The 72,089-nt window shown below is 42.4% G+C and overlaps 3 protein-coding genes across 6 annotated transcripts in view; all 3 read right to left on the reverse strand.

Moving 5' to 3' along the window:
• Nucleotides 1–3,643: 3,643 nt before the first annotated feature.
• Nucleotides 3,644–34,821, reverse strand: LOC120723770 (ephrin-B1-like). Its single transcript, XM_040015475.1, has 2 exons — nt 33,749–34,821; nt 3,644–9,972 (listed from the first exon to the last, which is right to left on the reverse strand). The coding sequence occupies exons 1-2, from the start codon at nt 33,862–33,864 to the stop codon at nt 9,636–9,638; spliced, it is 453 nt and encodes a 150-aa protein (XP_039871409.1). The 5' UTR covers nt 33,865–34,821; the 3' UTR covers nt 3,644–9,635.
• An 11,983-nt stretch (nt 34,822–46,804) lies between these two features.
• On the reverse strand, nt 46,805–70,384 carry stag2b (stromal antigen 2b). 4 transcript variants are annotated; one of them, XM_040015459.1, is made up of 34 exons: nt 70,293–70,384; nt 67,984–68,108; nt 67,827–67,908; nt 67,568–67,711; nt 67,369–67,465; nt 67,086–67,162; nt 66,693–66,897; nt 65,424–65,575; nt 62,042–62,115; nt 61,809–61,932; nt 61,569–61,667; nt 61,326–61,405; nt 61,057–61,164; nt 60,801–60,912; nt 60,569–60,686; nt 60,367–60,470; nt 59,453–59,545; nt 59,266–59,355; nt 58,928–59,131; nt 58,503–58,573; nt 58,300–58,387; nt 58,089–58,169; nt 57,898–57,990; nt 57,425–57,599; nt 57,195–57,334; nt 56,880–56,981; nt 56,617–56,765; nt 53,619–53,747; nt 53,162–53,388; nt 51,961–52,183; nt 50,710–50,814; nt 50,499–50,628; nt 49,507–49,581; nt 46,805–48,759 (listed from the first exon to the last, which is right to left on the reverse strand). In XM_040015459.1, exons 2-34 carry the CDS (start codon nt 68,022–68,024, stop codon nt 48,736–48,738), a joined length of 3,816 nt encoding a protein of 1,271 aa, XP_039871393.1. In that variant the 5' UTR covers nt 68,025–68,108; nt 70,293–70,384; the 3' UTR covers nt 46,805–48,735. The 4 variants fall into 4 exon arrangements, with proteins under 4 accessions (XP_039871393.1, XP_039871394.1, XP_039871390.1 ...); XM_040015460.1 differs by having other exon boundaries at nt 50,499–50,625; nt 70,160–70,374; XM_040015456.1 differs by having other exon boundaries at nt 70,160–70,374.
• Nucleotides 70,385–71,105: 721 nt separating this feature from the next.
• Nucleotides 71,106–72,089, reverse strand: part of LOC120723766 (X-linked inhibitor of apoptosis) — a 5,904-nt gene continuing 4,920 nt past the window's right edge. Inside the window, exons 6-7 of the mRNA XM_040015469.1 lie at nt 71,912–71,951; nt 71,106–71,820 (exon numbers count right to left, since the gene is read on the reverse strand). Of these exons, the coding sequence (XP_039871403.1) occupies nt 71,627–71,820; nt 71,912–71,951 (234 nt within the window). The 3' untranslated portion in view covers nt 71,106–71,626. The remainder of the gene's footprint in view (nt 71,821–71,911; nt 71,952–72,089) is intronic.

A 72,089-nucleotide genomic window follows, 5' to 3' on the forward strand; every position in this document is an offset into this window, starting at 1 on the left:
GTGGGACAGCTGACTGAGAATATCTCGTGCTGAGCTACAGCACAATGCATACAGCAGCTTCTATTAGGCAAGCAAATCTGTGGAGAGGGAGAGAGATGGAGGACGGATGTGTGCGAGCAGATTGTGTTTTTGTGCAAGCATCTATTTGCAATCTAGTGTGAGCTTATGAGTATATATATATATATATTTGAATTTGCTTATGTGGCTTTGTGCTTATTTATGCCTGTGTGTTGGGCGCGCATGCATGCACACACAAACGCACACGCCTCTTGTGTGTTTGTCTGCTCCTGTTACTGTGTTTGTGTGCCTGCGGTCGTGCTGGAATGGAACACGGACATTTTGCCGCTGAGCTGAATTCACAGAAACGGGTTTGGTCCTGGCCTGCAGAGCAGTATTTAGACTCTGTATTTATGCGTCGGACAACCACAGCAATCTCTATCACCGCCTTGTGATTCATGTTTGTTTGCTTTGCTCTGTGTTGATTCGATTCCATCAAGAAGTTGCCCCCCTCCCCTTCTATCTCGTTCCCCTAAAACTCTTCCCACAGAAATGTTCACGCCATACCCGGTCAGAGTTTCATCAGCCACCCCTCATCGGAGCTGACCAAGCACGCAGTGGGTTTCCATAGCGAGGATGCGACATTAAAACTAACAGCCTCTATAATTATACATCCATATTTCTCCGATGAGTTTGTGTAAACAAGTCCGGGCTCCAGCTCGGGGGAGGCGGACTTCTTGGCAGGCCCTGGCTGAGGGTGCCACTGAATGGCTGTCGGAAAACAAAGCCATTTCAGAGTGTGCCTTGGAAAAGACAAACCGCTGTTCTAGGGATGGTGGAGAGGCAGAGCAAGCTCCATCTGACAGACACAGAGCTGTGATTTGAGCTCAGTTATTGGCCAGAGAAGAAAGACACTGAGAATATGTGTTGTTGGCAACGCAGAGGGCAAACAACCTCAGACAATCTCTGATGGAAAGGAAAATATGCATTTCCAGAGTGTTTTAGATTACGGGCCTTCGTTGTTTTATCCCGTGTTTCTGCTTGCGTGTTTTTTTTTTTTAAAGGAATACGCCATTGTCCAGTATAATTTGCCTTATGGACATTGACGCTCGTCTTTCCATGTCCTACATTTACTTTTCCTAATCATCGCGGACTCCAAAAATGCAGCTAACCAGCAGTCTTAATATGCCTCCCCTTCTTTTTGCCTGAAGCTATTTTAGGGGTTGTAAAAACCACAGAGGTAGTTTCAGCATAGAGGATGAAATTAAAACAAGCCCAGGAAGCCACGTTTGACAACTGAAAATCGCTCCTGGAGAAATAGTAATTCAACAAATGAGTTTGTGCTAGATGAGAGGGTTGGAAAAAAAACTAAAACAAAACAAAAAAATCAACAGTGTTGTTGCTTCTGAGTCAGCTCTGCGGTCTCTCGTGGCCTCTGTGCTGAGAGGAGATCTAAGATAGCGGTTAACAAAAACGACTTGAACAGACTTCCCACAGCACCTGCAAATGCGCACACACACACACACACACACACACATAAAACTTTGAAACGTGAGAGCAGAGGACGGATGGTTTAAGGGGTGGAAACGAGAAATGACATCGCAGGAAAGAGCAGAGCGCGAGGCCTCGCATCCGCGCAGGATAAAAATATTCTAATAAGATAAGCGCGGAGCACAGCCGAGGAGGGATGAGTGTCTGCGTTTGGGGGATGCACGGAGAGGACTAATTGAGATGAATACATGAATATATCAGCTTCATCTAGCAGCAACGGGTTCAGTCGTAACCAATGGTTACCATTCAGTTGTACAGTCACATGAGCAGCCCCCCCCTCCACTTACCAAATAAGCCCCCCCCCCACAACCCTTCAATGCCCCCCCGACTCTAAACAAGCTCCTCTGTAATAAACGAAAGGCAATAACCAGCGACAATCATGCTGTGCCTGCTAACCCTCTCTGAATGAAATATCCAAAGGAGAGCTAGCAGAGGCGGCCCGGATAGATTTGCAAAGCAAGCAGAAAGTCATATATTACACTGGCACTCTAATAAACACTGGGCTATGTTCACTCACGGGGGGAGGGTGGTGGTGGTGGGGGTTAAATCTCCTTAGTCCAGGCCATGATGCTTCACCGGTGATAACCTGACCTGTTAGCGGGGTTTACTTTTGAAAATGGAATCCTTTAAAGCTTACTGATTAGCCGCTTTAACCTGTAATCAGTAACATCAATAACAGTTATTTAGTCAATCAACAACTATTACTCTCTACGATCAACACTCAATAACTTAAAACACACACTGAACTTAATCATGTATGATTAAATTTAAGGGTTACTCGAGGCATCTTTTGTTTTTTGCTTCTTTTACAAATGCTATTTATAACTTTTGAATCAAAAGGATGTTCAAACTGCTTCATTAATATTGCTTTTAGAGTCTTTTATGCTTTTAAACTGTAACGTTTTACAAAACAGGACAGACAGAAATGTTTGCCAACATTACAAATTATTATTTCAGTGCCTGTCAGAGATTTGGGGGGTTTTTCTTCAATGTCCACAATCTGATAAATATGCAATGAAACAATGCAGCTTTTGTTCTCTACTTATAATAAGTATGTAGGAGAGGCCATAATTGATGCAAAAGGAAAATCCTACACGGAGCCTCTTGCTTGTAATTAAAATATTTCAGTGTGATTTTTACAGAGGGAGGCTACCAGATGTTAACAGTTATCATTTCTTAACAAAAAAATTCATTTAATTGCCAGTTAAGAAATGTGCGAGTTATTTGCATCTCTATAATCTGACAATCAAAATGCCTTTGTGTAGTATAAATGCTCCGCTGACAACTGCAGCTGCCTTGTTTCTGAGTGCCTGTGATTTGATTATGGTAATTTTATGTTAACTCTAAAAGATGACATTTAACACTTTTTTTTTAATCAGATTACTGTTATTGCGCTACATCATAATCGAGCCACTAGTGTCGATGTATATTTATTCGGCTGTGTACGTGCCTTTGCATTTGTATACGTGTTTCCAGCTTCCCGAAGTCGTGAACCTTGCATTAGTGCATGCGAGGTATGATAGAGTTTATGTCTTTGCATGCAAATGTGGGGCAAGGGAGGATCTTGTGATCTTCTGCAGCCGAGCCCAGGGTTTCATCCTCAACCTCCAACAACTCCAAGGCCAAAAAAAAAAAAATTCTTATATATGCGAATGTTATCCAGGGGGAAGATGACTGCTATAGGTGGTGGTTGGATGGAGGGGTATTATGTGTGGGCTGAAGCAAAAATATAAATAATAGAGATACTTATGTAGAGGAGAGTCCACATCAAAAAGCATACTATGAGGCGTGAGCACCACAGAAATGAAAAAAAAACAATCATCTCAGTGTGTCAAATGCAGTTTGTCAGATGTTCTCGGGCAGTGATTTTCAAATACTGGATAAGCACCCATCTTTAAGTGTTTTGGGAGATAAATACGGGTCTTTCGTGACTGACTTATTCTCAGACGACAACAACAGTTTCTTTCTGTTTCCAGAACAAACAATCAGAAGGTGTTCCGACAGATTTATGTGGAAAGTCAAAGAAATAAAATCAGCTTCACTGTTTGCCGTGAGCAGACATAATGTTTTTGGGCTTTTTTTTTTCCTCCTTTTCGGTTGCTCCCCCCCCTCTCCCCCTTCCTGCCTACTTTCTCTCTTTCAGTGGGGCATATCTTGTGGAGGTGAGACAATGTGTGCACCACTGCGGCAGCATTCTGGTGGGGAAGTCTGTGCATGTCAGTGTCCATGATGGTACACTGTGATGGAGAGTGACAGCTGTCGGGAGGCATCAGGCTTACTCTGCCCCGCTACACGGGAAGAGGAGAAGTGCACCACGATAGGTTGCCTCCGTCTCCTGCCTCGTGGCCTTTTTTCCCTTATATCTAGCAGAGCTTTACCGGCCCGGCTAACCACTGCAAACGTCTAACCAAGCAGTCACGCTACATTATCTCAATGAGGAGCGAATGGGAGAGAAAATGAAGGGACTATTTTTTTTTTGGCTCCTGCTAGGTGACATATAAAGAGTGCCTGTGTATATATTTGTACAGGCGTGTATGCTTGTCCTCCCTCTCTCTCTTACTGCTCTGTTGCTCATTTTCCCCATTATATTTCCTTTTCCTTTAAAAGCCTCCTGTCTAAAATCACCTCTCTCCTGCCTCTAACCCCTAAACGCGCCGCAGTCATTTTGCTCACAAACAGCTCGTTCGAAATCCACGTGTTTAGACAACGCAATGAAATATAACCAGTTTGTCCGCTTTTACACCTGGATGGGGGGTGGGAATGTGTATGTGTGTTTATGTGTGTGTACATAGCTGGCATGGGGGGAACTGAAGGTCTGGGATTAAGATCAGTGCAGGGTTATCATTACTGACCCCCCTGCTGTGTTTCCGTGACCCCTTGGCCATGAATTTTGACCTTTAAACCCACCACGACTCCTGTAAGAGCGGGGCTGGGATGAGTGGACGGGATCCCCTGTGGTGATCACCAGAGTCAACACACACACACGCTCACCATTTGGTGCTTACTTTACCCCAAACCTTTTGTTGCTTATTCTGCCCCACGGAAAGAGACGAGGTAAAGGATGGGAGTGGGGGTGTGCGAATGATAAAGGGGCTAACAGAGCCACGGAGTCAGACTGGAGGTCGGGTGTGGACAAGAAAAAGACTGCCAGTAGATTGAGTGGAATGTCCACTCCCCTGTGCGTCTTCTTCTGATCTCAAATGGTGTCTTTCCCGCCTGACCGTTAATCAGAGCAGATAAGCCAGGTCATTATACACAGAGCAGATTTACACCGCTCTGCTGGCTGACCGGACCACATTCCCACAGAGTCACTGGGATAACCTACTCACATCTTCTAGGCAGGGATAAGCTTGCCTAAGGGGGCCTCAACACACACACACACACACACACACAGTGCACTGCTGCACAGGTAAAGCAGGCGGTGCGTTCAATGCAGGTGCTTATTCTCTCTTCTCTTGCTCCCTCAAGGAAATGCACACATAACACACACACACATATGCGCCAGCCACGCATGGCCATTATCTAAATGATAGATGAAGTGTGTCACGGTGTATGCACAGGCTGCGGTGGAATAAATAAAACAAGCTTTTCCTGTTGCAAAGGACAACAACATTACCATAATACCAAGACAAATACTACATCCGATTACTGCTGACACGAAAACGTTACAGTATATGAGCCTAATAATGATCCACCATCAGGCTGGATTCTGCACGACCAGACTCCCCCGTGAAGGATTTACAACTGCTTCTGTGAGAAAACACTATGGAGAGAGTGTTAAGTGCTCCTAATGCTTACATAAAAAAACACACATCAGCAGGAATGCTGTTACGGAGCAAGAGACACAAGAGAACGTTGCAGAAAAGCTCATTCGAGCTAAAGTAAAGCTGATGTTCGCTCAAACCGCAGTCGAGATGCACGGAGATGCATGTGCCATTAATAAAGTTCGGTCAAATATTTATGAAGTAATCGGGAGACAATATGCGGAGAAGCTCTGCGAACAGCTGGTTAGCAAAACTTTGAGGAAGACGCCCAAAAATAAAAATAAAAAATGCCCAAGGTGTTATCTGCAAGACATGTGGGCGTAATAAAGCTCAAAGAAATATTTCTAAAAGTCCACGAGATGCGTTGCAACAGCAGCCCACCCCTCTCTAAAAACGTCCCTTGATAACATCACAAGCTTCATGCTTCTCTGCATCCCCGTTTGTGAGGGGGAGTTCGCAAGTATCGATTGAACCGCTACACATGAAAAGAGAAACATATGTGCGGTTTAATTTGTGTGTGTGGAGAGTGTGAAAAAAACAGAAGCCACTTGTGAGACTAAAATCTACACATCTGAACTTTGGAGATGTTTTATACCCAAAGTTACATTTTATACAGTTAAACCATGCAAGGAAGACTTATGTTCTTATTTGGGAAAAATGTAACATAAGGAGATTAATCGTGTTTTGTGAATATTTGGAAATATAAAAAAAGTTAATTATGTGTTGGATAAAACACTGTTATGTATCACGCCTCATTAGAGGAGACTGGTACTGGGTCCATGTTTTCCTGCAGTAATTTCTCATTGTGCCAGTCATCCTCTGGCATACGGCAGCTTGTTGCATGAGTTTAGACAGTGTGTTTCTAATGTCAGAGTCATCTCTAATAGTTTCAGAATAAATCACAGATGCAATGAAGACTTTGACTGACTGTTTTCTGAGACAAGATCAAGCAAAACTCGACGTCTAATTTTAGAAATGTTTTAAAGTCAGACAACTTAAAAAAAAAAAAATACTAACAGAAGATAAAATTAGAGCCTAAGTAAGCAAAACAAGGCCTTATTTTCCTTTATTAGCTCAGTATGTTATCATGTGCAGAATCCCATTAAAAAGACAAAAACAGCAAGTGTTTCATCTTTTTGCAGATTGAAATCATTAGCTCCTTCCCCGATAAAGACGACAGTTGATGACGTTCTGAAACCTCAGTGTATATCAGTAAAGACGTGGTGGTGGTGCAACTTCTGATGCACATCTGTGCTGATTCCTGCTTGTGACAGAAACAGCTCAGTTCAGATAAGAGCTTCAAGAGTTCCTCCTAGTCGACTTTCAGGCTGCAGAGCATTAAAGAGTGGTTCTAAACAAACATAATATACAGTAAAAATGCATGTTGTCTTTCGACTTTCCCGAATAAAACAAATTAACGTTGTTTTTTTGATACGCTCATGCACGATCTGCCTCTGCAGCTCGGCTGGCTTATCAACAGTTAAAAGATGTCAGGTGAGATTTACTGTTACCACCAAGCCAAAACTAACAATGAATGTCTGCTGCAGTCTTATCAGAGGGCATTTAAGTGTGAATCATATGCTTTATGTTTTTTTTAGATCGCACCAGTGATAGAACTCCTCCAACGTCAGCCAGAAACTAAGGCTGTTGAAGACATGATAATCCTTGTGTTGAAGGACGGCAAAAGGACAGTGAGTTAATAAGACATATACAAACCAACCGCCCCTACATGTTAAACTGTTTGCAATGAAGTAAAGTACCTGAGATAAAACCCCTGTTTTTGTTTCTCTTTGAAGGCTTTGGGAGTTTAAACTGGAGGATTTTGATGAAAATGTTGTCAAGCCTCTTCTCATGCTGGCAATGCTAGAAACCAAAAGAGGATCTATAATAGTTGCTTTAAATTCGTAATGATTTTATCTTTTAAATGTGTCAAAACTGCACTTTATATCTGGTTTTTCAGGTGTGAGTTTTTCAGGTAAATACAAATAATAAATGAGGTTGCAAGGCTAGATGCTCCACAGTCCAACCTCTGAATTTTTAGCAAGCTATATTTGATGCACAACTACTAACAGCTTCAATTCTGATGACTCGAACCTAGGGACATCCTAAAATCCCAAAACATGGCATTCGATGTATTTAGAGAGAAGCAGGAGGAGGCGGCCGACCGGTATTGGTATCTTCCAGGATTATCAGGACAACTTCTCCTATTCCATCAGGTTTAAAATGGTCCTGTCCATTTTGAAATTGCACGTTTCAGCCCAAGATCCCAAAAGTCTGACTTGTTTCTAAATCACCCCCTGTCAACCTTTTTCCAGGGTTCGGAGTAACAGGATTGAGGTTTTCTACATTCTCCAGGAGAAAGACCTCAAACCCACCAAAGAACCAGACACTGCTGTGCTTCTGGATTTTCCGGCTCCTCTGACCCCACCTGTTAAACCACTGGTCATTACTTCAGTGCTAAATTACTCAACCAGACACTTGGGTGAAGCAGATTTACACAGCCAAGTTTAGAGATAGACGAGGTCCCATCAGTTTTTTCCCCTGCTGAGCCTCAATCCTTAAAGGAAAATATAGTACGTAAAGGAGCAGTCCAACCACGAGAACTCCTTCCAGCTCTTACACCCATTGCTAACTCTGAGGTAATTACTACGGCATCAAATTACACGAGCAGGAATCTGTGTGAAAGGCAGCAACCGCCACCCAGTACAGTGACAGACCCAGTTCCTTTGACACCCTCTACTAAAAGTCCTTTACTCATAGACAGACAAGTGAGGTTACAAATTAAAGATCTGTCCTAAAGCCAACCAGAGAGCAAGACTCTGCTATTGTTCCAGCGTGACTGCAAAAATAGTCACCTATAATAAGGAAGCAGTAATAATTTATTTTGACAGTGTCTAAAAAATATGTGTAGGGGAAAGTTTGCACAATCTACAATCTTTAATTTTTTAGTAAGTAAATTTAACACTACACAAGCATTATTACTAAACAAAATATGGTAAAAGTACACATTAGATGGAAGGGCAAAAAACTTTAATTCTACAAGTTTGTAATTTCTTAATAATTTTCCAGAATATTTCCCAAAAATAGCTTTACAGTTTTACTTTACTTTTGGCACTAATTACAGAGAAAATACACATATTTCCGTAAAAGAAAAGCTACATTTAAGCCCAAACTGTTCACTATTTATTTATCTTTGCAAACTGAAGTCTCCATATATGTTCAGCTGCCTCTCTGTGACAAATTTGGCATTATCGCACGCCCATCTGTCTGAAACGTTTCGCTCTGGTGATGAAAAGGTACGCTCGAGTTAGTGGAAGCGATAAAATAAGAGTGCAACAAATGCACTGTATTTTTGCATTTCCATCACGTAGAAAAAAAAAGAAAATATAGTACTTTTTTATTTTTATTTTTTAGGAAATGGAATGAAATATTACCTCATATTATTATAATATAATTGCATTCTAATTGTTTATGTTGTGTTAAATTAACCTTTATTTAACTTCAATCATCAGCGGTTAAATATAATAAAATGCACACAAATGCACGTATGTAAAGTAAATATACACACATACATGTTATAAAAGACTGATGTCCAACATAATAAACTTCAAAGCTAAACAAACTAAAAACAGTGTATTAAGTAACTGTCACAGTCATCTCAGACCAAACAAGGGCGGTAATGTTCAGGCTTAAAAAGATTTCCAAAAGATTTGAAGCCTTTTCTTCTGTATGAGCTCGAGGAAAAGCTAGAATAAATAAGTCAACAGCTTCCTGTGCTGTTTTAAGACAGCTGGCGGTCAGTAAAACAGAAACAGACAAGTGTTTATTTTATTACTGACGTTTTAGCAAAAAAGCAATATTTAAACCTAAAACGCTGCATCTAGTGGGAACTGCAATATAGCTGCTTTTACCGTGGTGTTGTTCTCTGTAAAACAGCAGTTTGAAAGAATAAAGTAGAATCAGTCTGAAAACTTTAAGTGAAATATCGAAACAGTGCCCGAGCGCAGAACTAAATAGCAGCAGTAAATCTACTCGGTGACTTTAGACGACTGCAGAAAATTCTATTTTTCCCACCACAAAAATGTAAAAAATAAAAAACCCAACATTCAGCAGTCAGTCAAGGTTGCCACTTTAAGGTCCCGTAATGATATGGAACATTTCCATCCTAAACACCTAATACCGCTCTGCTCTCTAGCTGCTGCTGTGGTGCTGCTGCAGCGGCCATTAAAATGCAGTTTTCCTAGGAAACTCCCAGGTGTGACTGTGTGTAACTGAGTGTGAAGCAGAGATTATTACTCAGATCGTTCAGTCGGGCTTCTGCGGTTAAATGAAGGTTAAAAAGCTAAATATCAACAATAAATCATCTTTCACGACAAACTTACAGGTGATGTAGTAGTTGACGTTCCTCTTGAACTCCAAGCCCATGTAGTTGGGGCTGAACTCCTGGAATTTGATGGTGAACTTGATGTCCTTCTCGGGTTTGTTACAGTTGACCAGGACGTTAGGATCGAGGACTGTACTGCAGCTCTCCGCCTGCTCCCTCTTCACCAGATACAACTTGTAGTATTCGTAGTCTCTCCCTTGGTCCGCTTTGGGACAGATGATATCCAGCTTGTCCCCGATGTCGGGGTAAATCACCAGGCCTTTTCCAGCCACAAACCTGAGAGTGGGGAGGGGGCGAGAAAAAGAAAAGAAATTGTTACAAACACATAAAAAACTAAGTCTGGAAAAGCAGCCGCATAATTCAGCAACAGTTTATACAGCCTTAATACTTTGAGCTGTCGGAGTTATGGGTTTAGATTTGTCTGGCATGGCCTTTTAGGCAGAGCGCAGTTAATTTAGCCCCGCAAAAACACTACATGTAGCAGCTTGACATTGTTCAGCATTAGTGTGTTTCACACAAATCCCCTTAAGTTCCTTCTCATACTTGGATATGAATCAAAGCATACCAAAAGTTTGCGAGAAGGGAAACAAGATGGCCTGACACAAAATGGCCGCCACAGAAATGGCCGTACGGGTGGGATTACATCACATTTTTGAAAAAAAGCTTCTTCATAATTTCAGATTTTTTGAGTTTTGGATAATACCAGCCTGTCGGCGTGGTATTCACATGGCATCTACTTCAGTAGCCTGCATCTCTGGAGGAAAACATTGTACCAGGGGTCTGCTGGGAGCTTACAGCTTCCCAGTTCATCTTCCCCTCTGCCGTGATCATCTACTGAAGGATTAAGATAATCCATCTGGCCTTACTGTACCTCTCCACCTCGCTCTCTGCTGCCAACTCAATCAGATCAGCTCTTGTTCTCCTTTATTCACTAAAGGTGGGGAACAGGAGGAGACCCAGTGTGTGTTTGTCTGTAAGTGTGTGTGAAGAGAGGAGGCGGAGGGGACACGCCAAGTACTAAGCAGTATGTTTGGGCAGTGGTGTGTATGTTTATGCACGCCTGCCTGTGTGTGTGTGTATGTGCGGTCAGCAAAATGGGCTGAGGTTGCAGTCTGATGTGGGGTGGGGGCTGGACAGGCTGAATCATTGTTCTGGACTTGTTTGAGGCTTAAAATGTCAACATGGTTCAACTGTGCTGTCCCAGTTAGCCAAGCATTAACCCAGACAGCCGGACTGACCACGGGTGTGTTTATGTACGTGTACGTGTCTGTGTGTGTGCGTGCGTGTGTCATGGGCGCAGACAGCGAGCACAGCAGCAGGGCTATCTGCTAGATCTGCCCATGCCAGCGGATTTAAGCAGGATTTAGCAACGCGCGATGCATTTGTTGTTTTTTCTGATCCCTTGTGTTTTAACAAGACATCAGGGGTTGGGCCCCTCTCTGTCCCCCCCTCTCTCTCACAGTCTCTTCCCTCTTTTTTTTACCCTTCACAGTGTAATCTCACCTTATCTACAGCCCCTCATTTCATCGTCACACACATCATTTCACCAGTAAATAACTGACTCCTCAGACAGCCCCGGATGAAAGTAGAGAACTGATGCCTGATAGTGTAAGTGCGCGAGTGTGGTTGAGCTTATTGGGGGGAGGCGGCGGCAACGGCGGTGGTGGTGCGTGATCACCAATCTTCTTCCTCTGATGATGTTAAACGCTGGCAAACACCCACCCATTGTAAGAAATGATCTTTTAAAAAGTCTTCAATCTTCAGAAAACCCCCCCCCCCCCATGAAAATTAACATGATTGGATTAACATTCATGGCCATTCATCTCAGACAGGGTCATTACCAAACATATGAGTTCATTCACAAAAGAGATATGAGATATAAGATAAGAGACATGCAAAGTGGTCGAAATCCTCTCTGTCAGCCCGGCTGAATATGATGTCATGAAAGCATGTGTGGGATGGTGGGTATGTGGGGAGGGGGGGGCTTATACAACGCTTGGAAGCGGGTGAGACGTTATTTGGCCGCCATTGTCTGAGGCTCATGGGGGTGGAGGTTGAGGGGAGGGGTTGTGCAAATTCAAGGGCCGATAAGAGAGAGGGAACTCGGGGTATCCTTTTGTCCTACGTCTCCCGACAATCTGCCTATTTTCAGCAGCAACAATTTGCATGCGCTTGTGTGCTCGTGCACTTGTGTGTATGCATGCATCCATATGTTTTCATGCATGTGCGTGTGTGTGTGCGCTGTGCCCAGTTACACGTGCGTACGTCTATGAAGACACAGACACAATCAGTCTCTAATTGGATCTACAAGATGCATCAGTGAGGCATAAACAAGTTTCCATGGCAACATTAGGCTTTGTTACTGACCACCCCTCCCCTCCCCACTTTCTCGCTATTCCTCCATCTACCCCCCCAGCCCCCTCTATTTCTACTCCACAATCTCATTCCCCATTGCTTTATCCTTCCCTCTCATTCACCTCCTCAACATTTCCCTCATTCCGATTTTCCCTCATCACCACCACCACCACCCCTTTCTCCATCCTCCCCCTCGCTTCTCTACACACACACACACACACACCCACACACACACGCACGCACACACACACAGAAAAACAAGCATGAAACCACAGAGCAGGGGGGAAAAGGAGAAAGAGGAGGCAAACATCATGATTACACTGCTGTTTGTTTCACTCAACAAGTAGCTTGCAGTTTCTGTTTTCTTTGTAGGTAAATTGTTGGCAATTTTTTGGGTTTTTTTGGTCAAATGTTCTGATTCAAACATTTAAAAGTCTGGCTAGCAACTAAAACGAGTAGCCTCACACTGGACTCCTCGCTTTTACATGCCATTTATTCCGTTATCAAAGTGAGCCGCAACAATTTAGATGAATAATTAAGATTTCCAAAAAATCTTAATATCTTAATATCCCTGAAGGATTTCATCGCGAGCCGGCCCCTGTCATTGATTCAATTTTCCGAGCAGGCCTCCTAGTTGGCAGTTAGATAGCTATCCTAAGTGAATTCTCCGCTTCTGTTTCCCAGCCTTTGTTAACTGTCTGCTATAATGAGGCTCTGGCTGCTGTGGAGGTCTGGAAGCGCCATCGCAGATGGGAAAGAAGCAACATAAAAGAAATAGGGCAGCAATTAGTGTTTAGCCCAGTTTAAAAGCCCTCCACTTGGCAAGCTGCGGCCCAGCTCCAGTCCAGGATGTGAAACTAAACTGGTGGGCTGGGACTTTGTCTCCTGTTTGTCTCTCTGTTGGCTTAATCAGCACCACTCCGGTGCTACACACAGCCACGCAATGAAGAGGAGGAGACGAGTGACTGAAGATTATTGTACTTTTGAGGAGGTCGAAAAGGGAAAAAGGGGGTTGGCGGTGGGGTGGGGGTGAATTGCATCTTTCATTCATGTTGTCTGGAGACTTTTTAAGACCTGTTGATGAAAGAAGGTTGAGCGCACAGAGGAAGAGCTGTGCAGATACAAATAATGTTTCTGGGAAATGACCCTGAACGTGAGAGAGCCTTTATTCCCTTCATGTCAAACGAGGTGGATCTGCCTGAACCAAGCAAAATAAAGAGAATCATTTTCAAAACAACCAAATGAGGTTGGTTTTGTTTCATCTGGATGGCTCCACAGCATGCTGAATCCTGTAAAGAGCTTATGCAAACATACCTACGCTGTGGTGGAGAGGGAACAGAAAACAACGAAGCAAAAAGAGAGGAGAACCCCCCACCCTCCCACCCTTTTCTTTTTACATTCCACTGGTGAATATGAGCACATGATCTCAAATATGCTACACCCCCCACCCACCTTCCCATATGCGCACACACACACACACGGATGTGAGAGCACACAAAAGCACTGTGGGGTGCATCCTAGGCCTTCCCAGCCCAACTTCCCAGCCACCCCTATTCAAGCACCCTGCCCTCACCGACTTTCATATAAAACGCCGCCTACACTAAGGCCCACTCAAAACCCCTTACAGAGCCTCAATCTCCCCCCACCACCGCCATGTTCTCCACCCCCGTCCAGTCAGCCCGAGCCTCTGCCCCGAGCGTTGCGCTGGCAGGCAGCCTTGGCCGCTGAATGAATGGACCCGAGGCACAGGAACTGAGAGAGAAAGGGGCAGAGACGGCTCATATCAACAGAATGGTGTCAAATTGATTTGTTCCTCCTGAGCAGCAGCTCGAACATGCCATACATATCAATTAAAATCAATTACATTTCTGCGACGTATACACAGTTAATTCCTCCGTGCCAGGCCCCAGATGCAGGCACCGGCTCTTCTCTTAATGTCTCGATTTTGCAGCTGGGCGCATAATTACTCTCTCGTTCTCTTCAGCCTTTACAATACATAAAATCATGTAAAATAACAAACATATGCACACTCTCCACAAATGACAACAGGTATTCAATTCCCCCTGATATCAGCGTGGTAATTATCACACCAGGAGATCTGTTCCCTCACCAATTACTTCTTCTCTCTCTGCATTATCCACACAATCAGCATGGCCGCCCCCACCCCCCCACCTATTATTAGAGATTACACTTTCCATACGGCGTGAGACATTTCCTAACATTTCAATCAATACTCCATAAGTTTGCCGCTCAAACAGATACTAGAGTCTCCCTGCAGTAAAGCACCCGTGTGACACAGTTATGCTTAAGTCTGCAAAGAACACAAAGCCGTGTTATGCAAAGAGCATTGTGGTTGAGCGCTTGTGTAAGATAGTGTGCGGCGGCAGGGATTTACAACAGATTCATTCACTCGAGGCAGTCTATGTTTTGTGTAATCACAGGGTACAAATGCGTCCTGTTCTCATTCAAGTCAATCAATATTAAATAATTGCCTGCTACCAGGGACTGCTTTGGCCTTTCATTTCCCTCTAGGTGCAGCCAACTGCTTGCTCGGCCTCGCAATGAAAACATTCAAATAGTGGGTTCTGAAATGGCTTCGCTCTTAATGTGGCGGCACGCAGCATGGTCGTTTCAGGCCAAAGAGAGTTTTGCCACTAATTCACGTGAACGACGACAAAACCAGACCCCAAACCGGTCCGAAGCTTCGAGAAGGTGAGCTGGTCGCAGGGTTGCGCTCGTAGCCCGCAGCCCGACCCCGATCGGTTGTATACATAGCTGGCTTCTGTCAGGCTGTCGCGGGGGCAGATGTTCTTAGGGAGGCCTGACTATAAACACACGCACATAAACACACGCCCCGCAGTGTACACACACAGATTTCCTCACATGTCAAGCACAGTAAACAAGTCGCCTCCAATGCTCACCCAGGCCCCACACACACACATAAAGACACATGAGCAAACACAAGCATCCTGAAATTAAGAAAAACAAGGTCCATCTGGCCCCAGAACTGTTTAGTAAAGCAGGAAGGATTTGACCCTTATTATAGAAAAAGAACAACAAACTAGCCAGAGGGTAGCGATATTGGATAAACTATAAACTCCGGTCCAAGCTGCACTGTAGGCCAGACTTGGCAACAGTGACTTGCTGAAAAGTAGAAAGCTTGGTATTTTCCCTCCGGGCTGTCCCCATTAGAGGGACATAAATGACGATGTCAGAGGCAAAAAAAAAAGACAGACAGAATATCCTGAATTCCACCCTGCAGAGAACTGCTTTTGTATGTGTGAACACAGGCTTCCTTTTTCTCTCTCTTTCTCACAGAAACACACAAACACGACACTAGCTTTAGTTAGCTCAGTCAACAGGCTGGCATGCAGAGCAGATCAGATCCCATCCAGCGTGGCTCATAACAGTGGCAAACGGATGAGCTCCAACGCAAGCGCACACACCCTTCGTGTTCAAAATCGAGCCCCGTATGCTTGCCCTCTATCACTGTCACATGAAGGGCTAGCATAACACCATCAGCGGCTGTAATGAGCTAACAAGATGATGCCCAGATGGCCTTGCCACAAGTAGGACAGAAGTGGACGTTGTTTCCAGACGAACAAGCTGAAGAGCACTGTTGAGCGAGAGGAGTGTCAGAAGTCATTAGGGAGGAGAAAGAGCATAATCTGTTTCTTCTTATGGCCTCTGTGGTTTCTGTCGGAGCTGAGCCCATCCCTCCCTAAGAGCAGGGGAGTTAAGCGAGCATGGGTGTATGCGGCGTGATTGAACGTCATCCACGGTATCGCTGACAGCAAGAGAAGGCCCAGACTGTTGCTCTCTGGGCCTCCACTTATTCATTCTTCAGCTCGGGGATTGAGCTCTTCCAGCTGGAGGGCTGAAGAGAAGCGAAGAGAAGAGAAGAGAAGAGAAGAGAAGAGAAGAGAAGAGAAGAGAAGAGAAGAGAAGAGATTTGGCTCGGCTTGAGAGACATTGGGTCAGTTTCAGCCTGAGTTTAGCCCTCATTCTGAGGTTGCTCTGTGACCCAAACACACACAAGGCTCTTTCCTCTCCCCTAGCCCCTTTCCTGGCCACAACACAACACACACAGACACACACACACACACACACACAGCCAGCTGCCTCCCATCACTGAGGAGCAGCCACAGATGGGCTCTGCATGCTCCGTAAAGATCTCTCCACAGGCCCAGTCTACAGTCACAGCCAAACCCGCCTGGCCCAAACTCACTGTATATGTGCTTGTGTAGCTGTGTGCAGATTATACATGTGTCCGTGCAGGCCTGAGTGGGTGACGGTGAGCGGGCCTGTGTGCCAGACGCCCTGATTGAGCCAAAGTTTGCGATGAATGTGCGTGTAAATGAGGTGTGGGGTGCTGGACGATCACAGAGAGAAGGATCCCCGAGGACGAGCTGCCGCAGAGCAGAGAGTCGAGAGCTGGACCGGGATGTGAGGCTACAATCAGTGCCGAGCAGACCGAAAAGGGGGAGAAATCAGGAGAACCTCCCAGACGAACAATAGCATCCCTCACCCTCACCCCGACTGGGTTTCACTCCCACTTAAGGGAGCACAGGAAGAAACCAGGGGAAAGAAAAAAAAACATAACCATTATCAAACCCACACAGCTTGCAAACATGCTACCAGAGGCCTTTTTGTGCTTGGTATCTCTAACCCCATCAATAAGCCCTTAGAAAACATTTTCATTAAAAAAAAAAAAATTGCTGCTCAGTCACATGCACTAATAAACACATCCAACACACACACACACTAAAATGTTAAAAAGTTATTTAATTTCTGTTCAGCTCAGATACAGCCAGTCATGGTTAAATTCAATTGCTAACAATTGCCCTCCTATCTCAGCATGGTTAAAATTACTTGAGGGATCTCAGTTTTAGACTGAATAATGAAGCAAGTAAAAAAAGCTTATTGAGGATGAGGGTCTGGATACGGTTTGTTGCTAATTTTCCAAACTTGTGCTTCTAATAAAAGTGGCTCTTAGAAACACCGTGATGAAGTGCAGCTGCCCGGTTTAGAAATATTCTGGCACCCACACATCTGGGAATCAAATCAAATCACCAAAACACACTGGACACCCATTACTAATGTGGTTTTTCCTCTGAGGGATAGCTTGACATTTTGAGAATTTTGTTTATTTGCTTCCCAAAAGGCTAGCTTAACCTAGCATAAAGTTCTAAACGTCATAAGAGAACATGTCACTTTAATGCTTCAGTTTATAAACATGAGATATGATCATTTCTAAGACCTTAAGGTGCATTTAGGTTACCCTGCTCTGTCCTATGTGACAAAAGTAAGTAATTTCTCTGTTTAAAGTAAGCTACATTGATACTTGCTTGTTTTCCAAAAGGCTAGCTTAACCTAGCATAAAGTTATTAGTACAATAAGAAAACATTTTGGTTTTACTCTCCAGTTTGTGTCATATAAAAATGGAATATGATAGTTTTTAAGACCTAAAGGTCCATTTAAGTTAATTTGTGACATAGGACAGAGCCAGAATAGCTAATTCTCTTGATTTCTATTCTTTTTCTTTAAACACTTTAACACTTGCTTCTAAAAATGGTTAGCTCAACCTAGCATAAAGCTTTTGAATACCAAAAAATAACATGACATTTTCACTTCAGTTTGTGTCACATAAAATGAGATATATTGTGATAATTTGTTTATGCTTGCTTGTTAGCTTCATAAATAGCATAGTCTTTATCATAATTCTTAGCAAGAAAGAGCAAGTGATTATATATTCCAAAAGGTCAAACAGTTCCTAAATGAATCTGCCATAATGTGATAATATATTAAGACTTGTGCTCTTTCTTCTGAAGGATTACTTGACTTTTTCAAAATTTTGTTTATTTGCTTCCCAAAAGGTTAGCTTAACATAGCATCAAGTTGTGAATGTGAAAAGACATGATATCATTTTAAAACTGTATTTAGTGTTCTATATAAAAATGAGACCTGATCATTTGTAAGAATTACAGGTATATTTTAATTAATTTTTTCACATAGGACAAAGCCGGACAAACCATTTTTCTCAATTTCCAGTCTTATGCTAACCTAACCCATATGGAAAAGATATATATAAATCTTATAAGTTTGTATCTGTCTTGTGTGACACTTATATGAAAAGCATAAAAGAGTGAAAACAGATATAAGATCCTTAGAAAAATTATATAAATGAAACTTGTATGTTTTGGATACTTCCTAAAATAGTATACAAAAGTAATGAGAAAGTGGCCTTATATGATTCATTATATGAAGCAAGCCAAATCTGATGCAAGTCTTTTATAAGTTTTTTCTATTTCTTTCCCATATGGGAAACAAGCCTGATGTTCACTTTGATGCTTGCTTAATTAATGTAAAAAAAAATAATTATATATTCCAAAAGGTCAAATAGTTCTTAAATTAATCTGCCCTAATGTAATAACATATTAAGACTTCCAGAGTTGGGGTCTTATAGAAAGATTTGAGTTTGCCTCTATAGAATACAGAAATGAACCGCATGCAGGTTGAACTTTACAGCAGCTCTTTACGATCAAAGGGGAGCTACATCTATATTTTATAAGCCTGTATGTTGTTAACAGGTGTTAATATGACACAGCTACAGAAAATCTGGAATACTGGAAAGACACCAAAGCCTTCCTGGAAGAACAAAGGGAAGACATGGTGCACAGAAAGCGAATCAATCAATCTCTGCCAGAACACGTCTGGCTTTGACAGCGCAGCTCTGAACCCAGAAGTAAAAGATAGCACACAGCAAAGTTCAAAATACTTCCATTGTTCATCTGTCAGTGTGAAAGACAATTGCACGGGAGAGGGAGGAAAAATACTAACACAATATTTATCTTGTGTCCCCTTCCATCCTGACTTACTCTTTTTTTAATGTATTCCTGCTATTGTGAGGAGTGCTGGGAGATGGATGGGTAGAGGAGTCCGGTAGGTGATATGTGTCTGCTACAAGCACTGTGCAGTCACTCACACATTTCCCCCTCCGTCTCCAATCTCGAGGAACGGCAATAATTCAGTCACCAACAAACAGCACCGGGGGTTTTTTCTTCTTCTTCTTCTTCTTTTTCTTTGTGGCATTTCAATTGTCGGTGGTTGGTGGTTTTTCTTCTGCATTGTTCTTGAAACTGCTTCCCTGGGAAACTGGGAAAGTCAAACAGCTGACGAGATGTCACCTCATGAACTCCCTCCTTAGTTTCACACACTCACAAACAACCACGTCGGCGATCTGACACACACTCACCCGGTCTCTCTTTTCTCCTTCCACAAACACACACACACACACACAATTCTAAGGATCTCTCATCAACCGCGTGTCAAGCTCAATGACACACATCTCTGTCTAAACAGGCCATGAGCTGCTGCCTCTCACAGGCACTGGCTGTTGCCTTTCAAGGCCGGTGACTCTTGATCATATCAAATTGGACATGCAAGTCTTATGAAGGCTGCCGGTCTTCGCTCTTTGTTCGCGAGTCACGATAAAAGTCTCCCAGTGAACGTCTCGGGGTTTATCTTAGAGTGTGGACACATTCCTGAAAACCTTGTTTTCCATTTTGCCTCCAGCGGCGATCACTAAAAAAGTATGTGTGTGGTGCAATAAAACTTAAATTTAACAGTCATTTCCCCATAGCAATACCTGCTCACTGTGCATGCCCGTACCTGGGCTTTGCACATGCCTGTTGCGACTGGCGTTATATGAGAAGCACGTATGACCCGAGGAATCATCCGGTTGTTTGAACAGGGTTGTGAACACACACATTCTCACATGTGCATATATACTTACACATTCTTTAAAAGCCAACAGTAGCGAAACAAGAGAAGATAGGCCTCTCTGTATGCAGCTGACAGAGTGAATTACACAGAGAGCTAAAAACCACTGCTTCCCGTCTCACCCAACAGCACTGGATGGCTTTCAGATGGATTTCTCCGAATCTTGTACAAACAGTGAGTCAATATCGGGGTAATGGCCTATCGTTGAGGAAGAACAATTCACAAGTGATTTGCGGAGAAAATGTGTGTTTAGGGCACTTTGGACCGCACTCTGTCACCCAGCCGTAACTAGGGCGCTCTGCCAACAGGCTCCATTTGCAGGGCTTGACAAGAGTACTGCATGCAGGTATTTGAGTATTCTACCCGACCCCTTAATATGTGCAGCCATTCCTCATCAGAGGCAGGCATCGGAAAAAGAAAAAATAATAATAATAAGAGAGAGAGAATTCCCACTGATGAATAGCTGATAATTCTGTTTCTGACGATTCAGGAAGCCATGAAATCAATGACAAATTTGCGTTATGAGCAAACGTACACGACGTTTTAATCCTTCCGCACTTTGCCTCTGATATTTATGCCTGTCGCGGGCGCTTTCATTATCATAGAGCGTGTTTAATATTTCTCAGCTGCGTGAGAGGGACCGCCACACTACAGATGATTGAGTGTGCTGGATTTAGTGTCGTTCTCCTTCCCTTTCTCCAGCTGTGACCATGTACTTCAGGACATATACACACACACACAGACTAGACAGAGTCAACCGAGAGAGAGGGCACCAGAGAGAAGGGGGGAAAAAAAAGAAAGAGGGGAGGCGGGGAGGAGGGAGCAAATCTGAGGACGTGGTGCCAACCAGAGAGGCCCACCGTGCCTCAGTCCCATCTCTCCAGCTGAGGGCTTTGATTCGCCTGATTGTCTCCAATATTGAGACACACAATAAACACAACACTTGGCGGCCATTTGCAATTCTAATCAGCTCCTCTCAACTGGCCAGGACAACTCGGCTAGAGCCCTCTGAGATATCACTCATCTGACTGCAAAATAATGACACAATCATCGCCATGGCTACGCTCCTACTACATCCCATGAGCGGCAGCACAGAGAGGATATTAATACACAGGAGCACTTGGAGAACCAAACGAATTAGCAAAGAGATTAGCCAGATACCGGGTTAATGAATGTGCCACGCAAGGAAACGTGCTCACACCCACCTCCTCTTTAAAAAAATGAGGCGCAGCAAGCGGACAAGCTAGCAGGTCTACACCTGTTTCTGCAAGTGCATGCTGCAACAGGTTTGCTAAATAAACTATCTTCTTTCAACGCGAAATTCCGACTATGTAAACTTAGGTTGATTGTTTCTGGATAAGGCAACGAGTTGTTAACTTTGATGGCACTATCTGTTTTTCAAATGCTCTGCAGAGTGCAGAAAAACCAGCATGCGAGCTCCAATGCGATCATTATCGAGTGAAACGTGAGCCTATATGTTGACACGGTGAAATACTGTGTTTCCTGGTGTTAAGAAGTTAACGTAATTTAGGACGTTTACGATAAGATAAGAGCGAGGGGGGAACGAGGGGTTTATCCTCAACAAACTGTCCCAAAAATCCTACATCTGTGAATTCTAAAAAGCCCATCTGTTGGCTTTTCTCCCCCGTGCCGTTTGCACCGACTTGACAACATGACGGTAATAGATGCTTTGCAGATAAATGAAAGCAAAGTGACATGCAATCATCCAGCGTTTTAGTAGCCTTGATGTATTTGCTTTAACATGCAGGCGGAAGATGAGAAACTGAAATTTATTTCAGAAAATAACAGGCAGGTCTTATGAAACTGGTTATTAGACTTGCAAATCATTCCGATGATTCATAACGGGGACCATGCTCGTATGACCTCGTTTTTGTTTTTTATGTTTGTTTGTTTTTTCCAAGTATGCACAAGTGCATGCCTGCATAGGTTCATTTAAGTGTGTGTTGGTTTATGAGGATTCTTGCAGGGGCATGTGAGCGACAGCCTGTCAGTGAAAGAGATGTCATTATCTGGCTGATGTCTGTGTGAATTGTGACCGGGTGCAGGGTCACATCTCTAGTGGGAAGCTGACACTGCGGACAGGAAGCATTACTTTATGATTTTCCCTCCAGGAGGAAAACACTCATCACAATCAGCGACGCTACTGTTCAGGCCTCGTTTAGAGGTTAATTCAATATGGGCAGCATGCTAATGACAATAGCATGACGAATGCCTACATCTTAAAACCCGCTTTTTACAGGATACATGTTCTTTAAAATAACATAGTGGGGAATTTTTTTATGCTTTGTTCTCAGTGCCTTGAAAAAGAAGAAGGGAGGGGGGTTCAGGCAAAGCCCTTCCCTCCCTGTTCTTAGCCTTTGACTTTTTCTGTGTAACAACAATACACAGGGTTTTAGTTCAGTGTCCTGCAGTCGATCTGTTAGGCCACTGATAAGAGAAGCTGATGGATAGGTTTAATCAGCCAAGCCCAGGGATCAAGACCACGGGACAGATCAATCAAATGCTGTGTGGTTTCTAAAAGAAACTGCTTTTATCAGTGTCAGAAAGGACTCTCGCTGGATTTTTTTTTTTCTTTTTTTGTGTTTGCAGGAAGGAAGAAAGCAACATTAGCAAAGTAAACTAAATATAAAGAAACAAGGGAATGTATTTCAGGTGCATGAGTGGAAAGCTACACTAACTAAGCCCGGCTAAAAATAAGTGCAGCAGAGCAGAAAAAGAAACATCTGTAATCACTACGCTGAGATTGTTAAAACTCCTTGAGGCAACTCTCCGACAAAGCATAAAACTAAATGTCCCTGGTCTCTTATATACTAAACACCTCCTGACATAAACAGAAATAAAATGTAAAAAAACCAAAACCTTCTGAAACAGTGAAACTAAACCTGCACTGAAATCAAACAGGAAGCACAACAGAAAGACTGAGAGCTATCTCCAGCGCACAACAGATCTCTGTAGAAGAGAGCAACGATGAACTGTAATAACTAGGACGCGGTGCTTTTAATACACAGCTGCCTTCCATTTCTTAAAAGAAGCTTCTTATCGGAGAATTTGAGTGACAAGCCTATTCTCTCGCTTACAATCTCGGGCTCATGATTGTAAAAGACAGCTACACATGTCCCATCAAATCCAAGACAAATTGGTTCCTCTTTCTTCTTTGCCTTGGATGGGAGATCTTATCCAGGCGGACATGCTTAAGTTGTCAGTGGGTTTTCTAAAACCCGTATTGAACGGCATATTGACTGATGCAATCGCGGAGACACACATCATTAGGCTCATTAACAGCGAATGTAAAAAGGGGAGGACGGCCTAACTGGTGCAGCGGGAGTCTGTGTCTCCTCTGATAACACTCGCCTTTAACAAGCGGAGCGCGCGGGCAAAGATGCAGGCTGTCGGTATTAAAATGAAATGTATGCTTGTGTGTGTGATGCGTCTGCTAATAAATAGCTTGTTTGACATGACGCTGTTCTCATTCGCGCAGTTTGCTCTGTGATAACCGGTCGGATTGTGGCCTCGTAAAGACGCTCCATGTGTTGTTTTAGGAAGCCATTACAAACTGGGCCGTCTCCATTACAAGGGCTATCTGATCATTATTACTGCCATCTGTAACGCACACTCAAACCTTAATCTGGGCGAGCCAACCACAGCTGACTCCTGAGCTGGCACGCACGCACATCCATACTACCTTCCCCTGTATGTGCGTGCGTGTACATCCAAACATGACACGGCAGCTGTTGCCTCGTCACATTGCGGGCCCTTGGGCTCGACACATTTTACTCCAGCCTACTAAAGCAAGGCTGAGTGGAGCAGCGCAATCCCATTGAAGCCACTGACTTGCAAGTCTCTTTTTGAGAGGCCGAACCCCCTCCAACACCTGTGCAATGCAATCGCAATCTCCCAGCCAGAGCTGCTCCCACCCTTCAAAGGCTCGTCACAGGACGCACATCTAATGCAGAGAGATGGCCGGTTAAAGCCTCAGCCAGGCACACCGCTTTGAAGCGACTGCTCCGGCCCCACCAAAAGAGAAGCCAAATCATTTCCCTTCCCTCTACCCCCGTCCATTGTGCGAGAGGTGCACCAGGCGCTCTTATTCGGTGGCCGCATGTGGGGCGCCTTCAAAGATCACGCCACTCCATTCCAAAGCAGGGCCACTACAGGAAATGAGACTCTCCCGGATGCACAGGGGCTTCTCGGCGATAAATATATTCATGCATTCATGTATATTTCAAATAAGAATTTGACTCAGCCCGCATAATGCACATGGCAAGGTTCAGACTTTGAGATTCTTGACATGCATGAGGCGCTACAATCAGGAGTGTATAAATAAATCAGAAAACGCAGCAAACAGAGCTCCTAAAAGCAGCAACACAGAGCTGAGCTCGGCGCGAAGAAAAGGACTCGCAGAGGTTTGTCTGAAAGAGAAAAAGCTTTCATCTCCGAGACAGCAGAGGAGAAGAGAGGAGTGATGTGATGGATGTTTGGGCTGTCATGTTTCACAGTTGGGGGGGGGACTTGAGACAGATGAGAGGAATAGCTAAAAGTAGTCAAACTTTTCAGGGCGAAGGGGAAAATGGAAGATGAGACAGCAGAACAGCGGATGGAGCGCCACACATTAAGATTAGCCGGTTAAAATCGCAGTGTGAAATCTCGTGCTACGGAGCCTCGAGAGGCAAAACCGCCAGAGTAACTCGTTAAACGGAGCCGACGCAACGCCGACGGTCGTGTTCTCCGAACAGTTCATAAAGGGAAGCTGAGAGGTTTTGGAATATTGTGTTTGCTTTAGCAGACCCTAACTCCGATTTCCAATATCGGAGAGATGATGAGGGACTTCCACGGCTGAGCACATCATGGGGGAGAATAAACACACATGTAATGGGAAACATGTGTGTGCGAGATGAAACGGCCTCCCTCATATGAATGGGATGAAATATAGACCTGCGTCCTGCCGGGCTCCAATCAGGGCCGTAAGAACTCGGCATGGAGGGGAAATGACGGACCCCCGACGGGCTCACACACACACACACACGCACACACACAGATACGGATAAGCTGCCAATATGGTCATTCTGGAGCAGATTCATGTGGAGGCCAGAGTCTGACAGTGACATCTCCATTCACTCCTGAATTCTTTTTCGCTTCCCAACATGCATGGGCACACACACACACATGCACACACACATGCACACAGAGCTAGAGGCCATGGGAGGAGGAGGAGCAGCACTGAGGCATTAAAAAAAAAAAAGCCTTTCTCCCCGCCGTGGGTCTCTGTGGGGTTTAGCATGGCATTATGGGAAGATTAGACTTTAGAGTGCTTTACTATCTGATGTCATTGTTGGTTTTACGTTGTCTGGATGGCTTGTGGAACTCGGACCTGATGGCAGGCACATTTCTCTCCAGACAAAATGCTCGGGGCTGCAGTTGTGATTGATTACAGGTTCCTATTGTATCTGTCTGGTATGGCTCTGTTGGAAGAAGAATTAGTCAGACAAAAAAAGTCATTGAAACGCTACACATTTGACTCCATCAATCAAGTCAGCAATCAAAATAATTCAATTAAGAGACTTAAATCCCGCTGGCTCACCAGTCCCTGCTCCAATAGCCCAGAGACAAACTCAATTTACTGACAACCCATACATGATAGCATTAACTCCACTTTAAGGCTCCAATCTTTTTCCATTACTTATGTTTTCTAAATATCAAGGGAAATTCAGAGGAAATAGCAGAGCTATGGTGTTTACCAAGAGAGACGACAAGTTGGAAAAATTAAATAAACAAGAGCAGCTTCAAATGCATAATGAAATTGTAGAAGGGCTGTCCGGACAACTAAACTAATTTGCAAGTTGTTTAGAAGGCAGACTTATTTGCAAAACACAAGAAACTTTGCAAATGTGTTTTCATAGGCCGTACATCAATGATGCAGGATTGCAGACAGACTGGGAAGGGAGGTTGCTGAATATGTGTGTAATTGTCTTTTTTCCCCCCCGTTTCCGAGGTGTGAAAGGGAATGCAGGGTTGCGCTGGGGCGTCCCGGGGAGAGGCGATTGAAGCGTCACTCACAGCTGCCACACAGAGCCTCGGCGCACACCAAATCCCAAGCCCGGGCTTTTCCCGGGCAGAGGGGCCGGGGCCGGGCCTGGGAGCAGCAGGAGTCCCACAGGCCTTTTCTTCCAACTCCTCTCACCAGCACAAGGGGGACCAGGTCCCTGCTGGGAGTTTGCTTAGAAAAGACTGAGCCAAGACTTGGCAGAATGGGTTAACGGAGGCATACACACACATATACACACACTATTTCAAATGCTTTTTGGGGGCTGTCTGTCTTGCCTGTGGGCATGGTGGGAAAAAAATGAAGTAGGGAAGAGAAAAAAAAACCCCAAAGATAAATCAAACTTCCAGTTAACAGCTGAAAATTTGGGACACGCAAACGCAAAGATGCAGAAAGAGACGACGAGCAAGAGAGGCACTGCTCAAACTAGATTACCGGAGAAATGAGTGGGGGGGGGTTTTCTGCTCGATGCCCGGGGAGCCTAATAGAGGAAAAGTCCCAAGGATTATACACTGTGCCGTTTCCACGCTCGCCCTAATAGTCTCCATGTCCTGCCTCTGTATGCCATAGATGGATTATGATGCTTTATAATTAACATGGGTAAGGGGGTTGTTACAGACCGCCCATCTGCCACGCTGACACACTTACGGGGGGTATCCCTTGGGAAAAGGAGGCCGCTACCACACTATTCCATTACTTTATCATTCTATCATTCTATTATCCTACCACTCGATTCAATTACCCTGTCACTCCATTAGTGTACTCGTAACAGTGAACAAAGAGCTCCGTGATGATCATTAATGATATGTTCCGAGCCGGTTGTGGCGTGGTCATGCTTCATCCAGGCTCTTCTTGTAAAAATATGATCTTTTACAAAGCACGGCTCATTTTTGGTTCCAATTAAGATGTCAAACGTAAATTGAGAAGCTCGTCGGCAGCCATAAGAAACATCTAAATGTGATACACTTTATTTTATTATTCTTTTTTGGAGCATGCAAAAGATTACTTGCCTTCATTTTCTGCAAGAAAAAACTGAGGACGTAAACTGTTACTCGACTTGCAGAGTAAAAGCATTTTTTGTCAATAATACACATTTTTTAGTGTTGAAAGTTCCAGAAAAACTTTTGTCCAACTAAATCTATCGTTTGATTAATTAAGTTGAAACTTGTAAAAATGCTACAATTTTCATTTGTATTTTTGTTTTGGAGTTTTTAAAAAAAAAAAGGCGAGAAACCGTATAACCCTACATCGCAATTTATATTCCCACCTCAGTGTTTTCACCAATTTTATTTGTTAATAAACACGCACTTCCTCCCCTGTCCCACACATTTTTGCGATTAGTCGCTGGGCTCCGTCACCTCCTGGCACAGTAAATGCAAACCAATCCCACAAAGGTCTTTAGTGTGCCACAAACTCGGAGGGGGAAACAGATCCCTCGTCGCCTGTATGCCGGTGACAGCCCCTGACGTCTTAAAGAATGTGCGGTGCAGCTGGCTGTTGAGGTTGCCTGCCCACTGTTAGGGAATGGCATCCGATGAGGTCTGCCTCCTCAGCACAGAGGGGTTCTATGAGAAAGAGTTAAGTCTGTGAGGTCAGTCTGGAGGAGGAGGTTACGAGTTCCCCGAGTCGGAGCCGTGGGGGTAATGGTTTTAGAGATGGCTGTCACACAGATCCGTTCCACTGTCCAATACTGCCGCTGATCTCCACCAGCCCGAGTCTGCTTGCTTTTCAATTGCTCAACTTCTCTCTCCCCGTCCTCCTTTCTTCTTTTCTCCCCTTCTTTCCTCCTTGCACTGACACATGGAAGTAATCTAGGATCTCTATGCTGGACTCAAAGGATGTGCGGTTGAGCCCGGGGCTGCATTTCGACGCTCTACATTAGCTTCCTTTCCTCTTCTGTTTAATCCCCTTATATTCAACTGCTCTTATGTAAAAGAACTTAGATGGAAAACAAAAGGCAGACTTTGCCCATTCAACTTTTTTCTCTCTCTCCCTCTCTCTTCGTTTCCTGTAACTCTGCATCCCTTCCCATTTTTCTTCTCGAATCAGCTAAAAGCACAGGCGAGGCGACAAGTAGGACTCTTAAGGGAAGCCTTCCAGCACCGTCGTCTGTGCCTCTGCTTGGCAGAGCCGGAGCTGATCGGAACTTCCTGGTCGCTGCCAGCCAGGCCTCCGTCTAATGAAGCTGGGTCGCTAACAGCCTGTAAGGCAGCCACTGTTCAGCCACTCTACACTCATCCACCACCCGGCCCTCGACACTTTCACAGGGGCACACTGGCACGCTCCTAACACTTCCTTAATGCTCCGCTGTGGCTGGACAAAGAACAATGGCGCACGGACGTGCACTCTTAAGCACTCCTTCACTTCCACGAGCTCAAGAGGAAAAATAAACAAGACTCAGACTGATTGGAAGTTTATTTTATACTCAACTGAACTTACAATTACTCTTTAAATAAGCATCTATACACCCTATTTTTTCCTTTTAGGAGGTAGGATCCTTTATTGGGTACAAGCAAAAGAAGACAATGCAGGAAATACGGGACAGAGGGCAGGGGAGCGACTCCCAGCAAAGGAGGCAAGCCAGTTGCGGTGCTGCTCGGCTGAATTTGCACCCATGTGGTGCACGCCCTAACCACTCAGCTATCATGACCCATTTAAATGAATGTGGTGTTTATTCCAGTTAAGAATTTTTTGTTGCATAATGCACTTTGCTGCATTTGTCATTGTTATCAGTGACTCACAACTCTGACTCACTAGCAACTGTCACACCTATATGAAAATTCCCCAAATGTAAAAACAGTTTTTACTCCAGGGCTTTGGTAACAAGTTCTTATCTGTCATCTCCCCCAAGCATAAGTATATTAGATGTCTTATTTCACACAAACACTCCAAAACAAAAAGTGTTAAAAATGCTAAATCCTAGCCAGCTTTTTTTGTATGAAAAATTAATTTAATTAATTGGTGGTGGGGGGCAGGAATTAGGCAATATGTGTGCAATGTGTGCATTTTGCTGATTTTTTCTGTGCCGTTTCTGTTAGTTGATGTGTGTGCAATATTTCTACTAGTGTCAGGTTACAATCCTGAGCTGCAACTCCCCACATAAACAAAAAAAAGTCAATACACTTGATTTGGATTTTTGGCTGTTTGTGTAGCTGTATATATATTTAAATAGAAGTACATATGGTAATATTGTGATATGACACGTTGCCTGCGGATTTAGATTCTCGACGTCAGTAAAGTTGCTGTTGATTGTGTCCAGTCACTGCTGTTTATGTTCTTGTTCTGCTAATTGACTAATCCTTCCAGGCATTGTCCACTCTTGCCAAATGATTCACTGCTTTCAGCTGCTGTCCCTGTAATATGTCTTGAAAGAAAACCAACTGGAACTGTGGGTCACGACGACCAGTTGGAAAAACACACACACACACACAGAACAAAAAGACGGAGGAAGAAAGAAAGAAAGAAAAAATCCAAACAAATTAGTAGCAAATGCTACTTTTCCCAAACTCGGGGAACAAAAGCTTTGGTTTCGTGTGCACCACTGCTTGAATATAAAGAAATGAATGCATCAATAACACAGCAAAACAGAATGATCAGCTTTCAGTGATGTGGCAGCCAAAACCACCAGTGGATAAAGTGAGTCCATCTGGAGCAAAACCATGATGAAAAAGCTGCATTGTTTTCCTCTTTTTCTTCTTCTTCTTCTTCTTCTTCTTCGCTGAAATAACCTAAACGCCCTGCAGCCCTCTTTCCCGAGCCCAGGTGCCTTGTGTAGATAACCAAATGAAGAATCTGCCATTACCCACACACACCGCTGAAACAACAGTCGTGTCGACACAGAAGCACGCGTGTGCGCGCACACACACAGACACATAAAAGCAAACGCAGCTGTCCTTACAGCGAGACACAGGGACCCTTTACAGCACTGTGGGCCAGTTGCTATCCAGAGGTATTTCTTATTGGTTGGCCCTCTCTCGTTCTCTCTGAGTGGGGCTCAGGCTCTAAGTCCTCTCTGTGTGTAATGAGATCTCTATCAGAGGGAAACATGATCAGAGTCTAAAGGGTGGAGAAAGGGGGAGACTGTGGGAGGCAAAGAGAGAGAGGGAAAAGGTACGTATCGCGAAGGGGTAACGGGGGCAAGCAGCGGGGTGTGAGGCAGGGAAGAAACAAAAACAGGCCTCTGACCCTCCCGACAGTGACCGCGGCTGCACGGAGCAGGAGAGGGGAGCGCTCGCCGGACTCCAAACCAAATCCTGATTCTTGTCTGAGGCTGCATCCGGCTCTCGCTCAACAGGTTTCGGCAGTTTTCAAGTTGTGCCGTTTCAGTTTGTTTTGTTTCACTTCCTCCTGAAAGTCGGCCTAGCTGAGCAGGTGAAAGTGGCAGATGAGTCAGTGTCTGAGAACAAACCCATTGAAATGATTGCTTTTGTAAGAGGCACTTCCAAGATAAGGAAGACATTGTATTCTTCTCATTACCTCATGCAAAGAAAAAAAAAGAAAGAAAGAAAAAAAATCTGCCTAATTAGCTTATTGTAAAACACTAAACATGAAAACAAAACCAGCAGCAGTTAAATTAAATTATGCTGTGATGGAAATGTAGTGAACCAATAAAATTGCTGCCTCATCATCTCAAAGCGCTTTGCAATTAAAAAAAAAAAAAAGCCACAAAAATTCCCTTTTTTTGTTTTGGGAAAAATTAAACATATTTGCTAAATGTCCCAGTGGTAATAAAGTTTAGCTTAATTACAAGCCCACTGAACCGTTTAACCACGCAAGCGTGATATAAAGCAAACCAGTCAACTGTTAAACTCTGAGCCAGACAGCTGAGGTAAAGGGACAGCAAAGCAAGTCGAGTAAAGTAGAGACTCACAGGCTCGAATCAGGAGACTTTACTTTTTATCAAACGCAAACGCTCTTTTCGTTTTTACCCCCCTTTCTTCTGCTATTTTGCGTCCTTTTGTGGGCTTTGACACAGAGGCCAAAAAATAAAAAATAATTCATGCAAAGTCTTTCCAAGCCTCACCAAAAAATGCAAAGAGTTCAAAAGCAGTGCAGCAGACTGTTGCCCAGCCTGTGGCCGCTTCCTCGCTGCATGTTTTTAGAGGTGTGCAACTGTGTTTTCCATCTCTCCTCCTCTCCTTTTCTTTCTCTTACCCCTCTCTCACCACCTTGTTTGTCTCCTGAGCTGCTGCAAACAGGCTGTGGTAGTTACAGGTCATGAGGTAAATATTAGCCGAGGAGGGCTGGAGGACGTGCAGGAACCGCTCACAGCAACCTTGTCAGATCATCATTAAATTGGCATCACTGCAGTGTACCTCAGCACAGTGTGAGTGTCAGTGTGTGTGTGTGTGTCCATGTATGTAGCACGCCTGTACATAGCGGCGCTAGCTTCAGCCAAGGCGATGGGACGTGATCAGTCATAACAAAGTGACATTTCGTGGCGTAATCCCACTCAGCTAAATGAGAACTAATCCGATTTGCTCTGATCAAATGTTAGACTGTTCTTTACCGGCCGGGGGGACGCTGACACATCCCAGCCTTCTTCTTCTTTTTCTGCACGGCTGCTCCTTCATCACCCCCCCCTCCCACCAACACCCCTACTTTGCCACTTCACTCATCCGGCCTCAAATTAAATATCAAAAAGGTATGATGCATCCTGCAGCACAAAAAAAGAAGAAGAGAGAACTAAAACTCAAGCATGTTTCCTCTTGTTATTTTTCTCGCAAGACAGTGCTACCGTGATGATGTATGCTGCCTGTTCAAGCACGCTGGGAGGAAATCAATTAAGCAAACCCCCAGTTATTGATAATACAGGAGGCGGGAGTGATGGCATCCTCACATGAAAATCCATAGCAGCAGGAATGCACATAAACCTGCACAAACACACACACCGTAGCGGCCCAAACCTGCTGGTTTCCTAGACTTTGCCTCATAACTCATGGCCTGTGGGGAGGCACTGGTATTGTTATAGTTTTTGTGTGTATGTAGTACACTGTGCAAGCAGAGGGCCAGATTAATTTATTAGCTGAGGCAGCAGCGCTCCCAAAAGCAGGAACAGGAAGTAAGACATCGTAAATCTCGATAAGTCACCAGATAGTGTACTGTACATTTCTATAGGCTTCTTCCACTGTTATCGCTGTAGAGTAATATAGGCCAATACAGAGAGATGGAGTTTAGAGGAACAAACAGTGAAGACTGATGCTGATTCCTGCGCAAGCACACCCACCCCATCTCTTTTTCTTTTATTGCCTATCAGCGAGTGCCGCTGACTGATACATTTCAGAGCAAAAACAGGTTTGTCTCTCTCTCTCTTTTTTGTTATTGTAAAGCCTGCACACAGCAAGATAATTGTCTATTGTTTTCCAAAAGGCAGAGCAGCGGGATAATTAGCTTGAGAGAACACTTTGCAGAGTGCATTATTGTTCCACTGTGAACTTTATGAAATATTCAGCCGTTCGTGGGGATTTTACAAGGAGCAGAGTGGAGAAACAGATGGAGAAACGATCTTCCAGTCCCTAAAATCCCAGCATGGTAACCTTCTAAGACATTCCCTTCAGGTGACATCATCAATCAATAAATGTCTCCCTCTATTTTTTTTTTTTTACTCTTAACTAAAAAGTGTGGATTTTTGCATGTGTGTGTGTGTGTGTGTGTATCTTTGTCTGATGACGCTCATTGTTCCACTACTTCTGCAGCCAAATAAAAGCTGATGGGCCGTAGTCTTGCCATTAGGACCGGGCCACACACACACACTCAGAGACACACACTCCAATGAACATGGCAGCAATATTCATACCCACTGACTGCACAACGAGCCTCTATGACATTTGACATTTGGGGGATAAATCATGGATTCACTTCAATGAGTAACTTACAGTTATAGGCTGGTCGAGCTACTCTCCATTTCCCCCAGTGCTGTGAGCTCGAATGAAGGTCAGCTCCAACCACACAGATCTTTTTCTCTCTCTCTCTCTTTCTCTTTTAGTTTATTTCCCCCCCCCCTTTATGAATGCTTTCCAACATGATGTAAATGTGGGAGTCAAGTCTAAGTGGGTGATAATTGTTACCAGAGCGTAATCTATTATCAGTAGTCTGGGCTCACTTTACTTGTTTGGATGGGAATAATATGGATTTTTAAAGAAAGTGTCTGGCTTCAGCTGCTGACTTTTGAAAAACGTGTCCTTGATTTCATGGGAAGAAATTGCGCTGGATCCAAGCCAGGGTAATTAAGAAAAATACAATTATTTTCAATCATTTGCTCACCTGATATCTGGAACCATCTTGTTATGCATTTTTGTGGGGAGAAACTAAATTCAAACTTGGCCACTTTGGACGGAGTGTGGCCCTCGTACGCCTGTTGGGAGGAAAAAATATCCTGCGCTATAGCTGAACACACTTGGCGTGGTTTACTTGACTTTTTCACCTTTATTCTTTGCACCAATTATGAGTGGATGAACTTCTCACAGCCCTAGAATAGCCGTGATTTAGTTGGAAAATAAAACCTTGGGTGCAATATTGCGAATAAAATTGCTATAATTACCCATCTTAATGTGTGATTTAAGCTGGGCCCGTTGTACATTGTATGAGCATGTACTTAACGGTGTTTCTTCAGTGTTGGGAAATTCCCCACTGGGAAAGACGTCAACGCCACACTCTGCGGCGCAGAGAGGACAATTAGAACTAAATAAATTATGTTCTTTTTAAGATAATTGCCACATTTACCAGAACATTTAACTCAGCGTGTACACAATGGCAACTTTTCCATAAATGTTAGCCCTCCATTGAGCGCGCGCACACACTCACACACACCCATAGAGTTTGACACCCTCGTCCAAATGAAAATGCAAGACTTACTTGGGATTCTGCGAGCTCCAGATTATAGTCTCCAGCGACTTAGCCGAGGGTAACGCCGACCTGCACATTATTGTAAAGATCCAGAGGTAATACTTCCAACAACCGAGTCCCGCCATTCTGATAAATGCACAAGACGAGTGAGCCGAGAACTCTAGAGCTACGGACGGTGCGCTTGGCAACCTTTATCTGCGGTTCGCCCGGTGGGAAGGTGAGCTACGATCAGTCGGGAGCATGTGAGGTCGATATCAGATACATGTCCTTGTGTCCGACTTCTTTAGATCTGCTCCAGACCCCGTGTCCTTAACTGAACTGCCGTGCGAAGGAGCCCCGGTTCTTGATAGGATTTGGAGGAAAGCAGCAGCAGCAGCCCACCGAGTGTCCTGGTTGACCTGTGGCTGAGGCAGTAGAAAGAAAAAACACCCCCTCACGACCTTTTCTTTCACTCTGTGGACAAAACTCAGCGATCCCTATGCGTGGAGCGGATCTGACCAATCGCGCAGTTTTGCCAAAATCTGGCGATGCGGCTGTCGGTGGAGCGCCGCGCCGCGTCTTTGTCAGAGCTGCCCTCGGTGGTGCGTGTACCTGTCGCCGTTTATAGCCTACAGATGACCACATTCATCCATCAGTCACAACTCCGCAGCACGCCAGGAATCCCGAGGTCCACTTCATTCCAGTGTTATCTTTCACTCCTCCGCCCCCCTTCTTTTGCTATTCTTCCTCCCCCCCCCCAAAAAAAGGAATTGAGTTTCTATTGTAAATATTCCTCCTGGCTCTCAGTGGCGTTACGCGTGCGTGTTGCGCTCCGGCAGGGTCGCTTCTAGTCCAACTCGGGCATGCTGCGTGGCCGGTGCGTAAAAATACAGTCCGGTCTCCCCGCTAGTTTATTGCTTCATGAAACACACACAAAAAAGTGCCGAGGTAAGATTAGACCTGCTCCCCTGCTTCTCGACGTGGCTCCTAAATCAGCTCACCAACATTTCCACGCCGGTATGTTGTTTTTTTTTTCTGACCGTCTGTAACACTGTGCACTCCGGTGTGTGCGGCAGCCCGAGCTCAACTGTAACCCGAGCTGAACAGAGCGCATGAGGAACAGCCCACTGTGCCAGCAGCGGCCAATCACAGCGCTCTGTCCGAACTTGGAAGCAGGAAGCGAAGGCATTTAAGGGACGTGGATGGGTAGATGGTAGGTAGAAGGAGGGAGCGAGAACTGGTGAGGGGGGCGGGGGTGTTATTGGGTTGACCCCACATCTCCACCTCCCCTCTCACCACCACCTCGGCCCGAGCCATCGACCCAAATTGAAATGGACGTTGGAGTTATTCGTCATACTGAAAGCTTCGGTGAGGAAAACGAGTGCACCAGAGTGTGTGTGTGTGTGTATGTGTGTGAAAGTGCTTACAAGAGCAAAACTTTGGCCCCTTTAAGTCCAGGGATTGTTGTTCCCAGTAGATAACTAATTACTAATTGGTCCATCAAGAAATTCGCCTGGAGCGCCACATTTATCATTTTGGTTATGAAGGATTGCATTTGTAACATTTTCCCTACGACTAGTCTGTTATTTCTGCTATTTCTAGCTGTGCCGCTGTAAATATATTGGTTTTATTCTATATACACAGGATTACAGTATCTGTTCTTTTGGCCCCCTTCTTTTTCTTCTCTGAAGGGAATGATGATTAATGGTCTCTTTGGATCTCTTTCTAGTCGTCCTCTTTTGGGATAATGAACTGCATGAGAACTTAGTCTCCAGTGTCAATAGACAATAGACGGTCGGTAGCCTATAGTCACTGGGCCATTCATTCACTGAGGAAGAAATGCTTGACACATAATTGATCATGTCCATGTCTGTGCCCCCTTTGTGCGCGCATATGTGTGTGTGTGTGTTTGAGGGAGAAAGGAGAGAAGAGTTCCCCTTCATTTCCTTGCATTTATTCAATCAATGCTGCCCCCTAATGGCTGTGATGAAATCGATTCTCAGACTACAGGTGGGGGGGGGGACTGAGTCTAATTGGAAAGGAAATAAAGCAGACATTTAAAGACACGTCTTATGGTTTCTGAAATTATTTTTTTTATTACATCCTGTGGCGTGTTGACAGCTCATAAATCTCTGTGAGACAATAACACAGGCTTCCAGTGATTATACACCCTAATTGTCTGAGTAAATTTATATTTGTGCAGTTAATGTGTGCGCATCCTCAACAGCAGCAGTTGCCACAGAGTTGCCATCTTGGATGCCTGATGCTTTACCAATCAGAGGGCCATGGACAGATGCCACCTGTGTACAACTTTGTGGACTGCCACACATGGTGTCAACAGTTCGTGAGAAGAATGATGTAGAGGTTTGTTAGCCCAGCAAAACATTATCCATAGATTTGTCCTAGGAATGATCAAAATTAATCTTTTACAATAGTATATGTAGATTTCAAAAGAAAAAAAATGTTATATTCACTACAATATGTGAAACATGACTGACTGTCCACATGCCTTTACATAAACAAAAACTCCTCTGTGCAACAAGGAGTGTATTGAGCTTAGCTTTCATATTCACTCACATCATAGAGAACCCATTTGAGTGTTTTTCACCCTTCCTACAGCTACCTATGAGATACTGGCATTTTCAAGGAATGAGGTCATTGTGTTAATGTGTATAGGTGGCTGTGATTAGTGCTTCCATAAATAGCCTGAATGTACTTTCATATCACAGCAGCTCACGCACACGCACTTCAAAATGGAGAACGCCCATGTCTAAGGGGTTTTTTCATCGCTGATTGGTAGTAATGTGTAACCTCACATTATTTATTTCAGCGCAGCTGTTTATCAGCTTGTTATCCAGGTATGTTTTTACTGCTTTTCTAGTGTGTTTGTGATCAATATCAGATGATACTCGCTGTTGTACCTCTCTTTCGACCTCCCACAACCTGTTACATCTGATTTTCAGTTCAGTTCTTAAGTAATTTAGCAAACCTCAGCCCCTTCCTCTTCCTTAAGAATGCCTAAATGACACCTACCCTTCTACTGAGACTCTTTCCGATGAGGCTTCAGTCAACAGTAGTACAGATATTGCTCGTCTGCTGTAGGGTTGTTGTTGTTTTTTTGTCTAGTTTCCTCAAAATTTTTAAGGCCACGCTACACACCATGTCACAATATAACAACTTTTCATCTAATAGCTCTTTAAGAATCACCTTGTTGATGCAAAAATACAGTTTTATGTCGGTCAAACTGTTTTTCATAGATTCAGTTAAACTAATTATGTGTTTTTGCAAGAAGCTGCCAGTAATAAAGTGTCTAAAGATACAATTTAAAATTGGTTTATGTTTGTCTGTTTATGTGCAGACACAACACTGGTTCAGCCCACACGTTAAGTGCCTTTTTGCTTTAAGAGCTTGAATGATTTATAGATCAGGTCAGTGTTGAGTGGCTTAACAAACAGACAAACAAACAGAAGCTTCCTCGGAAAGTTGTCAGGTACAAGGACTGGACTGAAAATGAGTTAAAAAGCAGTCAATGTCCAAAGAAAAGCTTGGAATGACCTTCACAAAGCCTGGAGAACTGTGGCTCAAGACCACTTTTTAAAATATTACAGGAAAGTCTGGCTCCTTGGAAGCAGAATATAAAGAAATCAGGGGTAGCTCAACACTTGTGCACAGCACTGTAATCATGCTTTTATTCATTTAATATTTAATTGGTCAAATGTGTCAGAATGCGGTCAATTCACAGTTCAAAACACCTACTACCACGCTGACACGCTTATAATGACCAGGCAGATACCAAGTAGGTGTCCTGCTTATTCACCCTCTCACTTTTAGTGTTGCAAAGTTCAGCTGAGGCTGATTAAGAACGTCACCACTTTAGCAGTTATTAAGTTGTAACCCAAAGTACTGGATTAATTGAAATTTTGACTGGATATTGGCACAGACACACATGAAAGGATTACTAGAGTATTTCTATCCCGCTTTAGGGAACACGAGCGCGCAGCAGATATTATTGCAGTATATCCAATTGCTTTGAAGACTTTTTCCTTAAAGATGCTCCTGCTGGTGTTAAAAGAAATGTCAGGTGATTGCCATTCCTCCTCTGTGGGCCATGAATGTCTATATGAACCTGCAAGGCAACACATTCAGTAGTTTTAGAGACTGACTGGCAGTCAGCTTAACATTACTATCCCCAAATCCTGCTACCGTTCTTGCTATGAATACTATATTGTCATATAAAGCAGGAACACTGTAAATTCTCCCTTTTTCAAACTGAAGCGATTCTTTGGTTCTGAAACGTTCACAGATTTATATGAAATTCATTGTGTCGTCATTTCTTACAGCTCGTAAATGGGAGAACGGAGAGACATTTGCTGTCGCTTTTGTTTTCTTCTCTCTGAATCCAAGATGAACCCTGCTGTCGAGCACATAGTTGCTTCCCAATCTGATATTTACACTTAGCAAACACTGAAAGTATGACATCATGGTTCCAGGATGAAGCCGCTGCGGGCTCGTAATTCGTCCAGCAACCTCACAGGGGAAGTAAATCACGGTTAAAACGCCCTCCTCTCGCTTTTAATCTGCCCTTAATGAAGTCTGGCACATTTCCCTTTAGTTGTGGCTTCATGACACGACTGTGATCTACAGGCCCAGCCCGGAGACCAGAGGCCCATGGCCTTGGTAAGTGCTGTGGGAGACGTGGCTTGAGCCGGGGCTGCGCGTCCAGGTATGAGCCGAGCCCCTTTGGCATGCACGGGGTCAAGTGGTTAACCCTCATTATCTGGAGAGGACGAGGAACATGTGACTGGGACGTTCCAGCTGCAATCAATATCGAACAGTCATTAACCGCAGAGACAATGCATCCTCACACACAGAGACGCCCGCGCACACCCGAGCACTTAGTGGCACATGTTTCTCGTCCATGTCACGTACTGTAAAGTCTCCACCAAAGGAAACGTAAGGGCATAAACACAAACAACATTGATCCACTCCAAACACTGAGCCATTTTAAACGGTGGGAAAACTCAGCTAATGTTAACAGACTATTTTCAGAGGCTGACACTTGAAGGTTGTTGTATGAGCTTTTCCTGCTGCTTTGATTTAACTGTAGCGGCAGAGAGGCCAATCACAACAGCTGGGCTATCCGCAGACTTACATTTCCTGTTTGTGGTATGCTTGATTGCTGTCCAGACGTCTTCCTCCCTTCTCTTCTTATGCTTGCTTCAATCTACCTCCTCTCCTTTACTCGTCTCAGCTATCACGACTGACAGAAAAGCACTGATTACACACAAATAACAATCTGCTTAAAACATGTCCTCCACATATTACCATCCCAGTTTGAGACGCAAGTAAAACCTTCTTCTCTTCTCTTCTTCTCTTCTCTTCTCTTCTCTTCTCTTCTCTTCTCTTCTCTTCTCTTCTCTTCTCTTCTCTTCTCTTCTCTTCTCTTCTCTCATAGTAGTAATTAGGCTTGATAACCACCCAAGACAATAGACATTTCATGTAACCATCTTTGTCGACATATAAACATCCAGGAATCTCGATAGCAATCCTGATTAGTGCCTGGTTGTGATCCTCCTATCTTAACTTGCCGCAGTTCCCTGCATTATACCTTTTTAGCCTCTCGGATGAGATTAGAATTTGAAAAGGGAAATTGTCCTTTGATGCTTCATATCAAAGAACTAGACAATTCTCATTGAAAAAACGGGTAGAAAGTGAAGACATGTGCTCACAAACACACACACAGACACGCACACACGCATATGTTATTAACTCACTGTGATTATTTGTTAGCGTAAGCTGCATTTTGTAGGCCTGTGGCCCGGAGGGTTTAGAAAAGAGCTAAACTGATGGAGAGAATATGCCAAATGCTGGCCTGTGGGGGTGTTCTGTCTATTCTAATAGAATTACCAGCCTCTGATAGATGAGTCTTTTCTCCGAGGCTACTTGTCTGTCAAACATTAGGTCACACTCAGCTTCCAGACTCGGAATTGGGGTGGGATGGGGTGGGAGGGAGAGAAGAAGGGGGCTCAAGGCGCAGGAAAAAAATGTCTGGAGAGGTGCCTCACTCCCTGCCAAGAAAAGGAAGGCAACAAAAGTGAAAAAGGGTTAGAGAGGGAGGGATGGGAGAGGGGGGGGGGAGTGAGGGTGGGAGCTGGTGAAAGAGAGTGAAATGAGTGAAAGTGGGGGTTAAAGAAAGAGAAGAGAGCGAGCAGGGGTACAAAAGGGTGCATTCGAATCCACTCTAATTAAGGCCCGTGTGATGGACAGGACCTGCGGACGTGCCTTCTTTTCTTTTTTGAGTGTCTGTGTGTGAGGGGACGGTGTGACGATGGGAGGAGCCGGAGCCCTAGTAGAGATGTCTACTGCCAGCAGCCTGAATGGGACAAAGACCTGAATAGAAACTTCAAAGCAACCTCTGTGAGCTCGACCCCCCCCCCCCCCCCCCCTCTTCTTTGCAGTCCCTTGGCTGTGTGATGGTCAACAAGCTCCTGCTCAAGTGTGTCCGTGTCCGTGTGTGTGTGTGTGATTCTGTTTGGCAGTCTGTTATTTTCTGACTGCTACATGGATTTCTTGGCAGCTATGCGTGCAGTGTGGATTTCAAAGTGTGTCTTTCTGCCTGGGTGTGCTTTTTGTCTTATGCGACGATGTGTGCGTGTGCGTTTTAAAGAGCAGACTGCAGGATGCAGATATAATTGGAGCAGAGGATCTGACTCATTGCTCTCTCCCTCTGAACTGAGCGCCGGCTCTCTATGGCAGGGTTGGAAGTGAAACAAGTAGCCCACAGAGCTGACGTGTCGAAGAAATTATTGTCGCTAAATGATACACGGGGATTTAGCGTCTAATTTGATCCCAGTGTCCTTACTGATTTTGGCCTGCGTTACGATCTTGCGGTGTGCGTCATCTAATTCGATTTGGCTCCGGCTCAGGCCAACTAATGATCTTCCACTTATCACCCCTCTTCTTCTCCCCAGTTGATACTCGTCAAAGTGTCTTTCCCATCAGACCCACCAGCCTCACATGACTCCCGACAACTGCAGCAGAGAGTTGGAATCACTCGGGGCCCCTTCAGAAAAACAGGAAGCCCTAAAGGGTGAGGGCCAGGGCAGGCAGAAAGATAAGATTTATGCATACTTGTGTGCTGTACGCTCTGGCATGCTAACGATCGTGTGCATGTGTGTGTGTGTGTGTGTGTGTTTTTGGATATCTCGTAGAAGTATCTGTCCTGTCTGAACCCTCTTGCACCAGTCAAGTGTCAGGTCAGACTCTAAAGCTCCTGAGATCAACATGTCATTGTTCCTGCCTGGTGTCACTGACATGTCCTCAGTGACATCATCGCCAGGGGACGCTTAGCATATCTCTCACCTCTCTCTTCAGTGCTCGTCTGAAGTAGCATTAGCCTCCGCTTCTAATCAGAGTACATAATAAAGTAGCCACAACAACCTCATCAGTGGCTTTTATGCCCTGGCAGGTGCAGCTCAGCATTGTAATTGTGTAGGCTGCTGCAACTTTGATCACGTATTTATATTTAAAGCGGTAGTATAGCAACCCTGGATGCGTGCGTGCATGTACGCCTTCGCAATCCTGGTAATGGAAACATCGTCTGAATGGGCCTTTTTTTTCTTTCAGTAGCACTTGTTGTATTGCATTTCCGAGAAAACGTGCTTCAATTCATGCCATAGAAAACCACTTTGAGATAACTTTATCAGCAGATAGAAAATGTTATCTGCTATCCTGATTATGTCATGTTTTCAGCTGAGCAGCAATAAATAAAGAGGCCGTAAAAAATCCTGGAGGTAGTTTATGGGGAATAATTCCCCTGCCCTCTCACACACACACACACATAATGCTGTAATTGTGACACGCCTTTAAAGCAAAGACGCAAGAATGATCACAGGGAATGCATATGTGCACATGCCCACGCTCAAACTTGGAAAAGAAAGGAAGCATTGCACCTAAGAACGCACTGTTGCGCAAACACACCTTTGGCAAACAAAGATATACTTTAAAAAAAAGAAGAAGAAAAAAACACTTTAAACCCAGGGAGACAAACTCCTAAATCTGAGGATGTCCTTGTTAGTAAGCAGCCGAGGGTACATGAGTGCTCTCAGCCGCATCATGAAAGCCTCAGCAATTACTCCCATGCTCCCTCGCTCTGGCATAAATCTGCTCTTATCTCGGCTCGCTGCAGGATCAGGGAATATCAGCTCCAGCATCTGCTCCATCTACAAACCCAGCCACTAAAAGCACAACAAAGTGGTTCTGCAGGCATAAATAAAGGAAGGTGGTGGCGGGCGGGAGGCGTACCGGAAGAAGCGCAGGGGGTTGAAGAGAGGGAATATAGAAAGGAACTGAGAATGAGAAATAGGAGGAGGGGGTTGCGTCTGTATCTCTTTAGCATTTCTCTCTGCATGTGTCAATCAGCCAGTCAGAAAAACGTAATTCCAGCTCAGCTCAGCTCAGCAGAACCTCTTGGAGGGAAATGAAGATATATGGAGAGAACAAAAGGTCAACAGCATGGGTCATAAGGGGCAACTTTTACATTAGGGAGTATGGGAAGATGCAAAGTTAAGTCAGGGATGTTTTATCTACTGGAGGGGTAATCACCGATGCTTCTTTTATCCAATAAACGTTTCTTTTTCTTTACATTAACATCATTTTTGTCATTACAAGTTTATTCAGAGAGGTCAGCGGATTCTGGGCATGCTATAGACAGCAAAGTTGCTCGCACCTGGCTAAAGTAACAACAAGGACGGATGAACAGGACTCCAAACTATTTTTAGGAGGATGTTTATTTTCCTCACGGTCCGACTGGAACATCTTTCATTCTGGCCTCTTTTTTTTATCACAGCTGTGACCCTGACCCCCCCCCCACCACCACCACTCCGTCCTCCGCCTCCTCCGCCCGTCCTGTCTCCTGTGCCTCCCCGGTTCTCTCTGCATTTCTTCCTCTCTCACTGTCCTCTACTCCCATGTTACCTTGGGTCAGCCACTCCTTTCTCTCTCTGCCTGAGTGTGTGTGCGTGAATGGTAATGGAGCCATATAGAAATGTATAACCATTCCAGTCGGTTCTGCTCAGCGTGCACGCCTGGGAAGTCATAATAGAGATGAAATGTTACAAGGAAATGTTGAGAGGAAATACCTCAGCTCCAGGTGCTGGCTGAGGGTCAGGGGTGAAGAGGTGGCACACCAAGCCTCGGGGTCCCCTGAACCCTGACCTCACGAGACTGATGAATAGCGTGCTAACAAGGACCAGCTCTCTCTTAGGGTGTCTGCACTCTCTCTTCTTGTCTTTGACTACCTCTAATTTTGCTCTCCCAGGAACTGATCTGGCAGCAGCAGAGTAGTAATACTTATACCGGCTGAACCTTTAAAGTACCTCGCCATCTGTCGTCTTCCTTGGATTTATAATTATCATCATATCACATTCAAACTACGCACTGTCGCACTCTTACATAACCTAACCCCTATCTACCAGTGCCTGCAATACTTAAGAATAGATTGAATAAATTATTATTGGGTGAGGTGTTAAATCTTGGCCAGGAGTACAAGTGCTTTCTTTCTAATGAGGCTCCGCTACATCGTCTCTGCTCCTCATCGGCACGGAAGAGAAGCGAGAAAGCCTGCAGCAGGCACATTCACGGGCCTCCCGCATACACATATGCATGCACATACACCGAGTACACCCCCACATACATGCACAAATGGTAATAGTTTAAATGTGGGTGTTGCACACACGAACATGCACATTTACACTCACACACACACACATTCCAGCCGCACCCTGGCCCATTTGCAAAGCTGTATCATAAAGCCAATTAAAGAGATGAGTCTTATTAGCAGAGGTGTCTCAGCCCTCGTTCATCACTGGGGTTTCCTGGCAGGGGCTGGTGACATGCAGAGCTCTTCATCATCTTTATGAGACCTGTCTCATCACGCCCTTATAAGACACTCATCCAAACTTTACTGAGACTCATGATTTAGCAGAGCGGGCTTGGCCCACAAATCCATTCAGTTGTCCTCGGGTCACCTTTGAATGCGCTTCAAGGGATTTGAAAATGAAAGTGGAGAAAATGTAGGCCTTGCATGGCACACTGCTAGTGTCTTCTGTCCCCCACCCTCCTCCATACCCTCTCATTGAAAAACCCGTAATCTTGTTTCCTCTTCCTGCAGGGAAAACCTTTATTATCCTCACCGCAGAGCACAGGCCCACTGGGATGAGTGAAAGTGGCTTCACAACAATGGTGTGAAGTGAGGAGAGAAGGTGTAGAGAATCAAATTCCAGGGTAACCCTGGGTAAATATCCTCCTGCTCCCAGCTGAAAACTCGTCTTGTTTTCTTGCTTCGTGAGGTCGAATGCCCCGCTCAGACCTCTGGACCACCTGCAGCTCTGCTGATGACAGATTCCCTCCACACTCTGGACCATCAGTGCCAAAGAGAGACTAATCCTCCAGCTTCTATCCCCCAAGTACAATAGCCCTGTCACTCGTTCACTCATTCAGCATACCTTTAGCCGCTCTGCCTGTGTGTCAATATGAAGAAAACCGACAGGAGGCAGAAGGTGGATTCCCACGGCGCTCTATTCATAGCTTCTCACTGGAATCTCTGACCTGTTCTGGCTTGTCTCATGAAACCTGCTCATCATAATGAAGGGCATTGATCCTACTTCTCATTTCACATTCACCTTGACATCTCAGTTACAGCCCACAGAGCGTCTCCTCTTAATCCAGGAGAGATTATTTCCCTTTATTTGGTTACAAGATATTTTATTGGATGCCCAGCACATTGTTGGAATGATACGGTTTGGAATGAATGAGGCGCTAGAAGATGAGTCTGGACATTCAAGCGCTGCTGGCCTGTCTGTGTGAATGAGGCCGCGTGCCTAATCTGAGGCCGGCTCTGGTAAATGATTTTCCAGGGTCAGCTGCTTTCCTCTGCCCTTACAAGCTGAGAAGATTACAACCAATGTTCTCATTAATGATTTATCCACGGAATTAAAAAACTCTAGGTTTATCTCCTCGCAGAGTCCTGGAAAAGTCTCAGGCGCTGCGTGAAACAGCTCTTCTTAGGGGGAGGCTTGTGATCAATCACAAGAAATAGCAGCAATTAATGTAGAGCAAACATATTTTGAATGACCATGAAATGCTGTTCAGATGCTCTTAGATGAGTTTCCACAGTGAACTCACGTGTATGTGTAAATCAGAAGTCCTCCTTGACCCGCTGAGGTTTCAACACCAGCTGAACTGATAGTGTATGTTGAGGCCTTTGGGTTATCAGAAGTAAATACAGGCTCTAAGTCCATATGAGGCTGTGATTTAAAATCCGCAGCCCTGACCTCTGTACAGCTTTTAACCCCCAAGTCAGCCCAAGCAGATGCATTGCTGTGGGAAAAAGAAAAGGAAGTAAAAAAAAAAAAAACAGCTACAGAAAGAAAAGTATAGGGAAGATAATCGCTTTGGCACAGAAGCGTGAGATGTGGAAATAACTTTGACAATTGGTTTGACAACAGCTACACACCAATCCAAGATTCCTCTTTGGTCTCTTTCTGCATGAACACCACTAACAGCATGTTACAAAAAAAGGTTGACAGCTCAGATGACAATTACACAGGGCTGCAGAGGGAAGTGCTTCCCTTCGCAGTATTCTGATAGCCGACGTGTGACAAGCAGACGTAGTGATAGATGAGCCTCTTCATGTATTACAAGCTGGACATGAAGGGCGCTCACTGCCAGGTCCTATTCTGGTACACCCGCAGTGATCTGAGCGCCTCTTTATTAATCATGCATTTAACACAGAAGTCTCAGTTGCTTTCATCCCTTTTTTTCCCCTGCTACCACGCGTCCTCACTTTTATCAGAAGAGGAACACTGGCGCTCTTTGTCTCCACATGACAACTCTTGCTAAAAATGGGATGTTTTTGATAGTCAACACAAAGGTTGTGTGTAGCAAGATGTGTACATTCTGTTTGTCAGTAACTTAGTAGAAGTGCAAGATATAAAATCTATATGTATTATGAGTCAGAAAATGTACAGCAGTAAAGTCACTGTAGGGAGAGTGGAGGTCTGCCTTGAACCACACTGCCCCCATGTGGCAGGAAAGGTAATACCTTTCCAGCGGTTACCTGTTGTTTACCTGACGTCCTGAAAAACTCAAACTCCCTCAGAAGTAATTCAAAATTTCAAGATTGTAAGTCAAAAATTTTTCTCCAACTAGTAATTTTGTAATAACTCAAAATTTCAACATAGCTCTGCTTGCTCCAGAAACAAGCTTCCATAGAAGTGTGTTCAGTTAAAGCCATTTCTAACTGAATTTAAATAATGTTCGCTGAACAATTACTTAACTGTAGTTTGTTTCAGTTGTATAAATTAACTCAAGGAATCAAAAGCCTTTTCAAGGATTCCGTTTAAATACAACGGTTTTTATCCGCACTAGAACGTTACGGCTTTAAAAATTAATGCAGTTTAACGGTTTACCTCCTAGCCATACTTTAGTCAAATTTACATTTTATTTACATCCGCCATCCACTGAAATTTACATTGTTTGTTCAACAACTCTGTGTTTACCTGTAGTATAATTTGCTTTAACAGTTACTAGCTTGCTAACGGTTTGCCTCCGAGCCATACTTTAGGCTAAATTTACATCTAGACATGTACATAATTAACAACAGTGTTTATCCGTAGTGTTTCTCTGCTTTATATGTTAATACCCAATTCAAAAACTTAACCGCTAGCTACATTTTTCGTTCAATTAATATTTTATTTATGTGAATTTCCATTTCCTACCTACATACCGTTAGCATGAAAGCTAACTATTATCCATATTCTAGTGTTAAGGATAATCGGATTTTCGTTTTTAGATTTACACACTTTGCCTTTTTTTTTCTTCCACTTTATATTAATCAACTGTTAACATGTTGAGGTGCACTTGATACTGTATACGTTTCAGCCTCCTCCACCTTTGGAATCACCAAACCACACCATATTTAGGCTTTGCAAAGAGAACATAAGAAGTCTACTGTGCAGCCTGATTAGTCATAGCTCCATTAGTTGCAGTTTGTTTCTTGTGGTCAAAAGTAAAAAGTACCACAGATGAAATGTGTTGATTTTTATTCAAAAGTTACTGTCTCCAGACAAGTACAAATCAGAAAACAGAGTGACTGAAAGAGGATGGGATAATAGACAACAACTCAGAGTGTAGGCAAGAGTGCTGACAAAATAAAACACAGACATGGCCAAAATGAAGGAAAGAAATAAAATTTTGTATATATACACATGATCTAATAAGAATTTATACCGATGTAGTGGTAAGTAACAAACAATAAACAGTACTTTTTTCCTTAAAAGAATTTTTCTTTTTTTTACTTACATAAAATAATTAGGCAAAACACATATAGGCTGTTTATCTACTTTATCACATTACATCTGACCACCTCATATTTCATGTTCTAAGAAGCCAATTATCCACCTTTAAACATGACTGATCCTCTGACATGGAAGATTACTGTGAGAAAATGTGACCTCCACAAGCATGTTTAAGGCTTAAGCATGGAATGACTACAAAATAAAAACCTCAGTAGACAAAACATTTCATTAAAACTTGTGTGTGACAAATACATGTCAAAATCTAAGCTTTGTCTAGCTGCCACAGCGCTGCTGAATAACTTTCATCTTCAGTATTGGCTGAATGACTACCTTACAGTTTTAACATTTGAAATCTAGAAGTATTTTGTGACCGGACTCTTTTTTTTTTTTTAAATGTTGAGAAAACCTTAAAGCTGAATTTCACAAGTCTTTTCATTAGTTTTATCCAAACTAATTTACATGTAGGAAAAAAGGTAGAAACCCGAAGACATTATCAAGACAAAGAAAAAAAATAAAAGAACAAAACATAAAAATACAAATTTAAAAATCTTCCTTGATGCATGGCTTTACATGCTTTCATTTTTTTTAGGTTTTACTTACACATTTCTCACTTTGTGACTGAAGGTTGAAAAGTTGAAAATAAGAAAATAATAAACCAAAAGCACATATATAAAATCAGCACCGATTCATATATAACTTTTATTTAAAATGTAGAGATACCCATTTCAACATTATGCTGCTGGATTTTAAAGAGAAAAAAGGTGATTTTCTTTGACCGAGCCGTTATCCCCCAGAGCCCACACAGTGGTACTACTGGGATTAAAAAAAAGAAGGAGGAAAAAAAAGCTCATTTTGAGGGGGAAAGGTGTACATATGTATCTGGTAAGATGGTGGTTAAGGAGTGATCAAATCTTGGGCTAAGCTCTGGGACTTACAGCGTGGAGCATTCAGTGGACTCTATAGGAATCTTCACAGCATAAAGGGATCTTAACTGATTCTACATGACATCTTAACCATCTTAACCACCAGTGGTTATTAGGACCTCAACTCAGGGCCAACAACAGGAAGAAGAAACAGACAAAAGGGAGGAAGGGGGGGGAGGAAAAAAAAAAAAAAAAAAAAAAAAAGCACAGAAACATAAAGACCTCCATCCACTTGGCTAACACAGTACAAGCAAGCTACTACAGTCCGTTTATAAATTACTACTTCACACCTGGTAACTTACTACAATTGTAAAAAGGGTTAGACATAAACAAAAATGTTTCTTAAGTTAAACACACCATTTCATCCCCATTAAAAAAAAAAAAAAGAAAGAGAAAATAAAAGGAAAACAAAAAGCTATTACTGATTTTTCTTCAGACATGTCTCATCTCTAATAGGTTTGGAAGTGGCCTGTTACGCTATTTCTGAACAGGAAGAGCTTACCCAAGATTATAAAAGTAAATATTTGAAACAAAGTCCTCTCTGAGCAAGCAACACTGAGTGTGGGTTGTCATTGGTCCACGTAAAGTACAAGCCAGATTTTTTTCTCCTTTCCTTTTTTTTTTTCCATTTTTGCCTTTTCTTACAGAAAACACTTCTGTTTTCGCTTCTAAAATTCTCTTTAAATACAAAGCGCCTCTTCTCTCATCCCAGCGTCAAAATCATCTGGATATTAGCTTAAAACATGGACACCCCAAGCATCTGGAAGAAACAAACAGAACATTAATACAGACTTCACACTGCACTCTCCTGGATGTTTACATGATTGAATGTCCATCTACATCAGTAATGATTAAAGTCTGACAGAACATGATCGTTTTCAACCAGTTTCCAAACTAAATTAACAGTTACTGAGAAATCCTGATCTTAATCAGGCTTGTTCTGAGCAGTGCAAAAAAAATTGGTAAAAGCCAAGTACATCGCAAATGGTTTACATCCTCAGAAAAACCTTAATGGAACAAGATTTGAAGTATTTAGCGCAGACAAAACTGCTCCAATCTGATGATTTAGTTTCATTTTTGTGATCAAAAAGGTTGTTAAAGATAACATAAACCAGTCACACAGGGCTCTACTTAGCCTTACATTGTTCTAGAAGAGGAGGAAAAAGAAAGCCTTCCCAGAGGTTTTGTGACAGTCTGGAACAAGAATTTAAGGCTGGATATCCAGTCAGACATAAATAAAAATCGTTTATACAAGCCTAATGGTTGCTCTGCTCACCAAAAAGAAATGTTGCACTTGGCTAAAGGTTAGTCAGCTCAGCCTGTCAAAATGCACAGCCTCATTCACAACCCAAATAAAACAGGCTAGCAGCTGGTCTAGCTTAAAAAGGCAGGCAATTGCAATTTACTTCCCAACAGTTGTGTCGCTTCACATGTAACAGACGTCAACAAACAAAATATAAGATTGTGAGCAGGATCAGTACAGGATCCTGATCTTGGTGCTCCTTACCGATTCATCCATGATAGAAGGGTCAAAGTAATCGGGCTTGAGCTCAGACCTCTCACGGCGGTTCTTGGAGGGTGGCTATGAGATTTAAGAAACGGCATATTTAGTAGACTGTCATACAACTACTCCCACCCACTGTTAGAACTTTACCCCCATATATTAAAAAAGGAGAGAGAAAAAAAAAGCAGAGCTTGCAGAAATCGACAGAACCAACATACAATACTTAAAAAAAAAACAAATAGGAGGTATGTAATTTCAGCATATGTTTGGAACATTCAAGTAGAGTGAATTTAGAGAAACGAGGACAGTTGTACAGTCTTCTGGTTGATTCAACATGACATTTGGAGCCCATCTCATGGAATCCAGCTCCAGCATCCAAGAGAGGTATTAGCCTCGGATCAAATTTTGTTCTGGCTTTACACTCGGCATACATAAATCTGTGGTGTTGGCATAAATGATGAAAATAAATTTGTCTTTTTTGATCATGGTATACCAACAATTGCAATGTACTGGCAAGTACATACTTTAAGAAGAAGAAGAAGAAGAAAAAGACATATTCTTCCCACAAGCAAACATTTCTCTTTAATGATTTCTGACTTGTGCTAGTTCTATTACAGGCAACATTCAAAACAAGGTGCCTGGTTACATCCTATGCTGGCAGTGTGTGCAATAAAATAAAAAAAAAAAAAAACAGTTACACAAATGCATCAGAATACATTCTGAACTTAGTTGTAAAAGGGTTAATTTTCTTTGTTAATCTCCAACTACCATCAAACTGAATCATTAAATGACAAAGAGACAATTTAGAAACAGATACTTGTGTAAAATGCTGATTTGCCTTCCAAGACCATTAACAAAAAACAAAAACCGACTTTAATTGTGATCTAGAGTTTCCTCTAGATCACAAGAAGACACAAGCTTGTATCACAGCGCTTCAGAGGACATCTTAATGTTTGTACACCAAGTACAAACTCATGAAAATGCATGTATCTCACCAGATCAATGTCCATGGTGTCAAAGTCCATGCCTTCATTGAGGTCATCCATACGGCCTTCTGATGACATCATCACATCCTCCACAATCGGCTCTTCGTCTTCTTCCATGAGCCCAGTGCCGCGACGACTGCTGAGCAAACCATTAAATAATTACTAAGTGTACCCAGTCTTCAGATTTACACATCGGCATACAGGTGTGCCTGTGACTTACATAGCATGCTGCAGATTGGTCCTGAGCTTGGCATAATTCATGGCTCTTTCTTGCTGGCGTGCCTCCTCTTGCTGTCTTTGAGCCAGCATCCACGTCACCTGGGAACTAAATATATGAGAGCACATTATTTAGCCATGTTTTGACCCACAACTGTCTGGTGTTTTTACTGGGGATACCATGAGGATACAACTTAGTTGCACACTGGCCCGATGCCTGTAAAAACTCAGGGTGGATAAATAAACTAGTCAGTCACTGTCCCAGTAGGACCAACACTTGGCAGGCTGTTAGGCACAACCATTTTGCTACCATTTGCCCTCCAAATTAAGAGCATGCAAATGGGCAATTACACTGAACCCTGTCTTAATGTATTTTGGCTCATTCCAGTCCAAACCTTTTCTCAGAGAATAAGTGATGCTCTGGCCTGAATAATCGGCCTGGATATGAGCCTAGATGTATTTATAAAATGTTATAGTATGAAACATCGGGATAAGCTTAAATAACAGATAATTAATTAAAAGTAAATGGTCATTAAAGAGCTTTGAGATTATAGGGTCAACAAAGAAAGAAGAGGGAAAAAACGTTAATGTTGGACTGTGGGGTTTTTGAGTAATTGGAGGTGCTAAAGGAAAGTAAGTGGTTACTGCTGTAGCTCCAGGCTACTTCCAGTTTTCTCAGCCTGTACTTTGAGAAGCTACAACTATTCACTACTCATCTTATATAATCTCAACTTAGTTAGAGGCACGATTCCAAATCCTGCTCACTAATATCATATAGGTATATTTTCGCAGATTGATTAATTCAATTCTGAAGCTCAGACACCATTTTTCCTCATTGATCTGCCCATTCTCTGCTGATTAAGAGACACATAGCAAATCTGTAAAGACTCCTAATGTGTTTGTTCTTTTCCTAGAGATTTATCTAGGTAATAGGCCATTATCAAAACTGCCCTCATTATTGTGCATCAAAATGCTTCGCTAATAATTTCACACTGATATGTTACAGACCTAAGTAATGTGTTTGAGTCTTTGAACCTATGTGTGGTCTTGCCAACTCAAGTGTACTTGTATTTTATTACGCACTTATAAACATAAAGTTTTCAGAGGTTTTGCATCTAAGGACAGTGAAGAATCAATAAGTCCTCTACAGTAAAAATGTTTTTATTTGAAAGAAGCAGCGTGTATTAGCCTGTAACGATTACTGTGCTGAACATGACAGCAATAGTGCAGCAATGAAAGACTGAGGCATGCATACTTGTAATCCATGGATGCCTGGTGGTGCTGGGGCGTCGGTTGATGGTGCTGCGGGTGTTGGTGGGGTTGCTGCTGGTCGTGAGGGAGGGGGTAGACCCCCATGAAGCTGTCATCACGTGCCCTCTTAGGGTCCCGCATGGCAGTGGAGGTGAGATGGGGAGATGGCATCATGACTGGAGTCTGCATGCTCTGCTGCCAGACTTCGCTGCTGCTGCTGCTCTCCTCTGCAGGGGAAAAGCCAAAGCGTTTGTTTCAAACAACCACACACATTCTCGTTTTTATACATTTTGCATAAGTTAGCAATGCAAAGCTCTATTGTCCTGGCCATGCTGAGTTTGAGGAGAATCAAAATTTAGGATTTTGTTTGGTTGCTATGGCAAAAGCAACACATTAACCTTTGCACCAGGGGCAGGGATTGCCACAGTTCACAGAAGAGGCATACAACTGAAATACAGTTCTGAGCATGTCTGTGTGTTTGGCACTCCAGGAACAGAAACCACCTGGAAAATTACACAACAGCGAAAACGGTGAGCCACAATACTCAGCCGTGTTGTCACATTGATAAAGGCTAGCATATCTACCTATTATTAACTGTTTTTCTTGGCTTAATTTGTCCACAATATGAATTAGCATGGCATTCTGTTTAAGTGCTCTGGCGGCAACAGAGTAATGTTCTCTGGAGCTGTAAATTAAGCCATAACATCAGAAACATGAAGTATCACTTGTAAAGGACAAAACAAAAACAAACTTGATGGTGATTGTATGGAGCTTTTATGCTTTTTCATTTATTAGTTAGGGGCTTTAAAATAACGAAGAAGGCTTGGACTTTGCCTTGGGGCCGGTAAACTCTACTTTTCTTGAAATCAGAGCGATATCCTGTCATGAATAGTTCTGAAGCAAACATACACTAGAGAGGTTTTTTGACTGTTAAAGAGTACTTTGACTCCCTCCTAACATCTGCTGTTTAATCTCCTAACCCCACCCATGCAGGCTAGTGAGAAGACATCTGGGTTAATCTGGGCTCTGTGTTTGTAACATCGTGCCTGGCTGAGTTGTATGCATTTCTCCGATTTAATTCATGTTTATAGTTTATAGAAACCTGCTAGCTTTAATCTTTTTAAACCAAACTAAAAATCAATATATTTTTTCCACCTGCACTATAATTAAACACTTTTATTTTAATATTCCTGAGTAAACAATACCTTCTGGCAACTTCCTCTTGGCTGCTGAAGTTCCAGCTGTAACAACAGGAGGCTTAGTCTTCTTGGAGCGAACGGAAGAGCCTCTGCTGGAGTAGCCACTCATCACAGACATGGTATCATCATCGCCCCCAGCCTGTAGGGAATTCCTGTAGGAGATGAGAGGAAGCCAGCAGTCCTCTCGCTGCAGCGCCATCTGGAACGTCATGAATCGCTCCAGGTACATGTGGCTGGGGAGAAGAGGGAGGTCATCTTGAGAAAATGAAATACGAAATACACAGGACAAACTTCACACGTGAAACCAGGTGCACATTCCAATTGGGGCATTCGAAGCTGCAAAAAAGCTGTCATGCATCAGAAACACCAGTTGCACCAGTTGTCACAAACACCTGTTCCACTGAGATACTGAAGCTTCCCATCCAAAAACAGAGGGGGGGAGAAAAGAAGAAAATCAGCTTACACAGTCCTCTTGTCTTGTCTCATAAGCTTGGAGGAGAACTCGCTGAGGATGTCCAAGAAAGCCAGGTTGCGTGGGGGGCTTCCTTCTCCTTGGGGACTAGGCTCCTTAAATGCAAACTCAATACCATCCCTGAGAAAAGCACAGAGGCAGAGAGAAAAAGAAAGACCTGTGAGCAAGGATTAGCAACGTTTTGTGGACATTAAACAAAAAGCAGTTCATCTTAACCGTGTAGTAGAGGTGTGCATACGCACATCATTCATGATAATACCGGTATTTTTTGTTTTTGCCCCGGGTCAATAAATAAATATTATATCGCGATTGTGTAAAAAGAAATCACCCTATTACACAGCGGATTACGCTAACGTGGGTCATGCAGCATGAAGTTATTAAAGTTGTGAAAGTGACTGCAAACATGGCTAAAGCATCACCGCTGAAGATTTAATTCCCAAAAGAGCAGCTACTTGAGTGGTTTGGAAATATTTTGGATACAAACGACCAGATACAGAACAGACCACAATAATATGGAAGGAGTGCAAGACGCCTGTAATATCGAATGGGGGAAAGTACTTCTAAACTTACTTCACCATCTCAAGCATCAGCGGCCGAGTCTGTACCAGGATTGTCTGAAAGCCTGAGAGAAAACTCTGCAGCTAACACTACAAAACTAAAACAAAGTAAGCTCATTCAGCATAGCCTCACCGAGTCTCTAGCTAGTTGTACTCCGTATGATTTTAAAAAACAAACGCTGGAACTAGGGCTGTGCGATATGACCAAAATCTCATATCCCGATATAAGAATTCTATCCTCCCGATAACGATATAAATCACAAAAATTTCTGTAAATTCTGTGAATCTCGGGCAGCTCAACTTGCGTGAAGTGTTTCCAGCTGTGCGTCCTTTACCTGGAGTCGAGTGTTTTAACCGATGCATGAAACTATACATTTTTAAACATAAGTTGTAACGGCTGCCGTTTTCTTTGTATTTATTACACGGCGTGCTGCGGGGAAAAGCCTGTTCTAACGTCTGAGTCCAAGGTTTATTTTTTAAGCACTTGGCGGCTCTTTTTTAATTCTCATCCGTAAATAATCTGCTCTTTCACGTGATTCAGTTTATTTTGAAAAGGCTCAACAGGATTTTGAGCTTTTTTGTGAAAGGTTTATGTGGAACATAAACAAGCAGACACGCAAAGGTGTTACCGTCGTTGTTGCTAACAACGCATAAAAACAGGCGCTTGTTCGTCAGTAGTGTGGTTATATTACATATAAGAGAAAGAGAGAACTTTAAGAAATTAATATAGCCACTACAGTGACCATCAAAATAATGAAAAAATATTGCCGCAAACAGTTTATTTTGCGACACCATGAAACAAACAATAGCGTAAAATGAAACGATGGACGTTTTTATATCGTCATCCGATATATCGTTATATCGAACAGCCCTAGCTGGAACTATATTACCCAAGCTCTCACCATTTGTTTGCCAAAAGATATGATGCCAATCCAAACGATGGTGAAGGAAGGCTTCATGTAGCTTTTTAAGAAGATAACCGGTCTACCTTTCCTAAATGTAACAAACTGAGAATGGACCACTGAATATTTTAGGTTATCGGATTCTTAATATAAAAACAAACTGTTGTGACTTGTTGGCCCCATATCAGATCAGTAGTTTAAGTGCGTTGAACACATACAGCATTTGATTCGTACCACTTAAGTAAAGCAAGTTGCAGTAGTCATGCCACAACTTTCAATAAATGAAAGTTGTGGCATGACTACTTTAAAACAGTTTAAAGGGGTGGCTGTAGCTCAGGTGGCAGAGCAGGTCAGCCACTAATCAGAAGGTCGGTGGTTCGATCCCAGGCTGCATGCCAAATATCCTTGGGCAAGATACTAACCCCATGTTTGCCTACTGGTGGTGGTCAGAGGGCCCGGTGGTGCCAGTGTCCGGCAGCCTTGCCTCTGTCAGTGCGCCCCAGGGCAGCTGTGGCTACAACGTAGCTTGCCATTGCCAGTGTGTGAATGTGTGTGTGAATGGGTGAATGACTGAATGTAGTGTAAAGCGCTTTGGGGTCCTTAGGGACTGAGTAAAGCGCTATACAAATGTACCATTTAACTTTCAATAGTGTAATATTACTTTATATAAAATAAATAAACCTGTGAAATACTAGAGAGAGCTGTCAGAATTACTACCTCTTTAGTACACATTTTAAAATATGACCTCATGACAAGTGTACTGGACCCAACTAGGCAGGCATATTGTAAGATTCTGGGCCTATAGCAACAATTAATGGGAACTACTTTTATACATTTATTTTTGTCTGTTTCAGTCCTCTTGCACTCTTCTCTCTGCACCATGGAACAAAAGAATTCAATTTTCAGTAATAACTTAAGTAGTTTTAGGCCTTCTTTCAGAACTCTTTGAATTGGAACAAATTTAATAATACTAATCTGTGAAACTGATTGGCTCAAACAGGTAAAGGTTTACTAGTACCAATGTTTCATCAGAGATTTCGCTCCGTATGTCCAATATAACGTAGAAACAAGCCACCGAGAAGATTGAATGCTTAAAACAACCAATTTTCCACCACTTATAACGGTATTAAAATAGATTTCTGCCACAGCAATAGTTTGTTTTTAGAGAAGATAGTTGAAATGATAGTAGTGATGATCCACCATCAGATATTAAGAAAAGTCTGTGCGGCTCATTTCATTCACACGGCTCAAATATGTAACGGTTGGTTGCCATCCTTTATGTTTCTGCAGTTCAGTGTTGTGTTTTTGTTTTGTTTTTTTAAACATGTTTTTCTACAATACTTACTGTACTGGAAAAGGCTAGAGTGTAACATTTCATGCCTTAAGCCTCTCCAAAATCCGGAGGAAAAACAACATGGCAAAGGAAACACAGTATTCAAGAAGTAATTTGTCTAACATGACAGTTCCCAGATACGGGGCCAAAATCTAAGAAAAGCTTTGTAACCCAATATGAGCAGAATAAAGCCTTACTTGTGCAGCATGGCAATGGCATCTCTGGTTTTGACTTGATCGAGACCGAAAGTTAGAGAAAAACGACGTGCCAACTCCTTGATTCCACAGAATGCCGAGGAGGAGCGATCAAAGCCATGACCCAGTTCAGTCACCATTTCAATAAATAACTAGGACACAGAGAGATATGGAACATTAGATAACATCTTAACCACTGGGACGCATGAGCAGAAGGTCACAATTATGGAATTAATTAATACGCGAGCAACAGTGTGCACACTGACCTGCTGCAAACTGAGGATGAGCGTCTTGGCACACTGAATCTTGTCAATTTGCCGAGTCTTACTCATAGTCTCCTTGATGATATCACCGTAATCATTGTAATACTGTAAAAGCAAAAAAAAAACAAACAGGAAAAACATTGAAAGGTCGTGAAGAATTTTGTGTGTGTGTGTGTGCATGCATGTGCCCAAGGTCAGGACAACAGCAAATGTGTTAATTAAACAACTATTTTTTCCCTGTAAGAGTTACTTATATTCACAGTTAATGGGGGTAATACACAACTGCATATTTTTAAAATGACAAATGCTTAAGCTTACCCTCATGTACTGTTTAAAGATATCAGCTCCAGTCCTCATTTCTACCACACAATAGATAATGAGTTTACAATAGGCAGCCAGGAGGTTTCTTCTCTTGTGCAGAGCTTCGATCTTTACTGCCTCGTCGTCCTGTTGCCCATCTGAGGGGGAACAAACAATTTGAAATCCCATTAGCTACTTCCTCGCTTTGGCCAGTGCAGTGCCAAAACTGCACATCTGCATATTCATACCTGTGCTATTTGTGTCATCATCCTGGTCTATGAAGACATGGTTCATGATGAACGAGAGCAGTTCAGACTGCAGTGAGTCCTCTGGAGAATAGACCAGGGGCTCCAGGTGTTCTCTGCCTCCGGACACCATCTGGTGGCTAAAGATGAGCAGGAGATCACACAGGATGGTGAACGCCTGTGGAAAAAAACGAAGAAGAAAAGAACAAAGTTAAAACTCTGTGTGCACAAGCCCTAAACAAAATGATCACAAATTAGATTTCGAATTAAGCAGATACATTATAAGTGCTCTGGAGCTTAAAAAAATATCCATTGTAGCTGCAATAAGGGGCAACCAAACCACCACTTCAGAGTTAAAAGGCAAGTCTGTTCAGCTGCACAAAGTCCATGTACTTTAGGTGTCCTTGCTTTGCTTTCAAGCTGATTTTACGCGCACTTTTAAACATGGATAATTGTCACTTTCTCATCTGTGTCACCTGCTCTTTGACAGCTGTGTTAACGTTGGTGAGGTAGCGCTGACACATCATACAGAATGCCCTCATCTGCTTCCTCAGGGTCACCAGATCATCCTGAAACAAAGACAAACGCATTTTAAAACATCACATTTATAGCTGCTTAAATCTGTTAAAACAACACAAAATAGCAATGAAATGTGATTAGACCTCACCTTTCTGGAGCTGCCCTCAGATAACTTGGCCAGGTGCCACAGTATCACGTAGTGGGTACATTGCAGTGAATGGATGACTATCTACTCACAAGGAGTGAGAGAGAAAGAGAAAAAACCCACACAATATAAAAAAAAAAAACATGTATCAGTATTTTCGAGCATTTAAAAAAAAAAAAAAAAAAAATTATGCAGAGCAACTTATGTATATTACCTGCTCAGGCATGTCCCCGTTCTCTATGCCAGTATTGAGCAGCTTGAAGTTGCTGGTAAAAAGGTCCCATCCCGAGAGGTCATGTGCACTGCAAAAGAGTTGATGACGTCTCATCACTTTCAAAAACGTGCACACTGAATCTACCAACAATGCAGCAGACGTAGATAAAAGTCACATAGAAAAGTACTTCTGAGAAAACATACTTGTGAAAAGCTGTGATCCTCTTTAGAGTTGACAAAACCTGATAAGCATCATCTTCATCAGCATCTTCACCCTGTACAGAAAAAAGTGATTTTAACAGGTCAAGATCTTTAATGTTATCATAAATAAAAACAAACTGGAGTTTTCAGATTGTTCAGAAAGGTGAAAATTTCTGATGAGCTTCTTTATAAACTATATGATAAGGTCATTCACAACACATCAAGTATTTTCATCCTTGCTATATATAAGACTTCTGTACAACAGGATAAGTTCCAGTACCAATAAATGAAGAGTTATGAAATGTGACAGAGCTAGAACAGAACATAAATAATGGAGGCTGTCCTCTTTTCATGGTTTATGTTGAGCTAGTTTCTGTTGTACTGGACTTATAGGTATGCTGGACATTTAAGCGCACTATTACTCTCACCTCTTGTAAAAAGTCCTCCAATAGTCTATTAAATTTGTCCACCAGCTCATCCAGCAGCTGGGAGCGGGCTATGTCCACCCTGTTAAAGATTGTGAATTCCTCATTGCAGAGGGCGTGGTATGTCTTAGAGCAGGACTCTAAAACCTCAGTGTCTGTGTGCTTCTCCACAATTTCTTTGATCTGACGCAGCAGGGATTCCAGGTGCTGGATGGAGGAGACCGAGAGATAAGAGATATTAGCATCGTGTGTGTGATAAACAATCCCATTAATATGTTAAATACATTAATCCAATTTGTTCTGATCTGATTAGCGCTGTCCGACAAGCCAATTTGTCTTACCTTCTCCAGACGCCCTGTGGTATAAATTTCCAGGTCAAAGAATTGCGGAAGCTGCAACAAGTTAGTCACCTTCTCTGCATCCACGGCATACTGTGGAGCACATAAAGAGCACAATGATGCTGTACTGTTAAAAGTACAACCTCCTTAGGAAGATTGCTTCTAAGAAAGCTGCGTGGATATGACATACCTTTGCCAGTAGAGGGGGCAAAGCCACAGCAAACAGCTCTGTTATTCTGGTTCTGTCATCCAGCTGAGTCTTCTTCTCTTTAGCCGTCATCACCTGATGTGTGATGCAATCACATTAGACCACACAACTAGTCTCCATTCATCCATTCAGAAAGTGTACTCTGACTTCTTAATACCGAACACCGCCATTTAGGGTAAATGTAAACTACATTAATTAATTAATCTTTTTTTGGCGCATCTGGGGAATTTTATTTTTAGCTTTTGACTAAATTTCCTAAATAATTTAAGTAGTAAACTGAGAAAATGTCTTTAGAAATCGATGTGTTGTAAACAACTCAGGACTGCATAAAAAGGGCCGAAAGCAGCTGTGGTTAAACTCATTAAAATAAAGAAAGTATGCAAGTGCAGTAGAAACATGACAGAAAGTACATGTTTAGTATCTACAATTATGCAGAGTGAAGCTACGCACCAACTTTCAACTGTTTAAAAAAAAAAAAAAAAAAACCCACATGAAGAATATCTCAGAACTGTTCTTATCTCCAAAATCAAACACCACGACAATGAGCAAAAGTATATACATTAAAACAATCTTAGCAAACAGTCTTATCCTCTGATAGCCTACATGTTGCACTTCAGACAGCAAAATTACAAAAATAAATAAATAATCAAACAACAAGTTGGCTGACAATTATTTGAAGACCTATGAACAGACGTGGATCTGTAGATCTTTTAAGTGGCCGTGTTTCAGAAGGTTCATAAAGAGTTAACCAATTTAACATAATTAACTCTATAATATTACTGTCACCAAAGAAATCCCAGGATAGTTGGCCGATTAGGAGAACAGCACAAAGAAAGCATAATCCAACAAACAGATAAGTATTGGCTTATGATTTTTAGCGTGTCAGCCACTCTTACCCTCTTCCCTGTTCCTCTTCCAACAGGTGGGTGGCACTCAGCAGCCTGGCGTACAGTGCACAGCATGATTTCAATCAAAGCAGTCTCTTGTCTGTCTGTAAGAGCTGCGAAAGAAAAACCAAACAGAGAAATCAATAAATCACAATAGTGCTCTCAACTGCATACCAGTACAAAGAAAGAAAGAAAAAACCCAGTGCCATACCTTCCTCTCCTGGCAACGGGTCATCTAGCAGTAAGCTGATCATACACTCCCAGTCTTTCAGTAGCTCTGCACCACATTCCCAGAGTGAGTCCACTAGGTAAGCCGCATGCTCGTGGAGCTGATGGAATAAGTGTTCAAACAGATGAGGGATGGATCACTGATACCGTTTACAAAACAGTACGCGCAATAAAGACAGAAATGTGAGAACAGAAAATATAGCATGATAATGTACCTCACTCTCCAGGAAGAAAAAGACAGTGGTCTTAATGAGGTTGGCATTGGGACTTTGTCTGCCTCTCCTTTTAGGGGCACCTTCATCTTCCGGTTCTCGGTGGCTGAACAATCTTTGAGAATATTTTTCATTAGTTGGGAATCACATTGAATACTAACTCAAACAGCTGATATACTATTTCTTGGAACTGTAAAGGTTTACAAACAAATATCACTACAAGCCTGAAGCTAGAAATCTTAACTTATGTCTAACATACTTCTTAAAAAGGAATTCTCCAGCTGCAACTGCGACCGGCCTGTGTGCCGAGTACACCAAGTGATAGACACTCTCACAGTCCTCAGGAGTCAACACCTCATCTGTACTACTGCAGAAACAAATACAAAGAAAATTACAAAGACTTTATCAGTAGCACACATGTACTTGATGCAAATCACAAAATTTACAAGTGCTCAGCCTTGAAGTATAAACTACATCTCAATCACTTGTGCTGAACAACATTACATATTATCAAAAACAACCACTTACTTCAAGACAAGAGTAAGTAGCTTAATAGCTTGTACTGCTACATCATATTCTTTGTCAAGAGTCATAGAGACGATGCGGTCCTAAATAAAAGGAGAGACAGAAAACTTAATGAGTCATTTTGCCTCGCAAACTCCTGAATTACTGAAAGCATAGTTAAATAAAGACAAGCCCATGGAGTTTGTTTCTCCAAGTATGGAACAAATACAGTTGTTGTGTTTAAGTTGTCCAGCAGGTGGTGCTGACCTTAAAGCGACTGGTGAAGAGCTCCAGTCTGGCATTGAGTTCTCTGTTGTGATAGAGGCCCTGCAGTGCTGTGAGACACTTTAGACGTACTTCACCTTGCTGGAATAGAGTACGAAAGTATCCATTACTGGTTACTGCAGTTATCAACACACTCTTTTTTAAAAAAGAATAAAATAAATTAATTAAGTATACACCTTAAGAGGAGCTTTTAAAAAATTCAGAGTCCTTTGTATTGCCCACCTTATCGTGCATTGTCCATCCCACATACTTCAGATAGCTGTCGTTGAGGAAGGCATCACTATAGAGTTTCATCCACACTCCAATCTCTTCTATACAGATCGCCCTGATTTCTGCTATTGAATCCCTGTTAAAACATTATTTAATAAAAAAACGAATGAGGGCTGTTAGCAGTCTGTAGAAAAGACAGTGATAACAAAGTTCAAGACTGGATGCTGACTGACGTAAGGCCATACCGATATCTGTGCACAAACACTCCTTTGAATATTGCATTCATCATGTTTTCAATCTCGTCCTGATTTTCCTGGAGCTGAAATTAAGAGCAGAAAAAACCATGTCAGCACATTTTATCACACAAACGCAGCAACTGACCAGACTGCAACAATAACTGGTGGTCAGGATGCATTGTTAACATAATAAGACTAGTGTGACAGTCAACTATGCCACCATGCTGCGGTGTGGCTGCACAGTGAACTAACAGATGGATGCCCTGTGGGACCTGCTGTTATATAACCAATAAACCCGCCATACAGGCTAAATAACACTTGGCATTGCGGGTTCACCACCTACAGAGGAGCAGCAGTCACTATTCTTCCTAAACCAACAAATGTCTGCTCACAAGCTACAGTAATTCCTGTTTACATGGTTATATAGGTTCTTTCATGACTTGGGGAGAGTCCAAGTTTAACGTCAGTTGTTGATTTTGTAGAATACTGGTTTAAATTCTTTGAGGTGACCACAAAAAAAAAAAAAAAGAACAAATAAAGAACAAACAATATACTGTGAATCTTTCACAAATCACCTGAGATTTCTGGTATCGTCATCTCTGATTCACAATAGAGTCCTTATTTTGAAACAAAGTTCAATTCAATAAATACTCTAGCTCAGAAGAATATACTGTGTATGCAATGACTATCACCCCCCCCCAAAAAAAAAAAAAGTTCTGAGAGAAACTGGTCTGTGTCCTCCCACTTCACGGGGGAAATGGGTACAAAGCGCTGTGTTGTTGCCAACACCGTCTCCAGCTGCTGAAACATAATAACCAGTTAAGCCCATTGTGTTCCACAACTCTGCACAGACGCAAGCTCTTATAAATTAAACAAATCAAGGACCAAAGTAGTTTTCTTCACCTAAACAGAGTAGGCTAAAATTTATCTGTTCAAATGGATTTGGTTACCAGGGAGTTTTCAAAGCTTGTTACTAATTTGCTAAATCTAAAATGGATCCATTCTTTACAGTTCAACTTTACTGTGTGCTAGATGATACACATTATTCTCACACATCAATGCTACACTTTTACCTCATTTACATAGCTACACTGGCAATATTTAAAAATCTATAGCTGCTTTCAATTAATGTAATGGCATCTGAATGTGTTGGCTTCGTGTCTAAAGGACTCTGGTCATTTTTCAAAAATGGAGAAAAAGAACATGAGAGTATGTGCACTAGGGCAGACACAGTAACATTTGCAAATCTGCTTGAACAGAGCATAAATCTGAAATGCATGCAGTCACATTAACAGGCAGACCTTGAACAGCAATAACATTTATCTCTCCAACTTCAATTTTCATTTGCACCAAGATTGAAGCATTAGTCATTTCTGTTACTTTCAAGCTGTAAGAGACGTCCTTCTCACAGCCTGTGTGGAAGGGGCAGGGAAGAGATGCCTCTCAACTGCAGCATCATGCAGCATGTGCACACAGACACAGAATTAAACTTTCAAAAGTGTGGCTCCACTTCAACAGTCGACACGATGCTTGCCAACACAAATGCAACAAGTCTTTTAAACACAGGGCACACCTTTCTTATGCACCGCATCTCTCTGAATTAAACAATTTGCTGTAATATTTATGAACTTTTAAAAAAGTATACATTATTGAAAATTTTCTCAAAATATTGTGATATATTTTTGAGGCTATACAGCCTACCCAACTGCTCCTGTTTTTGTCTAACTGAAGGAAAAGCAGCATTTAATGCAAATAAATGAGGGGTGTTTTCAATCCTTCTTTTCCATAAGCTACTGTCATGGATGACAAACTACAGTTGTAGTTGAACAGCATTATAACCATCAACAGCATAAATAAAATGCAAGCACAGAAGTAGAAGTCTAGTTAGCGTTTGTCCTGTAAACTTTAAGTTTTATATAACTGTTTAATACTTTAACAAAAGCTGACATAAATCTAAATTCTAATTCATCAGAAACTTGTACAACATTTTCATACATGTGGATGATGAAGTTTTTTCTTTCTATTTGGGTCAAACATCTCCAGCTGCAAGCATCTCCTTCCTTTGTAGCCTGGTTTTACTCAACAGTATGTTTTTATCTCAATAAATGTGTTGTTTCCACATTTATGGGGAACAGTTGTATATGTATATATTGTATATATTATATAGATTGCAAATATCAGTGCTTTGTTGGAGATTGTTGAAGTAGTTCTCTTTTAGGTACGAAACTGTCATTAGAGAGTGACACAATGCTCTTACTTTCAGACATGCCTGGCTTTGTCTCCTTGTTGTACACACAAAAGAACGTAAACAAATGGTTTTGCTACAGTAAAAAATATTGCGATAGTAGGGCTGCACGATTAATCGTTAGAAAATCGCAATCTTAATTCATACTTATGTGCGATCTCATTTCCAAATGACAACGATTGAAAAAAAAAAAAAAAAAAAAAAAAAAAAAAAAAAAAACCACGACGCTGATTGTACCGCATTTTGATCCGGGACGTAATCTGCATGAAAACAAGCGCTCACTCTTCCTGCTCAACAAATGACAAGGGCGGAGCCTTATACCACGTGATACAGAAGCTGGCTGCTAAAATTGGCAAGGGAAAAACAACGGAGAGCACGTCAGGGAAAACGAAAAAGTGACTAGAGAAAATCCGTCCCGGTCAACCACCCAAACATCAATAACGGGAACCTTATACAGCGCTTCCCTATACCCGGCGAACTCCCGCAGGCACAAACAAATTACGGAGGCTATTACTTATCACCTGACCAAAGATATGGCTCCCACCAACACTGTGCAAAACGAAGGATTTAGGAAAATGATCAACACCCTAGACAAACGCTACACAGTGCCGTCCCGCAACTATTTTTCTATTGTTGCACTACCTGCTCTATACACGCAGTGTCGAGCAAAGGTGGAGAGGAATTACAAGCAGTAAAACATTTTGCGGCAACGACAAAATGTGAGACATTTGTTGTTTTTATGTTTATTTATTGTTTTTATGTTCAGTCTCAACTGTTACGAAGTTGATGTGCAGTTAATAAGTGCAATAAATATTTATACTGGAAAAGAAAATCGTGAGAGAATCGTGATCTCAATTCTAAGCCAAAAAATCGTGATTCTCATTTTATGCAAAATCGTGCAGCCCTATGCGATAGGATACTTTTAACGTAAAAATGTATACCGGTACTATAGCTGATGATACAATGTGGCAGAGCCCTAAGAAACAGTCGCCAATTATTTTGATACATTACCAAATCACTACTCAAACAAACCAGTTTTCAATGTGAATTTTAAGTGTCAAACGTACAAATGAATAAACATGACATGTGCTTAATGTAATAAGCTGCATGACAAAAACAAATGCAACTAATTGTTGCAATGCTTACCTCTTTACGTTTTTGCAACAGCAGCTCCAGCCTGTCATTTGCCCTTTTAGCGACCATTTTATTTCTCTCTGCCTCATACTGGCGCTGGGTGTTGTCCATGTTGATGCTCAAGTTTAGAGCTACATTCACCAGGGCTGTCATCAGCTTCATGGCTGTCAAAAACACAACAAGGAACATGAAGAAATAAAATAATTTCTGTTATCTGTAGATTATTTCAAAACTATCTCTCATTAAGTTATGTGAGCTTATCTGACATCAGTGGGTTTTGGTATTAATAATTTGCAATGAAAGTTAGTTCTGATTGCACTACAGAGCAAAATTGCAATACCTTAAATTTAGAGGATGGTGAAATGGTCACAACTGGAACAATATTTGTATTTTAGAAAAAAAAAAATGTTTGGGTTCCTTTAATTCTGACTAAGTAGACACCTTGAATTCAAGTATGCTTTACAAAAGACGACAAGTCACCAAACTCAAAGCAAATTGATTATGAATAAATCCAGTTTTAGCAACACCTGGGTAACACAGTAGCTTAGGTGCAGAGAACAATCATTAACTAGTGTATTATCTAAAATAACTATCCACCAGCTGAAACAGGCCAGCCTACCAAGACCAACACTCACACCCAAACAGAAGCACAAAAAAGGCATACTGAAAGTTCGTGACAACAACTTTCCAGACAGAAAAAACCCCTGTATGTTTTATAGTCACAGTACCCACGTGACAGAGTAAGCATTAAGCCTAACAATATCGGCTATGTGTTCTACACAGCTCGGATTATTGTAGAGCATATGATCAAGATTCTTCTGCGTTTTTTAATGCGTTTAAATCCCCCTTTGCTGCTTACATTTATCCTAAGTGTTCATGTGTACACAACATGCTCATAATAAAGACTTCAGTTGCCCTGCCCTTAGGAGTGTAAAAACATTTAAAAGGATCTAATCACAAAAAATAACTTAAAACATTTGTACAGGTGGCCCATCTAGGTTGATCACTGGGGTTATTAACTTTAATACTACTATGAAACAAAATGTGCAGACAGTATAAAAAAAACCCTAGAGTTTACACCAATGAAAATTTCTGACCTCATAAATATCCAAGAGCACTACAAATGAGTCTCCAGTTCAAACACAAGGATACAACAAGGAAGAACCTTTAAAACACACAACTTTTCCCAGCTAGCTAACTGTTGTATGCTTGGAAAAGAAGCTATTGATTGTAAATCAGCACAAACACTTAAATATAATTCATAAACACACACGATCTTACCTGCCAGTGTTGAGGTGTGTCTGAAGGCTCGGACTTGGGAATCCGATAGTCCGGTGAGAAGGGAGATGACTGTGTCCATCATATACTCATCATAGATGATACTGTATTGACACTGGCGCACTAGCACCGAAATAAATTCACAAAAGCTTGTTTTGAACTTCTTCCACTGGGGCCCAGCTATGGTTAGAGGGTAGTCACCGCTGTCCTGCAAAGTACACAGAGGAACGACAGTCCTTCACTACAATGACTAGTACAAGTGGCAGTTATCAACCACAAATTAGCAAAGTTTATTGTCCTTGGTACGTACATGAATTCTGTATTTGGCATCTGAAATGAAACTTAAGTGATTTATAGTGAATATGGTGTGATTATTAGTCTAATGTGGTAACTTGCCTCATCAAATTCCTCTGTCATCCGTCGGATGATCTCAGAGTTCTGCATGTTGCGAAACATTTCTCCAGTAACCACACCTGACAGGAAAAAACACAGAAGAAGGAGAAGATGAAGAATAAAGAGGTTAGACAGAAGACAATTTCCTGAGTGGAAAAGCAGAACTACTGATTCAGATGAGTGGAGGCCGGTTCTGCAGGACAACAAAGACTACATACTTCCTCAATATAGTTTAAAAAACAGCCAATCGTGTAGTATTAATACTGAAGCTGAGAAACATAAATACCTTTGCATCCTGAGCACTGGATGAAGAAATTGATGAGATCCAACAGTGCAACATCTCTGTCATGTTTGTAAGATTCAATCCAGTCATCAACAACAGACTGCAAGAAGATGGGGACAAGCACAAGTTGTGTATTTTTTTCTCTTACTGAGTAAAAGAAAAGGGAAAAAGGTGGCAATTTCAAAGGGTTTACTGTTCATACCTGCATTGCACTCCTTCCCAGCTTCACAACCTCAAACAGCATCATGTTTTCCATGCCATTCTCTTGGTGGTGGCCATTTATACGGCCTGCTCCTTTCCCTCCTTTTCCTTTCTCCCCTGCTGCCTTCTTCCCCTTCTTTCCACCCTGGGAAAGTAGTGAAAAAACAAATATAAATCTGAGAACCACTGCAGAGTGTAAGGAAAGAAAAACAATGTGTGTTACCAATACTTGTGCAATGGTCCATTTGTTGCATCTATACCTTTCCTTTAGCTGAATTTGCACTCCTTCCATCAGGATCCTCAGAGAAGTCTGTGTCTGAGGAGAATCGAGTGTCTGTATCCCTGACAAAAACAAATAACTGCATGAGATATCATATCAACCTTAACAATAAATGTAAACTATTAGTAGATACTTACTGAGTATAGGCGAACTCTGATGGTATTTCTGGTGCTATCATTGTTGCAACATCTTCTGGATAACTTTAACTTACGACTGGCTTATAATCCTCACAAAATACAAGGCAGGAGACGTTGCATGTGACCTAGAATATGGAGCAGAATTGTTGTAGAGTGCTACACATGCAGTCTTATTGTACATTTCACCAGCAACACTGAAAACTAAACAAAATAAACACTTTGTGTTTCCAGAAATCACAGCATCTGTAGTGAGCAAATGTTACTTTGATGTCTTTGAAAGAGAGAGTGAGAGAGGAAAAAAGAAAAAAAGGTTTCACATGGTAACAGGGGGCGGACACAAACGCTCCTGTCATGCTCACTGTCCAACCATTGGCTCCCTCCCTTTCTCTGCTCTCCTGGGTTTACAGACAACGTCATACAATCAAGACCGGAGTGTCTTCCTCAATGTCCAAATATGGCACTGCCCTATCCGCCCCATACATATCTCAACCAATCAAATGCCAGTATCAACATCAACAAGATTCTGCAGGCCACAGGGAAACTATTGCATGGTTGTGAAGTGTAAATTAGTGGCACACAGATCAAAGTAGCAAGTAGAAGTAACTTTTCAAATCAGGACTAATACCATGTCCACTCTGAACCAAATGTAATTTTTTCTGTAGCAGTCAGTGAAATCAATAAAAGCCCTACCGAGTAAACGATTCAGTCTGGAAAAGACAAACTCCACCCATTATACACCAGGTTGGGTGCAGTGAGTCCCTCTTTCAGTCCTAGTACACTTAGAGCTAACATACACAACGTTGTCATTCTTCCATTATTAAACCAGACACAATTACTTAGTAAACTTTAAGGCCGACTATCCGATTTAAATCGAAAGTAACGTTAGCAAATTGATTCTTACAATTTCACGCAAAATGAAGGCTCACGCGTGCCAAATTACAGGTTATTACTGTTTACTGTGAATTAAATAGTAAACGTGAAATTGGTTAACATCAGCTAACAACAAAGCAAAGAGTAGTGCTCAATATGATGATGTTTCTATGACTATGTGAGTTTCAGCTTTTCACAGTTAATTCTTGGTTTGAGAGTTTGGTACCGTGCCCATTTCCTTGATAGTGAGGGGGATACTGCATGACAAGACGACGGGATTCGTGCAGACAGAAAAAGTGGCGCCAAATCGGGGAGTGTATCTCATAAACTTGTTAATGCGAAACGACAGTAAAGAATGCTATATAACAAAAAACACGCTAATGTGAAACTCAACTGTGTGAATTTTTCAAGGACAACTATACCACCAACTACCGGCTCCGCTCGCCCCAACGCTGCCGACACGGAGCCGCTCTTCGTCGGTTCCTGTCAAAATTGACGCCGGTGCGCTGCTGGTGCTAGCGCGAGTAGCTAAGTAACCGTGGATTTTTGGCGTATTTTCCCCAGCGTCAGCTAGTTGAAATTTGATGAAGTAAGCATGCGCTACTTAGGGAAAACAAACTATGAATAGCCAAATAAGAAGAACGAGAAGCGCATACAATGCAATATCATCAGATTTTCAGAACATGCCAGCGTTTACCATTGCTATACTAGTTGAACCATAATAACAAAACAACGCAAGCCTTTCTGTACTAGCGTAAGCTAATATTAGCCAGAACACAATAAGGCTAGTCAGCAATGCTGCCATGTACATTAACTAATTTCTGTCTACGTGTCACTCGTAACCAGTCTTCGTCCGAAGATAAAGCAAATAATAGCAGATAAACTCCAATGGACGAGCTGAAAATAACTCCCACTAGTTAGCAATGCTAAGAGCTACTGCTAACGTTACCTAAAAAAAACATCACGTCCTTGCGTCCTCCATCTTGCCTCGGGAGTTCCAGTACCGTATTGCATAAGCAACAAACACTTTGTTTACAAATATATAAAGTGCAAGTAAGTCGGTTGTGGCAATAAAACGCTTCGGTCTGTTCCGAGCTACGTATTTTGCGCCGCTGTGTAAAAAATCCAGTTCGTTAGCCTGCTAACAACCGAAGTAGCCATGTTCCGCGAGCTAGCGAAGCGACTTGGTTCAGGCAGACATCCGCGCTCTGCGCTCATCTAAAGCTAGCCTGGCTAGCGAGACAGCTAGCAAAATACAAATCAACTAAGTTCCAGATAGCTCTCCGCCATTTTACAGCTAACTTACCTTGTTGTGAAATGTAGTCCCGGTACAATCGTAACTTTTACTACTCGTATACAGCCTCCGTCTGAATTCCGCCACAATTCTGTAAAAAGAGTTTAAAAGTCGCGGTCAGAGGCGGTTTCGGACGTTCTCTCACCCCGCTTGCTCCGTAGTTCGGTTTGTTGTTTCGACGACCTGGGAGGAGGATATCCTGGTGCAGAGCTACCACCTAGCGGCCACAATACTCGCACTGAATGTACGGTTTATAGCCTGACATCTAGTGGTAACTGACGAGAACTGCACGGTAACACTACCGCCTCTGTTTTCCGTGGGCTAGCTTTTCTAGCCATTTGTTTTGTATGTATAAAAGGAGCACACAATACTGACCTAGGATGTTACTATTTGAAGTATCGTAGCAAATCTGTATGGTTCTCGTCTGCAGTTCCCTCCCAGTTCACAGTGACAACTTACACACAAGCAAAAACAAACTAAGGAGCTAAGCAACATATAGACAAGGTATTTTGTTTAGCACATCAGATAAGACAGTTCTCCAATTCTTCTGTAAGGGTTAAAACACCCTCCCCTACTGTCCTTTAGGAAGATTGTGGAGGTATGTAAAGACGACACCTGGTGGTCCGCCACGAGATACTTAATAAAATACAGATCTAATTCCTACAAGATCATTACTCTATAAGAGTAATGATTTTTACCATAATTGAAACTAAAATGCTGCACAAAAATTAAAAATCTGTTTCTAAATGTGATTAATTTGGGTCAGTTCTTGTATATTTTACCATCTGCCATCACTTCAGTTTATAGGCAGTCAAATGTCACATCACTCTTACACTTTCTCAAACCTCATCTGATAGAAATGTGACTTTCTAGCTAACATTGCACAATCAGTGCACCGGGATAATCTCTGCAAATACAACACAAAACATTTTGTTTAGTGATGAAATGAAACTCCAAGTCTGCATAAATATTTATTCACACTTAATTAAAGAAACAATAAAATGATTCTTACATTACAATGGTTAACTCCAAGCCCTAAACTTGAGCTTAGAAATGTAAAGACACAGCAACTGGTTCTATACATAAAACACACAAGTTAAATCCGAATAAATAGGATAAAAGTGGATGAAAATGACAGCAATAACATCCAAGTCAATTTATCTGTGGTAAGTGATGCATTAGGATACATAAACCAAAAGAAAGGCACTTCTGGCAAAATGTGTTTCAAAATAGGAACGGCCCTTTAATGTGTATTTACATCTCAAGGAACTATTTATAAAACCATCTACATCTATACAGATATTTACCATTGTAAGGACTAGGAAAATATAGTTTTACACATTATCATTCTAAGATTTATTAAAGAAAATTGATCCATAAATAATATTATAGGCTCTCTACTTTACAATTACGATATAATTACAATATTATAATGACAGCGTAAAAGCAGCATTGCGTCTGAGCAAGAGTATATTGTTCTCAAGCAATATAGGTCTTGATCTTCTGTGTTATGTCTTGACAGCAGATCGGACACTTGTTGAGGGCCTGTGAACAATTCTCACAAGCAACAAGGTGAGCGCATGGAATGAATACAATGGCAATATCTCTGTCCATGCATATTTTGCACTGTTTTTCCCTCTGCAGCCTCTGTAGTTTCTCCAGTGGGTCCTCATCTGACATAAAATTAAATAAACAGAAGTCAGCACTGCTCAGACTTTGTTTCATGATGTATCTGGGGCACTGAAGTAAAAAAGAAAAATGTACCTTCCATATCTTCTGAAACTGGATTTTGATGACTTGAAGCCTGGAAGCAAACAGAGAAAAACAAAATCCTGTGATTGAGATCACTGAAGACTGTAAGTCCTTTAATTATGACGCACCTTTCACACGCTGAAATGGAACACTAAGCTTATTTTAACTAGAGCCCAATCTGGGACTACTG

This window comes from Simochromis diagramma, unplaced genomic scaffold (assembly GCF_900408965.1).
Source record: "Simochromis diagramma unplaced genomic scaffold, fSimDia1.1 OVJJ01000685.1, whole genome shotgun sequence".
Taxonomy (NCBI): domain Eukaryota; kingdom Metazoa; phylum Chordata; class Actinopteri; order Cichliformes; family Cichlidae; genus Simochromis; species Simochromis diagramma.

Excerpts from the sequence above, each read along its gene's own strand:
- LOC120723770 (XM_040015475.1), bottom strand. The coding sequence starts at position 33,864 with ATGGCGGGACTCGGTTGTTGGAAGTATTACCTCTGGATCTTTACAATA. Across the intron at positions 9,973-33,748 it reads TGGAGCTCGCAGAATCCCAA|GTTTGTGGCTGGAAAAGGCC; the intron begins GTAAGTCTTGCA and ends CCCCACTCTCAG.
- stag2b (XM_040015459.1), bottom strand. The coding sequence starts at position 68,024 with ATGATAGCACCAGAAATACCATCAGAGTTCGCCTATACTCA. Across the intron at positions 59,132-59,265 it reads CCACAGGGCGTCTGGAGAAG|CACCTGGAATCCCTGCTGCG; the intron begins GTAAGACAAATT and ends TCCTCCATCCAG. Across the intron at positions 56,766-56,879 it reads TCATCCTCAGTTTGCAGCAG|TTATTTATTGAAATGGTGAC; the intron begins GTCAGTGTGCAC and ends TCTGTGTCCTAG.